This window comes from Canis lupus, chromosome 10, assembly GCF_003254725.2.
Source record: "Canis lupus dingo isolate Sandy chromosome 10, ASM325472v2, whole genome shotgun sequence".
Classification (NCBI taxonomy): Eukaryota; Metazoa; Chordata; class Mammalia; order Carnivora; family Canidae; genus Canis; species Canis lupus.
In genome coordinates this window covers 20,859,090-20,927,857 of record NC_064252.1, presented here as the reverse complement: position 1 = coordinate 20,927,857, position 68,768 = coordinate 20,859,090, and the positions used below count along the sequence as shown (strand labels likewise).

General features: G+C 62.8%; 1 protein-coding gene across 8 annotated transcripts; it reads right to left on the bottom strand.

Moving 5' to 3' along the window:
• Positions 1-9,909: 9,909 nt before the first annotated feature.
• Positions 9,910-59,467, bottom strand: WNT7B (Wnt family member 7B). 8 transcript variants are annotated; one of them, XM_049115243.1, is made up of 6 exons: positions 51,846-53,416; positions 33,519-33,745; positions 18,241-18,512; positions 17,082-17,148; positions 16,456-16,539; positions 12,201-12,334 (listed from the first exon to the last, which is right to left on the bottom strand). In XM_049115243.1, exons 1-5 carry the CDS (start codon positions 52,421-52,423, stop codon positions 16,493-16,495), a joined length of 1,191 nt encoding a protein of 396 aa, XP_048971200.1. In that variant the 5' UTR covers positions 52,424-53,416; the 3' UTR covers positions 12,201-12,334; positions 16,456-16,492. The 8 variants fall into 8 exon arrangements, 7 of the variants coding, with proteins under 7 accessions (XP_048971201.1, XP_048971203.1, XP_025312291.1 ...); XR_007413415.1 differs by having other exon boundaries at positions 12,284-12,334; positions 17,082-17,144; positions 51,846-53,402; XM_049115244.1 differs by lacking the exons at positions 16,456-16,539; positions 51,846-53,416 and adding an exon at positions 58,916-59,467 and having other exon boundaries at positions 9,910-12,334; positions 33,523-33,745.
• Between the last annotated feature and the right edge of the window lie 9,301 nt (positions 59,468-68,768).

The following is a 68,768-nucleotide window of genomic DNA, read 5'->3' as shown; positions in this document are numbered from 1 at the left end:
GCCCCCCAGCACGGAGGGATTGGTGGGGAGGCCTCACTGGGCCCACCAGGCAGTCTGGTGGCTCCTGCATTCACTCTGCCAGTCTCCACGGTTTCATCTTTACATTGTTTTGTGTATTGGTGGCATTTTCTCGTCGTCGAACCAATGTTGGGGACGTTTCCATCCATTGGGTCAACAAAACATGGCTGTGCTTCTGCTGCACCCCAGGCCCTGTCACTGGGACACGATGGTGAAAAGCCAGCAGCAGTCCCATCCAAGGGCACATGTGCTGATGGAACTTACCGGAAGCCCGGGCCATGAGCTCTGTGAGAGGCCTGGGGGACAGACCGCTTCTAGGTTTGGAGACTAGAGAGGTCTCCGAGTCGGTGACCACCAAGCTGAGGCCTGAGGAGCAGGAAGGCGGCCACACAGGGGCCTTTAAAAAGAGCACCCCAGCCAGAGGACACCCCACCTACCCCACAGACAGGTCGGGAGACAGGAGGAATTCCAAGGGTCCTGGGCAGGCCCTAACCATGTAGGAGGTGAACCAGACAGTCCCGGGCGGGAGGGATGGGTGGGGACAGAGCGACCACGGGGATGGTAAGAGCCACCGCTCCCTGAATATTTACCAGGACACCTGGAGAGGGGGGCCTCGGAGCCACAGACCGTGGCACCCCCGCTGGCTTCTTGCGGGACTGTGAGCGGCGCTAACCCAGGATGCGCCACTCCAGAGGGACCTCGTGTGCCGGGCAGTCTGGGATGCAGCCAGGAGCTTGCGTTTCTCCCCAAACCCAAATTCTGGATGCAGCAGCTTCTGGTCTGCCATCTGCCTTGGTGGATCCTGCCCTGCTCTGCCCTCTTCTCCTCTGGGAGAGTCTGTCCTCACGGACACTTCACGGGGCCTATCGGCCTCAGGGACATCCAGGTCCCAATCCCACAGTCTGTAAACGTTTCTCTCTATGGTCCACACAATTTTTTTTAAAGATTTTATTTATTTATTCATGAGAGACACAGAGAGAGGTAGAGACACGGGCAGAGGGAGAAGCAGGCTCCCTGGGGGGAACGTGATGGAGGATTCGATCCCAGGACCCTAGGATATGCCCTGGGCTGAAGGCAGATGCTCAACTGCTGAGCCACCCAGGCGTCCCTGGTCCATGTGATTAAGGAACGGTCTTGAGAGGGAGGATTACCCTGATTGTCCTGGCCCCCAAGTGTGATCCCAGGGGGGACCTTCTGAAAAGGGAGCTCTGCTGTCGCGGAGGAGCAGGCCACCGAAGAGGAGCACAGAGACATGGGCAGATGCTGACCTTGGAGGGCTCCCGAGTGACACGGCCACCAGGAGCTGCACCAGTCCTCCCCTCTAGTCTCAGAGGGAGGCGCACCTGACTTTGGACTCTGGTTTCAGAACCACGAAGAAGTAAGTGTCTGAGGTTCAAAGCTGCCTGGGTTGCTGCCATTCGTCGAGGCGGCCCTGGGAAAGCCTCCCAAGGGAGCGAGTTGCCATCCTCATAGGGCATCTCAAACATCCCCATGCCTCTCCCTGAGGTGGGGAGCACCTTGGGGATGGCTGCCTATGGCCGCTCTCCTGGGACCCGGCTGGGAAGGTGACATGGAGCAGTGACAATGGTGCCCCTGCATAGGGCCATCTGTCCCCCCACTCCCACCCCCGCTCCGAGGTGGCTAACGAAGGGCCAATCGGAGGCTACGGGGAGTCCAGAGCAGGGGAAGGCTTCCACAGAGCAGGACTTTCTAGAAGGCCAGACTTCCATGCTGGCCGCCCCATACGGAGGGGCAGGCTGTCAGGGCAGGAGGGACACCAGGCTGAGCAAGGCGGGAAGCGGGAAGTTGCCTGGCTAGTTCGGTGAAGGACAGCCAGGGTGGGTGGGGCCCCGGGGAGGCTCCTGGAGCCTCAGGGTGGGGTCTCCGGGAGGGAGAGCAGGGTGGGGCGCATGGGGCAGGCCAGGCTTCCTCCCAGCCAGCGTGGCTCAACCAAGCGTGTGCTGCAGGCCCCAAACCCGCCACCTGAGCCCTGTTAAGAATAAAAACAAATATTTGTGTTGCATGTTGTGTGTGTTGGGGTTTAGTTTTCTTCTGGAGGCTAAAAATAGGTTCATCTCTGCGTCCCTGCGGGGATTCCACCCCCTGCCCCCACCGGCGCCCCACCCCGTGCCGTGCAAGGCCTGGCCTGGCGCTCTGGGGCTCGTGCCAAGTTTTGACTTAACTGCCGGTGACGGGGTATGCAGGTATCAGAAGATGATTATGGGATGAAGGTGCCCATTACGGCTGCGCAGGAGGCACGTCCTCGCTGGCCGGCCGCACCCAGGTGGGCAGGTGGCGGGGCCAGGGGCACCCAGTCATCACCCGACAGTAAGAGTAATAACCCACTCGCATTTCAGAGTAAAGGAAACAACAGCACAGGCTGAGGAGGGTAGCACGGGGCACCTGGTGCACCCCAGGGCGCCCCAGGAGAAGTGACGTCAGGGTGTCCAGGAGGGAGGCTGCAGGGTTCCCGGGAGGGATCTGTGGAAGATCTGCAGGCCCGTGGGGGCTAGGGGGGAATGCAGAGCGCGATCGGCCCGTTCAAGGGCTCTGAGCGGGTTGGGGGCACGCCTCAGGCCTCGGGGACCCAGCTACATGAGGCAGCGTTCCAGGGCTGCAGTTGGGACCTGGGATCCTCGCGTTGGGGGTGGTGGGGTCTGCCAAGGAGGAGTCCAGGGCAACCCAGGGAGCCCCAGAGGGACAGACGCAGCTAGGATATGTGCCGGGTGCCAACGGGGACAGGAGGGGGGGCCTGGGGTCCCTGAGGCCCGGCCTCATCAGGGGGCCCCAGGAGGAGCTGGAGAGGGAGGGGCGGCCGCTGGACAGAAACCTTATAGACCAGGGACAGGCTGGGGCCTGGGGCTCCCAGGCTCTGAGCCAGGAGATAGTCCTAGGGAAATCTGTAAACTGTAAAGGGCAGTGAACACAGGAGGGCAGGGGGCTGCCCCGGATCTCTCAGCAGCCCCAAGGCCGGCTCCGGTGCCTGCCCCTGCAAGGCGTCTGTCCCCAGGCCAACCTCCCCAGTCGGACAGCCCGGCTTTCCCGTCAGGGAAGGACAGGAGGGGCTGCGGGTCCCTACACCCCCCTCCACTTGTGAACCTGCGCAGGGGAGGGGACACGGAGCAGGGGCTAGTAGAGGGCTTCCCGGCACTAATGCTGGCCTGCCGGCTCGGGGGGCACGTGTGCCCTCTGCTTCTCAGGTTGGCCTGGATGGTGAGGAGGGGGTGCTGGGCGAGGGGACGACTGCCGACTTCTGCTCCTCATCACTGGCCATTCCCCGGACCCTCCTCACAGTCCCTAGGCAAGCACTCCCATCCTATCTTACAGAGGGGAAACTGAGGCAGAGTGGGGCCCAAGGTCACCTGGGCAGGAAGTAGGGGACCCCGAGCCCCAGCGGGCTCCCGGGCCCAGCTGTCCTGGCCGCTCCTTTGATCCACAGGCTACACAGGCGAAGAAGGGGCAGGTGCTCCTCCAACCTCCCCGTGAGCAGCAGGCTGGCCCGAGTCCTGGTTCCTCCGGGTGCCCTGGATGTCCCGGGGTAAGTGATCCCACCACTGTCCTCGAGGGACAGCTGGGGTGTCCAGCCTGGGCTCAGCATGCCACTGGCCTTCCCTGGCCTTCCCCTTTCTGGGGATTCCCGCCAAGGCCTGAGCTCCCCTCAGGCCATGCCGCTGCTCTGCCTGCAAAATGCCCCCAGAATCCCCTGCTTCTCCCTTGGCATATGCCACCTGGGCTGCCTCAGCTGCCCCCTCACCCCTTCTCCTGGCTTCTGGCTGCAGGGAGGAGCCCCTCAGACTTTCCCAACAGAGGATCCCCTTGGAGCTGCAGGTAGACCACAGCCCCGCCTGCCGGAAACCTTCGGGGAGGAAAAGCTCAAGACCTCACGTGCGCCATGGCCCGGCGCTGCTGCTTCTGTGCTCTCCCCTCCCTTACTCTGTTCCAGCCACTTGCCCCCCCCAGCTGCCCTGCCCCGGGCCTGATCGTCTCTCCTCCACGCCTCTGGCCTGGCTGCCCCCTCCACCTGGGCCTCCCTCCCCGTCCTCCCCTCTCCCACCTGGCCCCTCCACGTGGCCCACTCTGACGCCACGCATCCTGCCTAACCTGCCCTGGATTTTTCCTCCTGCCGTGCTGAATACTTCACGGCTCATGATGCTTCTCCCATTCTTCGTAGACGCTTATTGTCGCATGCCCCCTCCAGACTGTCGGCTCTCCTTGGCGGCTTCCCCGGCACCTGGCATAAGAGGGGTGTACAGTATTTGGGGAATGAATGCACAAAGGTGAGGCAAAGAGATGCTCACCTCCAGAGGGAACTCCAGTGTCAGGACAGGAGGGGAGGGCAGCCTTCCTTGAACCTGCCACAGGCCGCACTCTGCCCCCCGCCCAGGACTGTGACACCTCCCAACCACAGAACCCAGAGTCCATGAACCCCAGCTATCATGGCACAGACTCTCCGCATCTAAGAATCGTGTAATCAGAACAGCATAAAGCAGCACACCCCGCTCTCTCTTCCATGGGGATCAAACCATGCTTGCATTCCTCTAGTCACTGCCATGAACTCCTTCTTATAGCTCTGGCCACAAGAAAGTTCTCCTCATCCGGCCTGAGGCCCACCCTCTGCTGGGCCTCCTAGGGCTGCCCCACAGTCTCCTCAATGAGGCACTGGCGTACTGACGGCCTGCAGGCCCCTCCACTGGAGAGTGGCCCTTTGAGTTAAGGGAGCACCTCACCCTGCTGTGGGCACTCCCCTAGCTCCCAGGGAGAGTCTCGGTGACTCAGATATGCTGCCACCAACTTCCCTGCCTCTCCCAGACCAGAGTGCTTATCTCTGAGATCTAATCAATCCCTCTTTCCTGGAAACCCAGAAGGGGAAGCGGGCGTTACTCACCCTGCCCATGTCAGGACACAGCGACAAGGCCATCGCCACTCTCTGAGCAGGCAGGGTGCCCCTCCCAAGTTGGTTAACAAGGAGAAGCTCCAAGTCCTGGCGTGGCCTTGTTACCCCCAAAGAGAGCAGGTTGGCAGTGGCCGGCTCAGGGCTCACCCAGGCCACACCCATCCCGGCTCTGATGGGGACCCTGGGGTCAGCCAGTACGGACGGATAGAGCAACGGAGGCCCAGAGGAGGCCCACGGAGGCCCCTCCTCGAATATTTTCATTCAGCTGATGAGATCTCATAAAGCAGCCCAAAGCTGGCAAACTGTTGGTAGCCAACAGCCCTGGTCCCTATCCCAGTAGAGGGGCCAAGATGGACTGGGAGTGGCCTCAGGAGGGACCTCGCTCCCCACACCCTTCACTGCCCGAGGACTCTTATTTGTGATACTTTTCTACTGGAAAACAGGGGGTCCAGACAGCAGCCTGGGTGTCAGCGAACCAGTTGGCAAACAGGCCCTTTGTCCAGAAGGCATGGGACTATGTTGGCCACAAGAGGTCGGGGGGTCCAGAGTGTCCCCACCAGATGCTGGAAACCATGAGGTTCAAATGCAAGGTTCCCTATGACCTTCCAGAGCCTTCTGGAACCCTTCGGGAGTGAGGCAGCTCTTCAAGCTCTGTGCTCCCTGCTGCCCAGCTCCCCAAGCCCCGTGCTTCACTGTCTGCACCGTTACCCCCAGGCCACGTGGGAGCCTCTTTCTCCAGTCCCATGCCCAAAGCGTCTCTTCCACCTCCTTTCTTTCTTCCCTTTTCTTCTGAGCCTCAGCCTGGATGCCAGCTCCTCCTCCAGGAAGCCTTCACTGACTACCCTCTGTGTTCACCCAAGGCGGATTCCACACGCCTCTGCACTCCCAGACCCTACTACTCTCCATTGCAGGGCTGGGTATGGTGGAATGGTGGCTGAAGGGACCTATTTGTTCACCGTTCTGTCTCCCCATCCTCGCCGGGGGCTATGTCAGAGAAGAATTCATTTCACATTCAGCTCTGGAAGCCCCCGATGCCGTGCCAAGCTCTGGGCACCGAGGAGCTCAGCCAGGATGGACGAGTGGACACAAGAATGGTGTGAGTGAATGGAACTCACATCCTGTCATGTTTGGTGGAAGAGCCAGAGGTTCAGGAACCAGAAGTGAGGGTTTGAGCCAGAAACCAGGGGACCCACCTGGGGCAAAGCCCATATAGGAGCACGGGGTGGGGTACACAGGCCAAGCCAGCAGAATGGCCCCAGCTGTGGCCCAGCCCCAGCAGCTCAGGCAAAGGACTTCTGGAGCTGCAGACCCCTGGAAAGGCGTCCCCAGGTGTCCTGCTCACAAGTGCCAGCCCTGGCCCCCCACTGGCTCAGTCCTGGAAGGACTACCCTCAGGCCTTGAGGTGGGTGGGCTGGCCACCCACAGGACACCAGCGGCCCCAGGAAGGCCACCTGTGTCCAGCATCTGGAGGGTCCCAGCCCTGCCCCGCCAGCCACTGGCCTCTGCCTGCAGGCAAGTAAGCAGACCCCTGATCCTGGACCTCCTCAGCCAGCATCCGGGCTGCTTCCCTGCAAGGCCGTGAGGGCCTTCTTTTCTACATCGTCCCAGATGGCTGTAGCATTCCAGCTACGTCCAGAGAGGCGCGAGGCCCAGGTCATAAGGCGAAGGGCCAGGTGGGGGAGCTGGCCAGGCAGCTTGGGCCGGGGTGCGGCTCACCCCTGGGGTCCTGGGAGCAGTGCTTGCCTGCGGCAGGCCATCCATGAGCCCTGGGCCCCGGTGACTTCTCCAACCACCTGCCCACCCCCCAGGCCTCTGCTGGGCACTGTGGCGACTGCCAAGCCTGCAGCCCTCTTGGGCGTCCTGGACCCACAAGGGCCTGGGACTCACAGGCCAGACTGCTGAGTCCCTGGGCCCTGCAAGGCTAAGGACATGATGGGTGGGCAGGCGGCATCCCGAGAAGGAAGGTGGGCGCTGCTCAGACCCAGAGGAGGGAAAGGGGCCAGGCCAGCAGTAGGCGAGCTCCAGGCTGCCATCCAGCTGAACTTCCTGGCTCCTGGCAGCCCTGTTCCGGGCTGCTGCTCCACTCCAGGGAACTCACACTTGTCCGGTTTGCCCAAGCGCAAGGAGCTCCAGCCTCCACTCGCCTCCCTTCCCCAGCCCGCCTGCCTCCCTGCTGTGGGAGTTGTGAAGTTCACCCAGATGTCTAACCCAGACCTGCCTGCTGCCTTCAACCTGCCCTTTCCTGTTCTCTCTTCGGTGAAGAGAGGGCATTGCTATTGCCTCCTCCCCAGGACTTGCCTCAACCATTCTCTTCCCACTTGCCTCTGTACACCCTCGGGCGAGGTCTCAGGGCCTCAGTTTCCCCTCGTGGGAGGAGGTATGTGAGTTGGGTAGAAGGAAGACCCTGGAGGACAGGAGTTCGAATCCTGATTCTGACTCTGGGCTGTGTGACCTCAGGCAGACCACTTTGTTCTCTATGCCTGGGTTTTCCCATCTGCAAAGTAGAGCCAGCGCTGACCCATGTAGGGAAGGGGTGTTATGAATACTTGTGAACCAGACCCTGTGTCTACAATGACAGGTGGTGGGGGGGTGTTCTGTGTTCCATGGAACCTCTCACCTTTCAGGCCCCTGGGCCGGCCAGGGTGCAGGGACAATCAGCAGTGACACCCATCTCTGTCAGGGTAAAAGCTGGTGTGTGTGTGTGTGTGTGGTGGGGGGCAGGGGAGGGGGGTGAAGGAGAGAGCAGGACCCCAACAAGCTTGCTGGAAAGGTGAGTACTATGGGCAGGAGGGGTGTGGGCAAGGGAGATGGTAGCAGAAAGGCCTTCCTGCCTGAGGGCACTGCTGGAGCAGACGCTGGGCGGGGGCAGGGGCCGGGGTGAGCAGGGTGGGGGCTCAGGGCAGGGTCCGGGTGAGCAGGGTGCAGATGGGCTGCAGGAGATGAAGAGGATGAGGAGGGACTCTGAAGGCCACACCAAGGAGTGAACTTCTAGCTTCCGGGGCCACAGGACCCCGTGAGGTCTGACCACAGACGCAGCACTGGGTTTACAGCCCAGGGAGCCTCGGGGAGGGGGCGGCAGGTTGGGGGGGACGGTCCTGGTGCTAAAGCTCAGCTCGTGAGCAAAGTGTGGGCAGGCCACGCAGAAAGAGGGAGGCAGGCCTGGTGGGCGCCGCTTGCTCCCCTAGACCCGCTCCAGAGAGGAAGCACCTGTCCAAAGCCGCCTCTGGGCTGTCAGGCTGTCTCAGGGCAGGAGAGCCAAGTGCAGAGCCAGGGCCCCGGAGGTCAAGGCCAGGCGTGAGCCACCGGTGTTCTCAGGGCCCAGCTCAGGGCGGGCCTAGCCTCCAGCGCCGCGGAACAAGCGGGTGAGCGAGAAGTGGATGGATGGGTGTTCGTCTCCCACAGGCGGCCCCAGCCCGCTGCCTGCCTCCTGGAGCACCGTGGGCAGGCGAGTCTGGAGAAGGAGCATCCCTGGCAAAGGTGGAGAGGCAGGACGGGGGTGGGGGGGCAGCTCGGGGCAGGGTGGCCGGAGCCGAGGGGGGTGGGCGCCCGGGTGGGAATGAGCCACTTGGGGGGTGGAGGCTCCCGGGGATGCTCCTGAAATCTTAGCCTCAGAGGCGGAGCCCAGGGCGGGGGGTCAGGTGGGCCCCCAGGCAGGCTGGGTGGTGTGGGCTCCACGCCTCGGGCAGGGCCCCTCGGAGGATGTGCCGGGCGGCCCTGGGAGGCCAGGGCCGGGGTTGAACCATGGCCAAGAGGTAAGTACAGTCTGGGCACCGGGGCCATGGCATTCTCGGAGCTCCTTCCTCATTCCTGGCCCTGTGGGAGTAGCTGGACCCCGGCGTCCCGCTGCAGCCACCACCGCGGATTTGCTTACCGTCTCGCAGGGAACCGGGGCCTCCTGCCAAACGGCCCAACCCAGGCCTGGGCCCCACAGGCCCCACTAGCCACCAAGTGCTGGCCCAGGCCACCTCCTGCTCCCAGAGGGGGAAACTGAGGCCAGATAGTTGGTAGGGCCACCCCAGAGTTTGTCCAGGCCTGAGTGTAAGACGGGATGGGCTTGGGCTCCAACGTCAGGACTTTTTGCATCCGTCTCCCCATCTCCACACCCTACGGGGACACATCCTCCTCCGAAAGCCCACCTGGTGGCCCCTCCAGCGGGATCTGGGTCCGGGGCCAGGCTCCGTGGGTGCCCCGGCGGGCACAGTGTGGACAGGGGCTTGTTTGATCAGCACCCGATGCCAGGCTGCCGGGACAGCGGGCAGTGGCCAAACCGGCCCCGCCACATGCCTTCCGGCCCTCAGCAGGAATGCCATTCATCCCCCTGTGCTCACACGGTTACCACAAGTGCGGAGGGCTGGTGGCACCCGGGCCTCCAGGGAGAAGCAGCAAGGCCTGATGGCCAGCCGGAGGCTGCCCGGCTCCCAGGGGCCTCGGGCTGCCTTCCCACGCCCGGAGAGGGCCAGGGGCACCCCAAGGGGGGCACCTGGGCAAAAGCCCACCAGACCCACAGGGATCCCGAGACCAGCTGGGGTCAGAAGCAGAAGAGAGACACAGAAGGTGACGGATGGGACCAGGGCCTCCTGGCTGTGGGTCCTCCCTGCCAAGCCCCTGTTTTCCTAAGAACAGGCCCCACCCAACCCCATGAGCTGGCTCTGGCACCACAGCCATGGCCTCCTGTCCCCATGCCCTGAGCCCAGCCTGTCCAGAGAGTCCTCAGGGTGTGCGTCCAGCCACCACCAGTGGCCCTTGCTGGGTGCGGTGGCCCTAAAGGTGCCTGGACACTTGTATGACTCAAGGCATCACTTGGGACCTGGGCGAGGTGTGAGGACGGAGGTCCATGTGCACGGTACCTGCGCAGCCTGCAGGGGGTAGGGAAGGCAGGAGGCTGGGGGGCCAAGGGGGCTTGGGGCTCAGGGCTCGACCTCACTGCACGGCACCAACATCCCCACCCCCAGAGGGAAGAACCGCAGGGGCGTCGCGTGGGCTCCACACACACTCGCTTCTGATTCCAGCTTTATTGGAGCCGGGCGCTCCCCTCCAGGGAAGGCGGGACACAGCGCATCGGAAACCCCCCAGCTCTCCCGGGATGGGAGCGCTCCAGGGACACGCAGTGTCCCGACCGCCGCCGGCCCACCCGGGCAGCGCTCACCCCCCCTTCGCCCGAGGGAAGAAGGAGGAGGGTCTCGGCGGAGGCACCTGGACAGTGCGCTTGACTCGATGGCATCAGGGGCCCCAAGAGTCCGTTTCAAGCAGAAGGAGGAGCCTGGCTCGGGGGACTGCACGGGGCTGTCCCCTCCCTCCAGTACCCAGTGTAGGTCACAATAATTTAAAAGACACGATAGACACTTCAACGCTATATAACAATATAAGTTAACCAGGTTCCTTAGCAGAGGGTACCGGGCCTGTGGACTCGGGAGTGTCCGGGGACCCGGGGACGCGGGGCCGGGGGCGGGACCTTCACGGTGGCCTGGAAGTGCCCGGAACAGCAGCTGGTGGAGCATCCTGGCATCATCGGGGGCACGCGGGGTAGATGCCAGGGCCAGGGCCCAGACGGTGTCACTCACCCCAGGCTAAGGTCTAGCCCACCTGGCTTGTCAGCTGCCTGAGGACACATTTCCACAGGTTTCTGCAAGAAAATACCCGAAATGCAGGGCGGGGTGGGAGGGGCCCACAAGCAGTGGAGGGCACACCAGAAGCCGGTGGCACATCATCCTTGCTGGCAAGTCACCTCCTTATGCCTCAGACTCCCCAAGGGAGGGTGGGAATGTTCTCAGGGGGGTGGTGTTCACCTGGGGGAGGTGCCTGGGGGGCAGACACCTGCTGGGACAGCAGGCGGGGCCCTAGCCGAGTGACACCCTGGATCCAGCCTTCTCAGCACTGGAGTCAGGGCCAAAGGAACAGGCCTGGACAGGGAGGCCACTAGAGAAACCCCGGCAGGCGCCTCTGGGGGTGCAGGCTCCCCGTGCAGCTGGCAGCAGGGGAGGAGGGGCACAGCCAGATTCTTCAAAACATGGGCACAGTCTCACACCACCATGGGTGTCCCCAGAGCACATCTTCCAGGGTCAGGAGCCCTGGCCAGGAGGTCAGGACATCTGAGCCAAGGCAGGAGCCTCCGCTCATAACTTCGGGGTCTCTGGCTGATTCTCGAGCCATCCCAGGCCTTGGTGCGGGTGGACACCCCTGAGCTGCCCCCACTGACAGCCCACTGCCAGCACAGAGCTGTCCTAGGGCTCTGGCTGGCTCCGGGCCGGGAGTGGGCTCTGTAAACTGAGGGCGCCAGGCTGGCGGGGGTGCGGGGAGGGTGACAGCCTTAGGAGACAGGGCACTCCTGGAACCTGATGTGGGTGACATTTGGATTTGATAGGGTTTTCAGAAAGAAGGGTCCCTGTCCATGGCTCTCCTCGGAGGCCCTCTCGGGGGCAGGGCCAGAGGGTGCTGTGCACAGGGCTGCTCCCTCGGGTCAGACGCAGGGACAGGAAGCAGAGGGCCACGGGGTGCACTAACACGGAGTACAGTCAGGACTGGCTATGCCTTAGTGCTAAGAATTCTTTTCCGATACTAAGAGAACATAAATAAACCTTGTCAACATCCGCCCAGACCACCCGGAGGCCCGGCGGCTGCCACGGCCGGAGAAACAGTCCCGCGTGGGGTCGGCCGGCTTGGCATTTCCAGGTCCCTCGAGCCATCGGTGCCACCAGGTGGGGGAAGGGGACGCTCGGAGTCTTGCCACTTGGCTTTCCAGGAGGGTTCACTTCCCCGGAGAAAAGAACAGAACTCACTGGGCCCCAAGGGACAGCAGTGCCATCGGCGTTGCCCTCTCGGCTGACCGGGTCTCGGGGACAGCTCTGCCTGGGGAAACGACGACGAGAAGGGTGGGAGGGAGCCCCGGGGGGCGGGGGCCAGCGAGGGGGCACCCTGAGCCGTGTGCCGAGCCGAGCAGGGCGCTCACTTGCAGGTGAAGACCTCGGTGCGCTCGCTGCAGGTGTTACACTTGACGAAGCAGCACCAGTGGAACTTGCAGTTGCACTGCCACACCTTGGTGTACTGGTGCGTGTTGTAGCCTCGGCCGCAGCACATGGTGTCGCAGCCATCCGCGCCCGGCGACGTGCGGTTGCACAGGCGGCCCTGCGTGCCCACGCTGCCCGTGGCCGCGTCCTCCTCGCAGTAGTTGGGCGACTTCTCGATGTACACCAGGTCCGTCTCCATGGGCTTCTGGTAGCTGCGCAGCTGCTTGATGCGCAGGAAGGTGGGCTGCCGCAGGCGGCTGGCTCGCACCACCTCCACCTGCACCGCCGCGTTGTACTTCTCCTTGAGCATGTGGCCCACCTCGCGGAACTTGGGCAGCGTGGTCCAGCACGTCTTGGTGGTGCACGAGCCCGACACGCCGTGGCACTTGCACTCCAGCTTCATGCGCTCCTCCAGGACCTGCGGGCGGCAGGGTTCAGGGTGTGCAGACCCCCCATCTCCCACCTGGATGCCCCACTCCCACCCCTCCAGGACCTGCGGGCGGCAGGGCTCAGGGTGTGTGAACTGCCCCCCAATTCCCACCTAGGTGCCCCACCCCTACCTCTCCAGGACCTGCAGGGACAGGGCAGGAGCTCAGGGTGCCTGGGCGGCCCCCACCTGCCCTAGCCTCCACCTGGCCCGGAGCTGGCTCCCCGACTTCCAGCTGCAGGGCCACACTGAGTGCCTCCCCTTCCTGAGCCTCCGTCTCCTCCGTGTAACAGGGCTGCTGACCACAAGTCCCTACTGCAGAGGACCCTGTGAGGGTCCGGTGAGAATGTCCAGAACTTGGCAGATCATAGCACATGTTTACCAAACCTGGTTCACTAAATTCTCAGAATCCTTCCCGTCGATGCACTGAAAGGGAGGCTGAGGCTGGGGAGCCCCGGCGCGCTGCAGCTCACAGGGCAGCACATGGCGAAGCTGGTGCTGCACCAGCCAGGTGGGGAGGAGGGGCCGGACGGTGATCCAGGCCTGGCAACAGTGGGTGCTTACTAATTGCAGATCTCCTCCTCTCCATATCTGTACCCCCTGCCCTCGTGCCTGGGGTGGGGCCTGGCATGTAGCTGGTGCTTAATAAATGGCTCTTCAGTGAAAGCCTGGGGTATGCACGGAGCTCTGTGCGTGTCTGCAGAAGGACAGAGGGGGTGGACAAGCAGGGGCTGAGGGCACGGGTCAGCGAGGCCCAGGTGTGCCACCTGCTGGGAAGCCGGCCCCCGACACTGTTGTTCTTTCTCCCCAGCTCCCCAAGGGCCCGCCATGGGCGCAGCTGAGTGTTTTCCTTGGGCCTCCCTCCATGCTCCCGGAAGGCCGATTCCCAGAGCCAGCCCTGACCCCAGGTACTCATTTACCTGGATCGAAAGAGCCCTGCCAGCCAGTCTGATTAAAGATGGGGAATCATTAGCTGCCGCCCCACGGCTGCAGAAGGGCCATTTGTCAGCTGTCCGGGCTCCGCTGGCCTCACTTGGGGTGTCCAGCCCTGGGGGATCTCGGCCACCCCCTGCCCCCTGGGCCAGAACCCCAGCCCAGCCCGGACTAGCAGCCCCACAATGAATGAATGGATGAAGAGTGAATGAATGAAAGGAACCTCCCCCTGGCCGCATGGGGCTCTGGTCCTCAGCAAGGACCTCGGGGACCCACAGCCTAGCACGGGGAACAGAAAGGGAAGCCCATGCACACCAGCAAGTGTGGGGGCCCTGGGGGCCGCCCCTGCCATGGGATGGGGGCTTCCTGGAAGAGGGGTGCCTGCATGGGGTGTGGATGGAGAAGGGGGAGTTCATGAGGCAGAGAGGAGGGTGTTCCAGAGGGTCCAGGGCAAGCAAGGTCTGCAGAGGACAGGTGCAGCCCACCTGAGCATCATGTGGGTGCTGGTGGGCTCAGTCGGGTGTCCTGGATATGGGGACTGGCTGGGATTCTCTGCTCCAGCGTCCTGTGGGTGATGTCCTGGGGCAGGTGGGGAGACCCGGGAGGCTGGGATGGGGATGGGGAGGAGGAGGGGGAGGCTGGTGGTCCACCAGGGGAGGGCCAAGCTGGGGAGGGCCCCAGCACCCCTAGGAAGGAACATTCCGAGCTGGAATTACAGGGGTGTCTGGGTGGGGAGCATGGACCAGAAGCCCACTCTGGGGTGGGGGGTCTAGGTGAAGGGTGGGGCCTCCCTCCAAGGGAAAGCCTCCTGCCGCTCTCCCCGCAGTCCTGTCCATCTGGGTCAGACCTCTCTTGCTCCTCCCTCCCCCTTACCCCACGTTCATTTTGCTTCACCCTCCCCCATCGCCAGCAAGACCCTCCCCCACCAACAGCCCCTTCAGGAAGCTTCTCTCGCCCTGGCCACACTGCCTGCCTTGTCCGCCCCTCAGGCCGAGAGCTGACCAGAGGGATGCCCCTCTCAGAGTCCCCGTGTGGGGAGCAGAGCACCCCACCCCAGGCTGCTGGCCCAGACGGGCCATGATGGCCTGAGACCCGCCAGGGCTGTCCAGGCCGGGTGGTCCCCGCGCCCCCACCACCTGCCTCCTGCCCACCCACCCAGGCACAACCAGACCCCGCACAGCCAGGCCCGGGACAGCCGGCAGGTGAAGCCGATTGGGCAGCTGTCTGCAGAGCAAGGAGCCGCATCCTCGCTTGGCTGGGTCCCCCTGGGCCCGAGCCTCTCCTGGGAAGTGATCACAGGATTCAAGAATGTGCCGTTTCCGTCTCCAGCGCCCTCGAGATAAGAGTGACAGCGATGGTGGCGCCAGCCCTGCTGCCCCAGGAGACCACCTGGGAGGGTGCAGAGTGACCCGGCCTCGCCCAGAGGAGTGGGGCCTTCGTTTCCCCCAGACCCAGGTCGTGTGGGGGTGGGGTGGGGGCCTCCAGGGAAAGGCCAACCTGGCATTCTTTCTGGAATAAGAGCGTGGTCCGTGCCCTGAGAACAGTGCTCAGTTGCCGGCCAGGCTGGGGGGTCACGGCATCCTGGCGCCCACGGAGGGCACTTCACACCCAACTCGGGCAGCAGCCTCGGGCCACGGAGGGTGGTGGCGCACACCCTGTGCCGTGGCCCGCCTCACACCCTTGTTTCTAGGTGGTGGCCTGGCCCTCCGTGGGTGTGCGGGGCCCTGGGGGCAAGGCCCACGCCGGGTTCACCCTCTCACCCCGGCCGCAGTGTGAGATGGGCGTGGGCCTCAGGTGAAGCACCCGGGCCGTGGGGGCCCAGGGGGCCAGCGGCTTCTTAGCTGAGGACTTTGCACAAGTGACCCCTCCTCGGACCCTGGGTGCTCATTGGGACAATGGGAATGATGTGCCCCCTGGGGCAGGACCAGCCTGGAGCCTAGATGTCAGGTGGGGCCTGTGCCCACCTGACGGGGTCCTGCCCTAGCTCCCGATGCTCGGGGCCCACATCAGCGACGGTTTGAGACCTCCATCCCCCGCGAGAGGAGCCCAGAGCCATGCCGACCACAGCCCAGGCCTTCCCAGCTGGACAGGCTCCTGCCTTACGGGGTCGGTCCATAGGAAGATCTGCTCAGACGTCGTCTCCTTCCGTGCCTGCTGCTCTCGCCCCTCCACTCAGGCCCACACAGCAGGGCAGCTGCTCCGTAAAGGCCACGCTGCCCACAGCGGGGCTGGCCAGCGCGGCCAAGGCCTCGATCTCACAGAAGCCGGTGTGAGCAGGTCTCCTGCTCAGCCCATCTGACCCTGGCCCACCGGGCATGTGGTGGGCTGAACAGTGTCTCCCCATTCGGAACCTCAGGATGTGACCTCATCTGAAAATAGGTCTTTGCAGGAGTATCTGAGGCTCGAGATGAGGTCATCCTGGGCCCCAGGGCGTCCTAACCCCAAGGACACATGTCCTTGTGAGGAACAGAGGAGAAATCGCTCAGAAGTGGAGACCTTGTACAGGTGGAGGCAGACAGGATGCTGAGGCCACACACAAGCCGGGGAGCCCCTGGAGCCCCCATGAGGCCAGCAGGGTGCTTCCCTGGAGCATCAGAGGGAGCCCGGCCCTGCTGACACCTGGATCTAGGGCTTCTGGCCCCAGAGCTATGAGAATAAATCTCTGGGGCTTTGAGTCATCTAGGCTGTGAGACTTCCTGTGGCACCAGAGGGCTGGCTTCCCACTCAACTTGCTGAACTCTGGGACTCTGGAGGGGCAGGGGGGCCTGGACCAACTATGATGGGGACCAGGGCTCCCAGCACCCAGGTGCCCAGTGAGGATCTGGACTCAGTTCTTCCAGAAACCTCAAAAGCCGGGCCCTCCAGCCCACCCCAACCACCATGATCAGTGCCTCTGGGGGCAGAAGGACCCCTACCCCCCAGGGTCACTGCTGCCACCACCAGTGATCCCTGCCAAGGCCTCAGGCCACATGTGTGCCCCAGGGCTCTGGGAGGATAGTGGGGGGCTGTTGGAGGACAGGGGGTGGGGGGGTGCGAGGTACATCACTATGCACATGAGCAGAGGAGGCTCGGAAGGGGCCTCGCAGACAGGGGCAGCGCCAGCACCAGAATCCCATCCTCGGACCCGGGTACAGCCCTTCCCTACAGCCCCCCTGCCCTGATGGGCCCTGACCCCCTACCTGGCTGCTCCCCTACTCGCCATCTCACTTTACAGCGTCACGGTTCAAAACCTGACGTGCTACACTGTATGTTGGCAAATCGAACTTAAATAAAAACAAATGTAAAAAATAAATTAATTTTAAAAAAAGAAACGCCGACGTGCTGATCCTGCTACACTCAGGCCCCCCAGCCCTCGAGCCGCTAGCGAGCGTCACTGCCTCGGGGACCTGCCGTGACACCTGACGCCCAGAGGCCCATCCAGCGCGCCAGCCTCCCCGCCTGCCCGCCCACCCTGAGCTGGGCCAGAGGCCTCCCTGCACAACACATGTGACCTGAGGCCCTGCCCGCAGCCCTGCCCCTGCTGCGCTGGTCCCCCCACCGCTCGCAGGGTCCCTCCCCACATCTCTGCTGCCCACGGGACGCTCCCCCACCAATGCCTCCAGGAGCTCAGGCCTCTGGGGGCCTCTCCTGTGAAAGGGAGACCGCGAGCTCCTCCTCCCAGGGGTGCTGGAGAGCCCCCCCCCCCCCCCCGCCGGGACCTCAGCTGCCACAGAGGCTCAAGGGCAGTGGTTCCGTCCAGGGCTTCGGTGCACCTCCTCCTCCAGGGAGCCCTCCCCACACCTCCGGGGAAATGAGCCTCGCCTACCCGCGGTGTGTGAGCCCCTTGGAGGCTGCGTCAGGCCTTCCTTTACTCGTCCGCCATCCACTCCTTCCTTCGGCAAGAGTTTAATAACCACTGACTGCTCTGCATCCAGAGGATGAAGTCGATGCCCTGGCCTGGCGTTCAAGGCCCGCTCAGGGCCAACCTGTGCGGACCCCTTAAGCAGCCCGCCCCGGCTCCAAGGGCCGGCTCCCTCGGCCTGTGCTCCTGTCGGCACCCGCTCATCCTTAGAGGCTCTGCGCCGACGGCAGCACCCCAGAACCCCTGCTCCCTCCCCGGGGTCTCCAGCCCCCATCCCCCACCGCCCATCATGGGTGCCGCCCAGCAGGTGCTCCCACCGGGGTCCCAGCCCGGCCAACGCCTGGCACAACCCGGGGCCCAGGAGCATTTGTCGAGTGACCGAGTGAGCAGCTGGTGGCCTCGGCTCGGGTCCCCGGGGCAGAGGGCAGGCAGGAGTGTCCCCCGCCTGCAGAGACCCACAGGCCCTGGGGTCGTGGGCGCGGTCCCCGGGCTGGGGAGCCAGGCCCGGAGAGGCGTTCCGCTCGGCTGGCGCCCTATCTCGGGCCATCTTGCCGCCACGGTGGCCGCGCCTCCCCGCCCAGTATCTGGGGCCCTCATCTCCCCGAGGCGGGGCCCGGCTCGCCCCGACATCTGCCCCAGTGCGGCGCTGCCCCACCCCCCGGGGGACGCTGGCTGCTCCTCGGGAACCCCCTGGCCGGTACTTCCCACCCCACTGAGAACACTCCTTCCTCCAGTCCGTCAGCGCACTTGGAGCCAGAGGCCACCTCCTCCAGGAAGCTTTCCGGGCCTGCTGGTACAACCCGTCTGCTCCCAGGGCGGGGACACGTGGCCCCGGGGGCCTTCCCCACACCCCACACTGGCTCCTGGTCTCAGCCCTGCGGCCCAGCCTCTGAGGGCCGCATGCGTGTCACCTCCCTGCTCCCAGTCTCGAGTGGGAAGGGTCAGGCCGGGTCCTAGGGCTGCCGGGAGCGTCAGAGGGATGCCATGCCCAGCGCCCCCACACATCTCTGGGGTTCAGGCCCCCAGGGAGCCCTGGGAGAGGCTCCGGACAGGGAGAGAGCCCAGGCCAGGCCGCCCCCCCCACGCCCTGCGCCCCGCGTCCCGCGCCCCGCGCCCGCCCTACCTTCCTGCCGGCCTCGTTGTTGTGCAGGTTCATGAGGCGCCGCGCGTTCTTCTTGATCTCACGGGCGTCCACGAAGCGCCGGGAGAAGTCGATGCCGTAGCGCACGTCGGCGGAGCAGCCACCCCACTTCCAGCCCTCGGCCTGGTTGTAGTAGCCCTGCTTCTCGCGGTCACAGCCGCAGTTGCTCAGGTTACCCTGGCTGCAGGCGGCCGTCACGGCGTGGGCCACCCCGGCCGCGGTGATGGCGTAGGTGAAGGCCGCCTCGCGGCTCCCTGCGGGGCAGAGGGGGCGCCGTCAGGCCCTGTGGTGGGACCCCGGCCTCGCCGCTGGCCCTCCCTGAGCCGCTGGCGCCCCAACGCGGGGCCCAAGGATGCGGATGCTGGCCGATGGGCAGCGGTGAGGACGCTGCCTGCTGTGTACAGAGGGCGCTCACCGCACGCCGGGCTGGAGAGGCGCAGTGCCCCCAACCCTGGGAGGGGGCAGGTGGGTGTGTGCCCTGTTCCTCCCGCCCCTTGCCCCTCTGCCCTCTGCTCCCCTGCCCCCTGCTCCTCTGCCCCATGCCCCCCTGTCCTCTGCCCCCTGCCCCCCTGTCCTCTGCCCCCCTGACTCCTGCTCCCTTGCCCCTGCCAGCCTCCGGGCGCTGCCCCACGGGAACAGCCTCTTGTGCTCATCTCCGAAGGGCACTCACCCACCTGCCCAGAATCAGCAGAACCAGCAGAACCCACACTGCTCAGAGCACCCCACCTCCAGGCTCTTCGCTGCGGCCTCCCCATGTCTGACCACCACCCACTGTCACCCTGTCATCACCAGGCCCCAGCTGTCACGGAAGGTGACATTAGGCCTTAGGAGAGGGGGGTTTCACGGTCCCTGCACTCTGCACACACACCTCATGTCCTCCTCTCCTCCAGCACCCCTGCCCAGTGCAGAGGCCCCCCCTCCCCAGCTGCCTAGACTTGGGCACTAGTCCTCCCCGGCTCCCTCATGCTCCATCCCCAGCCAGGGGGTGCAGAGCACAGGTGGGCACCTGAGCTGGGGAGGGAAGGCCCTCAGTCCCCCGCCCAGCTGCCTTTCCCTCCCTCTCTCCCCGTCCTCTGCTCCCAACAACTACCCTTCCCTTCTGGTGCTGTTCCTGCGCTCCTGGGGGGTCTCCTGGTCTTCATAATGGAACTTCCTTCCCTTCCCAAATCCTACTGAGCTTCCAAGGCTGGTTCAATGCCTCCTCTTCCAGGCAGGCTTTGCAGACTGCCAACCAGAAGCGGGCCCTGGGTGGCACCCTCCCTCAGTCACAGATCTGACTCTTGCTGCGAGTGATGCTGCCCACCCCAATACCCCGCTGCTCAACCCTCCTGGTTCCATGGGGGCCCCTGGCCTCCTAGGTGGATGGGTCCAGGGCTGATTCTCCTGGGCACCCCGTCACCCCAGCCTGGTCTCTCTTGCCCACAATCCCCGAGGTTCCTGGCAGGCCACAGGCAGGTCTGAGTGGCCCTCAGCAGGTGGCACTGTGGGCATGGAGCTCAGTGATGTCCCTGTGATGGGACAGACCCCGCACCTGTGACCTGGAGGCCCCAACACGCCGCCCAGTGTGTTGGGCCCAGGCTGGCCGCTGTCCCTGTTACTGGGGCTAGAGTGATCGCCCCAGACTGAGAGAGGGCTGAAGGTCAAACCATATCCCTTCCATGAACATCCATGAGGCACCACCTGCATGCCTGCTGGGAGTGGCCTTAGTGTGTGTTCTGGGGTCCACTTGCTCACCTGCCAGTCTGCTGGGGGAACTCACCCACAACCTCCCGTTCCCCTGGGGGGCTCTCCTTCTGTCCCTGGGGGGCTCTCCCTCCTGGGCTGAGGACCAGGGTAGGACTTGCTGGTCTCGGAGGCCAGTGCAGAGGAGGCTTTGGTTGACCTCCGCCGCCAGGAGTGGCCCCAGCCTCCTGGAAACGTCCCTCCTCTGACAAGAGCTCAGGGAGTCTGGTGTCAGGCGTTCCTTCTGCCCCAGCAAGACCGGGCTCTGCAAAGGACACAGGCCGCCATGGCCTCCTGCCCAGCCTCGCCTCCTCTCTGGGCCCTGCCCGCACCTGCCCCCTGCCCCGCCTGGGGTCAGTGCACAGCCACCCGGCACCTGCCAGCCAATGGCCTGGGGCTCAGCTCTGGGAGAAACCTCTCAGGTATAGTTGCCCCTTGGGGAGGGGGCACCAACCTCTGCACCGTCGGGCCGGTTGGGGGCTTCCAGGCAGACATAGGGTCGAAGACAGGGACAATCTGGGGCTTGTCCTCCCCAGCTCTAGATTAGGCCAAGGCGATCTGAAGGGAAGGGCTTTGGGCTATAGAGCTCCCTGCTGTTGGTGTTGCTCAAGCCCAGCGGGGCCTGCCAACACGGGCGCATGAGGCATGCGGGCCAGGAGGGCGTGCGGTCAACTATGTCGGGGGATCCAGGAGAGGAGGTGACCACAGGGCTCTGCGAGAAGGGGCGCAGGGGCCATGGAACCTCAAAGGATGTCCCCAGCTGCCTCTAGGAGGGGGCTAGTCAGGGAAGGCTTTCTGGAAAGGATGACACCTTAACTAAAGCGAGTCTTCACAGGAAGTTAGAGTTAACTCCCTGGGAGTGTGTATGAGTGCGTGTGTGGTGTATGTGAGCATGTGTGCATGTGGCATGTGTATGGGGACTGTCCACGTGGCGTGTGGCTGTGGGCAGTGGGTGCGTGCCCTCCTGGCGGTGGGCATGGCAGGAGCAAAGGTGCAGGTGTGAAACAGTTTGCTGATCTGGTTCCAGAGCGATGAGCTTGAGAGTAATAAGGAAAGAGGCCGCCGAGATCTGGGGGTCAGGGTCAGTGTCGTGGGCGGCCAGAGACATCCCCTGAAGCAGATGGTACTTTCTGTCCGGCGTGGCCTCTCTGCAGTGAAGCGACTTTGGGCAGAAGAGACAGGAGAAGAGACGCAAACAGGCGCCCCTGGGGAGGAGATGCTGCCTTTGGACCACCTGTGGACCTTGGGGCTCAGCGACCCGCCGGCAGGTGGATGCGGGCCTCACAGAGGGCAGGTCACAAGCTCGGGGCCCAAAAGGTGGGGTGGAAACCTCAAAGGTTGTGCAATCACACCAAGAGGCCTGGCCGATGGAGCCACAAGTCCCAGGACCCACAGCTAGGACGCTGTGGGCGTTCCCTCCGAGGTGCTGGACCTGCCACCCAGCCTGCCTCTGCCCCAAACTCCCACGTCCTGCTGTCCCGAAGCCCCCCGGGCAGGCAGGCAGTGCTCGGAGGATGTTTCTCGAAAGCCGCCCTTGCACCCTCTGTGCGAGTTCCTGGCGTCCCCCGGCTTGTACCCATGCCCGGCACAGACTCCCGGTTACTCATCAGTTACTCACAGGGCTGCCACTCCTACTAATTCCTTTTTTATTTGGTTTTAATGAGCCAAACCCTCTGTCTCACTGTGAAGACAAAGGCGGAGGTGATCGGGGAGCCAGGGGTAGTTTGCCGAGAATCACGGAAGGTGACGTTAGGCCTTAGGACGGGGGTTTCACGGTCCCTGCACTCTCCACACACACTTCATGTCCTTCACACGACAGCCCCCTGGGGTGGGGGCCACTGAGCCCTTCCACAGACCTGGATGCGGGCTCGCAGCGTGTGTCGGTTTGGGGGCCTGGGGACCGTCCCCTCCCGCAGTCCTGCCTGGGGCCTCCTGGCCAGCCCCAGGGGCGCCGCCTGGCATCCTCCTCCAGAGGAGAACAAGTGGGCACTGGGTTTAGGAAAAGCCCCTCCAACCTGTGGTCCTTGCTCAGTGACCGCTGGTGGCTCCAGGCCTCTGAGGTGACCTCAAGCCCCTTGAAGCCCGGCCCCACCCATCCCCACCTACCCCACCCCCTGCAGCCTAGCTGGGCCAGGCCCCCCCAGGGGGCAGATACAGCTGCCCACAGCACACGCCACTGTGCCTGAGTGCAGGAGGCCCCCCTGAGGTGGACGCTGGCCCGCCGCTACCCGGAACACCTGCCCAGGTCCACGTGTCTATACCACCCTGCGCTCTGGACGCAGCAGGGACGCACCTGCTCCCGGGAGCCCTGTCAGCGTGAGGCACCCTCCTCTGGCCGCTTGCCAGGCCCTTGCCCTCGGGCTGTAGGGGTGGTGGGCAGGACCCATGTCTGATTACTTTGCGTGCCCCCCACATTGTCCACAAGTCCCGCACTCAGGCAGGTCTGGGGCTGGGCGCTTTACACGCTTTGCCTCCTTTATCTCCACAGCCATCCCCTGAAATCAGTCCATTTGCTCAGACCATCTCAAGGAGGGGAACACGGAGCCAGCCTCAAGGAGGGAAGCATTTTGCTCCAGGTGACAGGGGCAGCGGCCATCAGAGCTCAGCAGCTGCTTCAGGTGTGTCTGGTGATGGGGAGCCGGGTAGAGGCTACACGGGTGGTCTCTGGGTCCAGCAGGTGTCCTGGAGGGGCGTCCCTTAGTCCCGGGAGGCTCAGAGGCCCCTCCTGAGATTCAGAGCCCACGTCTGCATGGATCTGCACCCTCGGACACTGGAGCCAGCAGCAGTATCCAGTAGGATCCCTGGAAAATACTAGGAGCAGGCAGGCCTTACATTGGCTGCCCCCGCCCCTTGCCTCGTAGCCTCATGAGTCCCCGGGGGGGGGCGGGTCCCTGCACACGCTGGTCCTGAGACAGGCTGCTTTTCTTTCCATTTCCTTGTTCGGCAGGTCAAGGCAAGAACCAGAAGCCCTGCGAGGCCCAAAGTTCCAACAAAGCAGAGAGAATAGCGGGACACCCAGGGTGAGACAGGCAGGAGAGCCGTACCTGCTATGTGGCTCCAGGCAAGTCACACACCCTCTCTGAGCCTGTGTCCCCCTCTGTAAAGCCCAAGACTTCCAGGACAAGCCTGGACATCACTCCACTCCATCCCAGAGCCTGTCAGCCCTGCCCAGCTTCCCCCTCCACGCATATTCTAGAAAAATCCAAAATATCTAGAGCAGTAGAACCTTCAGAAACCACTGCCATGTGGGTAAACTGAGGCACCGGGCCACCACCACCCCCTCGGGGACCACCCAGCACTATTCTTTCTTTTGTATGGATTGTTCAAAGTCAGGCCCCCACGGACCCTGCTGGGGACCAGGCTCAGAGAGGGGGGAGATGCAGCCCCCCACCCGCTTCATGCCCTCACGATGCCAGCCATGCCTTGACGCCCAGGGTGAGGGGCCTGCCCAGGACAGCAGGACCTAGACCACCCTGTCAGCCCCTCGCCTGACCCACGGGAGGACACTCAGGGCTAGGCGGATCTCTAGGAGCAGCTCCTAGAGGGGACAGACATGCCTCCTGAGCAGAGCGGGGCAGACCTGAGCTCCCGCGCCCTCCCGAGGCAGAGCTGAGGGCCGAGCCACCCCCCCCCTGCCAGGCCGCAGATGTTCCCCTCTGTCCACTCAAAGTTGCTGCCACTTCGAGGTGTGGCGTTCTATGTTTAGAAGGCCGTAACTGAGCTCAGGGTGACCTGATTAACTGCAGGTCTGGGAGGGAGGGTGTGGACGGCACTGGGATCACTCTTGGAATGTGAGCCGAGACTCTGGGCCCCCCCGAGCTGAGGACCATCCAGCGCCGTCCTCTCTGTCCCCACCTGGGAGCAGCTCACACTCCCAGAGAAGAGGTCAGAGCCTGACACCTCAAGTTCACGTCTAGACCCCCAAACAGGCCAGTTGGGAGACCTCGGACCAGTCAAGGGGCCCTTCGTGCCTCAGTCTCCCCACCTGCCAAATGAAGATAATGCTCAGATACAGCCAAGCGGCCGTGCCAGAGGGCCCCGGGGACAGGCCTGCCCCTCACAAGTGATACGCCACACCAGGATCTCCGTGGATGTACCTCTGCCCACCTGCACACACGTGTGGCCCCGGGCGTACATCTGGGCTTGCACACCACCATAGCTCCCGTGAGTGTGAGCAAGTGCGTGCCTCCACGCACATCCCGTGCTTGTGGCCAACACCGTTCAGTTCCCCTTGCCCCTCTGCCAACCTGTACTGGCCCCCCCTTAAATACGGCATTCTCTATAACTCAATAATAAAAAGGCAAATAACCTATGAAAAATGGGCCGAGGATGCAAAAAGATGTTCCTCCGGACGGTAAACAAACCCCAGTAAGCTCGCGGAAGATGCTCAACGTCACGAGCCATCAAGGACCCACAGTGAGATGTCACTCCACCCCCACCTGGGGTGGGGATGAAATAAGACAGACGACAATAGTGTCAGCGCAGACGCAGGGACACCTGAACCCTCATGCGCTGCCGGGGTCGGGGCCCCGGGGGGTGACAGATGACAAATGCCATAGCCCCTGTGGAAACACATAGGCAGCTCCTCAAAGGGTTAATCATAGAATCGCTACAGGACTCAGAAACTCAGAAACTCAGGTGCAGCCCTGAGGGAAATGAACAGGTGTGTCCACGCAGAAACTTCTACGTAACTACGCCCCAGCGTCCATCAGCAACGAACAGATAACCAAGAGGTGGGCTGGCCCCCAAACGGAGGAACCCCCAGCCATGGAAGGGACTCAAACACGGACACACGCTGTAGCACGGAGTGAAAGACGCCAGTCGCCAAAGACCATCTGGTGTAGGATCCCACTGGCGTGAAGTTTCCAGAACAGGTCCATCCCTCGGGGACAGGAAGCAGATTAGTGTTGCCAAAGGCTGGGGGCTTGGAAGATGATAGCCGAGGGGCACAGGGTTTCTTTTTGGGGTGATGAAAACGTCCTAAAACTGAAGGCGGCGATGGGTATGCAATTCCATCAAGAGACTAGAAACCACGGAATCGGACACTGACACTGATGAATTGTGGGGTACATGGATTGTGGTCCCACAAGCTGTCAGGAAGACACACAGCCCTTAGTGGTTTTTAGGGGTTGCACATGACCTGTCCTCTATTTAGACACTCACAGTTAGGATGCTGGGCTCAGAGGAGGCAGGTGACTGGCCCAAGGTCACCTGCAGGCCAGCCATGGAACTGGGATCTGGGCCAGGACCCCAGAGTCACACTCAGACTGTTCCCCACCAGCCAGACGGGGAAGGCGCACTGTCCTGCCTCCCACCCCGGCTGGCTGGCGTCAGCCCCTGCCCTCCTCTGTGTTACCGTCTGGCCCCAACACCGAGCACAGCCTGCCCTCCTGGCCAAACCCCCAGAGCCCCAGGGGTGAGGCCCCAGCTCAGGGCTGAGCACCCAGCCAGGGCGCCAGCGGCTGGGAGGGGGTCCCCCGAGAGCATAGGCAGCAGGCCTCAGTCAAAAACAGGGAGGGTCAGCAGGACAGGTGACTGAGGCAGGCCAGGGAGGGGGAGACCCCGTATGATGAGAGACACGAGCCATGCACAGGTGCAGGGAACGGTGTGTGGGCAGAGGGCACTGCCATGCTAAGGCCTCCAGGAGGGAACGGGATGGGCATGAGCGGTCGGACCCCGCAGACAGGGTCAAACATGAAGTGGGCCCCACCGCATTGACTTGGGAAGCCCATGGGAGGGGGCTGGACTTTAAGAAGAGGAGGACAGGGGACATTGAAAAGTCCCTTCCTCTGACTGTGGGTGGCACAGTGGGCACAGGGCACCAGGGTCTGGGTAAGAAACACAGGTGGCCTGCCAGGTGGAGGTGAGGACGGCTGGGCTTGGGATGCAGTCTTGAGGCTGGAAGCAACGAGATCAACAGTTGGGCTGGGTTAGGGTTCAGGGAAAGACGTGTCTGTAAGTCTCCCGACATGGGGCCTGGGCAGCTGGCGGGCTGTCACTTGGAGAGTGGGGCAGAGGACCAGGTTTGGGGGAAATCGGGAGCTGCCTCAGAACCACAGGCTGGGGGGCCCCAGGGTACAGCAGAAGGGAGGCCGGGGAAGCTGGGCGCCCAAGGGGGATGTTCATCACCATCACAGGGGCCAACCCAGATGGAACCAGGGCTCCTGGGTGACCCTCCCTGGCCCCTCACTCCCCTGAGCCTCAGTGTCCCCCCATAACATGTGAAGCCAGTGCAGTGGGTTCCAAACATCCTTAGCAGGGAGCTTTGGATCTCCCTGAGAAGCAGGTCAGAACAGGGGCGCCGGCTGAGATCCGGCAGGGACATGGGATGAAGGCCTGAGGCCTGGCCGGTGGGACGCTGCCGGCTGGTGAGTGCATCTGAGCCCCCACTCCTGCCCCACGCAGCCCCCAGCCCCTCCCAAGCTCAGAAGCAGATGCGAGAGTACCACCCTCCACACTCAGCATGTGAGTGGAGAGACTGAGGCGAGGGAGGCCAGGGGACACCCCAGGCCACGCAGGTGTCACCCAGGCAAGCAGGTGCAGTGCCCACGTCTGGGTTTTAGGGGGCATGGGAGCTGGGGGCAGAGGTCCAGGGACCCAGGGTGGGGCCAGCGAGCCGCCAGGGGCATGTAACTCCCCGCCTGAGCTATACCCCAGCACACAGGCGGCTCAGGCTCAGGGGCTCCAGCGCCAGGAGGGATGACAGGGGCCGCCTCAGAGATGCTGCTAAGCCGGGCAAGGTCCCAAATCCCTATTTGTGGTGATGAGGAGTGGGAAGCCCAGAGTCCCGGCCCGCCAGCCCCCTCCCCCTGCCCCAGCCTGGCCTGTGGTTCCCCTGGGGGCCTGGCCTGGACCACTGGGGTCCGATGCAGGCTCTGCCCCGTGACAGGCGGGCAGGCTGCCCCCCAACACACCTGTGTCTGCACCTGCCTGGGGTGGGGGGTAGTGAAGTATCCTCCTCGCAGGGGCCCATGCGCATGAGTGAGTTAGCACAGGGGGACAGCTTGCAGCAGGTGCTCCAAGCGTGTGGGCGGCTCTCACCCCCCATCTCAGAACCGGCTGAGACCCTGGGCTTGGCGCAGGTGCACGTGGGTGCGCCGAGGCTGACTGGGTGCTCTGGGCGTGCCTGTGTGTGTGTGTGTTGTCCTCTGTCCCTCTGTCTGTCCCTCTTTCTTGGGTTCTCTGCCTCCCTTTCCCGCTGTCCCCATCTGTCCCTCTGCCTCTCCTCCGCCTGCCCTGCCCCGGCCCCCACCCCAGCTCACCTGGGGTGAGCTCACCTGTGGCTGAGTCAGTGTCTCCACACTAAGCTCTTTCCTGCTCTTGTCATAAACACAGCACTAGAAAAAGCCACGCCAGGTCCAAACACGCCGGCACCCCCGAACGCCCGAGGCCTTTGTTCTGACCCAGTGAGGCCCTCACAGGCCACGCAGCGGGCCTCCCGGTGGGCCGTGCTCCCCTGGGGCACAGGGTCACCAGGCCCAGAGTGCGCAGAGCCTGGCTTAGGGCCACACGGTGAGGGGCAGCATGCGCCTGAGCCTCAGGCTCTGTGTCCCCAGCTGGGACGGTCTTCCAGGAGCTTTCCCCCGTCCCCAGAGCTCTGGGGAGCCTGGGAAAGCCTCTCCTGCAGCCCTGGCTTCTGGCAGCCCCTCTTGTTGGGGAGGTCAGCCTCCCACAGCCCGCCCTCGTGAACGTGCCCTCGTCCTGGCTCGTGGCAAATCAGCAACTGCTTGTGTGGGGACCTGGTGGCATCAGAACCCTTCCTCCCCCAGGTGATCCTATGGCCTCCAGGCACCGGAGTCCTGCCGGGACACAGTGCTGGACTGCTGGGTTCAAATCCCTAGGCCCTAGCAGTCTGTGACCTTGGGGGAGTCATCAGCCCCCCACACCCACCCCCGAGCCTCCATCTCCCACCTATGGTGCACGGACAGCAAAACCTGGATGAGCTCTATGGAAGGGTCCACCCGCAGCTGGCCTTCTGGGGGGGCTGCAGCCACAGCAGAAAGGAACGATCCGGGGATCCCTGGGTGGCTCAGCAGTTTGGCGCCTGCCTTTGGCTCAGGCCGTGATCCTGGAGACCGGGGATCGAGTCCCACATTGGGCTCCCTGCATGGAGCCTGCTTCTCCCTCTGCCTCTCTCTCTGTGTCTTTCATATGAATAAATAAATAAAATCTTTAAAAAAAAAAAAAAAAAAAGGACCGATCCTCTCAGCAGGGAAGCAGGAGGAGTGGGGCTTGGAGACCAGCTGAGGTCGGCCAGGCATTGGCTCTCAGAGGCCAAGGGTGAAGGCCCACCCACACTCAGAGGCCCAGAGCCCAGAGCCCTGGACCCCTTGGGCAGAACCCCAGTGTGGGCACTGAGGAAGTGGAGGATTTTCCTGCCCGCCATCCCCAGGAGAGACCCCACGTCCCGGCAGAGCCCTGGCCCCAGCCTCAGCCCCCGGTGCGGGAGGGCACGAGCCCGTGTCCAGGTCCCGTGTGTGACCAGGACACCCTGCGCACGAGGTTCCAAGAGCAGGGCCGGTGGCCTTCACTGGACCCGCCGGCGCCCGGCCCCCAGGACCCACACACAGCGGGCACTCAGTGCATGCAGGCCGAACACCAGGGAGCGCCAGGGCAGTCGCCCGCACACTCCAGCGCTGCCCCGGGGAAGCAGCCAGCGAGGGACCCTCTGCCCTCACCCTGCGCCGTCCCGCCAGAGCCGGAGTCAGATCTGGGTTCAAGGGTCCGCGCCCGGCCTGCCCAGGCTGACTCAAGAAGTCTCACGGGCGCCACGTGTGTCACTGAAGGGAACCGAGAATAACCAGGTGGACTTCATCTTCACGACATGGTTTATTTGCCCAATATGTCCAACGGGACCCCTGCAGCATGTGCTCGTTGCGAAGATGATTTAAGAGAGATTTTGCTTGGACAAAAGATTTTGCCTTTGGATGGCTCCAGAGCCTGTTGCGTGTCTTACACTCACGGCGCATGTCAGCTTGCCCTCCTCCCCCCGGGCACCAATGTCACACGTCACCTGAGCCTGGCCGGCAAAACCCCGGGCAAGGCGCCCCGGCACACGGCCGTCACGGAAGACCCCGGAGTCAGGCCTCCCCTCTGAGGTTCCTGCCTGAAGCCCCAAGACCTTCCCTCCTGTCTCAGACACTCGGAGGTAAGTCACTCTGCGCCCTCGGATTGTCCCAGAGCCCAGGGCCTCTGCCGAGCCCCTGCCGCAAAGCAAGCCGCCAGCCCCAGGCAGCCACATGAGCCGGGATTAGGGGCGGCCCCTATGCCTGGTCATGTCTGAGGCTGCACATGATGGGCGGGACTCGGTGTTCCATGGCAGCTCAGGGAGGGGGGGTGCTGGAGTGCACAGAGCTGTACCCCCTGTGCCCGTGCCAGTGGGTCCCACAGGGCTCAGGGCCCGGGCAGGGGGTGGGGCAGCCGCTGGAGGGTGCCAGCGTTCTAGGGAAGTCCCTCTCCTGCTCAGAACCTTCCCCACCTTCCGCGGGGCCCTCGGGGTCGCTGCACCCCAGCTCCGCCCCTGCTCTGGGCCCAGATCTCCCGGCCCTCTGGTGCAGCCTCCTGCAGTTCCTGGAAAGTACCATCCGCTTTCTGGCCTCTGGGCCTTGGCCTTGCTGTTCCCTCTGTCTGGAACCCCCTTCCCTGTGCTCACCCCAGGCTGGTCTGGGTCACTCTGATTCTCGGGTCTCAGCTTACATATATCACCCTGTCAGGGGAGCCCTTCCCACAGTCCCGACTTGAATACGGTGCCTGTAAGAAACGCTCTGCTTTGCTTGGGGTCATGGGGGGCCCAGGCTTTTAACAAGCATCCCTGGAATACAAGTGCACCCCCCAACTCTCGTGTCATGCCCCTGCCCGCCCCAGGGCAGAAGACAGCTGAGCTGGGGACACATTCACCCTCCCTCCCCGAGCTCACTGCCAGCTAACAGGAGAGACGGGCCAGGAGGAACCTGGCTACAAGCAGCCCTCGCTAAATGAGGAAATAGGCCCCAGGGTGGGCTCCAGAGAATGGAGGCCACCAGACATGAGGTGACACTGTGGGGGGGGGGGGCTGACTCCCTGAAGGGAGCTGGACAACTAGCACCTGGAGGGGGTGGGGCCTCAGAGCAAAGCCAGTGCAGCAGCATCATAAGAAAGATCTAGCTCATCTGGAGTAGTGAGCTCCTCGTCCCTGGAGGTATGCAAGCAACAGCACCAGGTGCTGGAAAAGGGGATGGAACTTTGCACGGGGGTTCGTTTGCCCCTTGAAAGGTTTTCCCGTCAGTTCTCAAGATTTAGACATGGCCCAAGGTCACAGGCAAGGCCTAAAGGGGGCCGTCCCCACCTACCCAGGCCATCCCCCCACTTGGGGCCAATCATTAATTGGCACCGCTTGAGTGGCCGCTCCCACGAGTGCCCCCGGCTGCCTGCCAGCTCATGGCCCATCTCCCGTCTCGTGCCCGGGGCAGCCGCATGCCTCTGCCACGGCCTGGCTTCGCCGCTCGGCCCCACTTCCTGCTCACGACTCCCAGCGCCGAGTTCTGGGAGGAGCAGGTGCCTGCCGAGACCACCCTCCCGGCTCAAATGGGGGCCAGGCCGGGGCCAGGGAGGGCAGGAAGCCTCAGCCAGGTGGCAGGAAGCCCCCCGGGGGCAGAGCAGAGGCAGGTGCCCAGCTGGCCTGGGGCTGAGAGAGCCTGAGAACGGAGCACCAGGACGAGCCCGGCCGCGGTGGGCAGGAGGAGCCAGCAAGGGCACAGGGGCTCAGGGGGTCTTCTCCAGGGAAATCAGACGCGAATAAGCAGAGCCGAGGGGAGGGCCTCCCCGGGCTATAGGCAGCGGGGGGGAAAGTCCCAGAGGAGAAAAGGGACGGCTTGCTCTGGGAAGAGGGTGTCAGCCAGGCAGAAGCCCTGGTTCCCAGAAGGGATGAAGAGGGGCCGGGGTGATGTACGGCAGGGATTACTCAGGCTCCAGGCTGGGGAGCTCCCTTTATCCTGGGGCAATAGGGGAGCTGCTGCAGGTCCTGGAGGGAGGGAGGGAGTGACACAGCCTGGCCAGGGCTGGAGGGGAGGCAGCTGCCAGGGGAGGGCCAGAGAGGCAGGTCCTGCGTGGCCGTGGGGCAGGGTGGAGGGAGGGACGGGAACAACGACACCAGGCTTCTGCTGAGACGACAGGTGCTCAGGTCTGGGGAGGAAGGTCAGGGATGGCAGATTCCAGCAACAAGATGCTGAGCATGTTGAGTCAGAGGTTCCCATGGGCCAACCTCGCTGAGCGGTCCCCGGGGAGCGGCCACACTGGGTGTGGCCCCATGGAGAGCAGACTGGGGCTAGGGCTCAGGGCTCAGAGGAGCAGCCGGGGAGATAAGGGGAAGAGGGGATGGGTCGGCCACATGAGGGTTACTGACGGCCGGGTCAGGGGCTGCGGGAGCAGGAAGGTGAGGGGTGGGGGTGTTGGGTGCCGACAGCTCCGCTGGAAGGTTTGCCTCTGAAATGCTCATGGAGGTGAGAGGAGGTGCCTCGGGTGGGCTCCCGGGAATCGGAGCCTGAAAGCAGTGCGGAGCACCCCCCAGCCTCACCCCTGCATCAGTGCCTCCTTGGTCGTGGCCGACCCTCCCCGTGGGCCAAGCTGCAGACCCCCCAGGCCCCTCCCTGCTGGGCTAGTGTCCAGAAGGAACAGCTGTGAGCCATTATCTGGGACCCCGGGGCTCCCCAACAGTCAGTGCAGGTAATCTGGGTGGGCCCTGGTAGGGTCCACTATGGGGGGGGCAGGTCATCGGTGGGGCCAACGCCACTCCTCTCAGGCTCTTTATTGGCATTTATTGTGCACCACTGGTGACCCCCTGCCTGGGACCTGACCCTGAGAAGAGGCTCAGAGTGGCCCCGTCTCCCTCACTGCCTGTGTCTCGTGGTCCCGAAGCCATGGGACCCTCTGTCAAGCCACGGGACCATCTCCACTGCCCATCTCTCTACACAGGGAGGAAGCAAGGACTAACAGACATGGTGGCAGATGGGGATCTGGATCTGAACCCAAGCTCCTCCGTGTGCAAACCCTGTGGCCGCAGGTGACCTTGCAATGCAGCTGCGCCGTGGGGGTGCTCACTGCTGCCCCCAGAGCCCGGAGTCTTGGGGGTGAGAGGCCAGGCAGGCAAGCGGACACCTGGCACTAAGCAGGCCCCGGTGCCGACGCCCTCCCGACTGCAGAGGACGGGGCGGGCAGCCCCACCCTCCCCAGCTGGCACCTGCAGGGAGGGAGCTGCACTTGGGTGGTGGGGCCCCAGGGAGGGGGCGGTGCCACCCTCCCGCCTGTGCCAGGTGCCACCCACAGCCTGCTCACCGCAAAGGGGCCCTGGGGGCTTTCCCCTGCACCACCCCCAGCCCTATGCCAGGCGTTCCAAACCTCGCAGAGCTTGGCTCTGGCCTGGGTCCCGGCAGCTGTGGCTCCTCAGCCCACTGGAATCGGAAGGACGTGTTGTGCCTACAGGCTGGGGTCTGAAGTAACAGGGTACCCCCTGCACACCTGGCGCTGTGCCCCCAAGTTATCACTCCCCCATCTGACCCTCCTGGAAGGGCAGGTTGCATCACCTCCCCACCGTCACCGGTTCAGCGGCAGTTTAGTGAGTACCTACTGCGTGCAGGCCCGAGAGAGGCTCGAGGAACCCAGATGAGGGCCCCCGATGCTCAGAGCTCGTCAGGACCGAGGACAGAAAGGCCTGGGCAGCCCCAAGTGCCATGCCCCAGGGACACGCAGCCGGATTCCAAGATCCCAACCTAGATGGGGCTCTGGAAGCCCCACTTCTCCCTTCAAGCTCCCCACCCCTGTAAAATGGGCACCACGAGGCCTCCCTCAGGGCTGGGAAGACACAGAGATGGAGCATGTGGCCTGGGGACTGTGCACAGCCATGCAGTGGGGCTCGGCCAGCAGGCACCTGGCCACCTCTGCTTGCCAGACCTCGGGAGCTGCCACTGCTCACAGAATTGGAGCCCCAGCCCCTTCCCCGGCCGGATTCCACCTGCACACCCGTCCCCCACCACCGTGCCCTCCAGCCTGTCAGGCTCCTCGGCGCTCCCATACACGTGTGCACAGCATCCCATTAGTCTCTGCTTGTGCCTGCCCTCGGCCTGGAATTCCTTCCACATCAACGGCACCATCCGCCTCGAGCCCTCGCCCCAGAACCCCATGTAGGAGCTCCTGCTCTCATCCCATTTCCAGCTAGAGAACTGAGGCAGGAGAGATGAAGTGGCGCCGAGGTCCACGCAGCTGCCGAGCGGGGCGTGCCTCTAGCCACTGCACCTTGCTGCCCGGGCCTCACAACCTCGCCCGAGCGACGTCCTCCAGCCCCATGGCCCGGCGAGATGCCCCTCATCCACTCACACGGTTGGGTCTCCCTGGGGTGCCGGGCCCCCAGCAGGCCAGGCCCGGAGGTGGGCACAGGGCAAGCCGCTCTGGCGGAGGCACTGGGGACGGTGCGGCCCTGGAGCGGGGGGCAGTGGGGGGTGGGCGGGGGGTGGCCTGGCCCCTGAAGCCCTGGTGGTGGGTCCCTGCGAGCCCAGAGGTGCCCTTACCTACTCGGAGCTCTTGCCCGAAGACAGTCTTCTCGCCGAGGGCGGAGCAGTTCCAGCGTCCGAAGCGGAACTGGTACTGGCACTCGTTGATGCCCATCTGCGCCCCCTCCCCGATCACGATGATGGCATCGGGCCGGCTCTGGCAGATGGCGCGCTGCCGCGGGGCCAAGCCGGGAATCTTGTTGCAGATGATGTTGGCTCCCAGGGCCACGACGGATGACAGCGCTCTGTGGAGAGGCAAGGGGACATGGGGAGGTGAGTGGCTGCGCCCGAGACCCCTGCCCTCCACCTGCCGCCCTCCCCTGCCCAGGCCCCCAGTCCGCCAGGGGCTTCCGCGGGCCCCCCTCCTGCCGAGTTCTGCTGCCGCCGGGCCACCAAACAGCTCCCACCCTCGAGAATCCATTTCCCGTTGGCCAAGAGGCACGATCCTAGCTTGAAAAGGCACTGGCGCCCGTGCCTCCTCGGCCCGGGGGGGGCAAGAACCATAGGTCACGCATCCCGGGAATCAACCGCCGTCCCATGGGATGCGAGAACCACAGCCCCGCATGCCTCTGAGTCAGACACACAGACCCGTCGGGTCACCCAACCTCACGCCTGGGATTCATCAACCATCAGCTCCAAACTGTCCACAGCCAGCCCCCAAATCCTGACCACTGGACTTCCCCATCTCTTGTAGCTCCTGGGCTCCGCTGGGGGTTCCTGGGCCCGGCAGGCTGCTGAGCTGGCTGGGAGCCGAGCCCACAGGGTCCTGAATCCATTTGCAGCCCGTCTTGTAATCTTGGGGAAGGCGCTCTGCCTCTCTGAGCCTCAGTATTCACATCCGTGAAATGGGAGTGTAAAACATCTGACCTCCACCCCTACCACCACCACCACCACCACGACGTAAGCTCAGACCAGACAATCTCGGGGAGAAAGGCTGCACCCATGGGGACACCTGCTGCTGTCAGTCACTCGCTTCTGGACGACCAGGTGGACTCGGGGAGGAAGCAGCCGCTGGCGTGCACGGAGCGCCCACCCTGCGCTGGGCTGGGCAGGGTCCTCCCTGCAACACTGTATCCTCAGAGTGGTCCCCAGGGGGGTGCCGTATAATTAATCTGGCACCCTCTGCCCTCCGGGCCCTGGCCAGAGACAGGAAGGCACCCGCCAGACTCACTTTCTGTGCACAGAGGTGGCGTCAGCATGTTCATGTCACAAGGTGACATTCGCAGATCATGCAGCTAGGGGATCCCTAGGTGGCTCAGGGGTTTAGGACCTGCCTTCGGCTCAGGGTGTGATCCTGGAGTCCTGGGATCAAGTCCCATACTGGGCTCCCTGCAGGGAGCCTGCTTCTCCCTCTGCCTGTGTCTCTGCCTCTCTGTGTCTCTCATGAATAAATAAATAAAATCTTTAAAAAAAAAAAAAAAGATCATGCAGCTAACCATTTTTAAAGCGTTCAGTTCTGTGGCTCATAGACATGCAACCACCACCTCTACCACATTCCAGGATGTTGTCACCACCCCCAAAATGAAAACCCCATGCCTCTCAGCAGGTACTCCCTACCCCCTTCTCCGCACCCCCGCCCCCCGTACCAGGCCCTGCAACCACAAATCTGCTTTCTGTCCCTGTGGATTCGCCTGTCCTAGACATTCCGCAGAGATGCAATCACATAGTAGGTGACCTTTCCTGCCTGGGTCCTTTCGCTCAGCATCATGCTTCCCAGGCTCAGCCACATTGTAGCAGGTGTCGGTGCTTCCATCCTTTTTATGGCTGAATAATATTCCATTTTGTGGAGGGACCACCTCCTGTGTATCTACTCCCCCGGTGGCGGGGCACTGGCTTGCTCCGCCTCTCGGCAATTGTGAACGGTGCTGCTACGAACACGGGTGTGTGAGTTTTTGTTTGAGTCCCTGTTTTCAATTTGGGGGGGGGTGCATATTCCCAGGAGTGGAATTGCTGGGTCATAAGATCATTTTTTCAGCTTTTTGAGGAACCACCAAACTGTGTCCCTCAGAAGCTGTACCAGTTATTTGGTTTTGAGCACCCAGACGAGGGCAGACACTGTGCTGGAAGGGGTGGGGGGGCTGGCTTGGGCACACCCGTGGGCAACAGCTGAGTTTCAGAGTGGCATCTGGCTCCCAAACAAGAGGCCAGGCTGGCTGGGTGAGGGACAGAGTGTGGGAATGAGGGAGACCACGAGGAGCTCCCCAAAGCTGATGCCCACGGCCCTGGCCTCCTGGCGCACTGAGTTCCCTGTTCCTGCCCGCTGGCTGCCAGCCCCTTTCTGGAGAGAAACAAGTCAGTGTTTTTCCAGGGCAGCCAAGCACCCACAGCCAGCTGGGAAAGTCCCCGTGTGGCGTGAGCCCCGGCGACACTCAATCCCCACGGCCTGCCCGCCCCACTCGCTAATCTGGCCAAGACCCCCCTGGGTCTCCCACGGGCACAATGGCAGAAATGCCCGAGGCTGGCATGGAGGAAGAGCATCTGGGCGGGTTGGGCTGGGAGCGGGCTGGAATCTGGGGAATTCAGCCCAAAGTAATTGTAGATGCTCAGAAAACCGACCCGGGGAACTGAGATGGATGGGAACCAGCCTCCACGCCTCGGGAAGGAGCCCGCTTGGGATCCTGGACGCTGAAAGCAAGCTCCCCAGACCCAAATTCTTGCAGCAGTCTCCAGGCTGCAGAGCCCCTGCTGCCTGGGGTAAGAACCCTGCTGGGGGAGGAGTTGGGCAAAGGGACCCCATTGGACTGAGGATGGACCCCAGGGGCCGAAACAGATCACTGCAGCCCTGGTCTCTCGCCTCCAGGCAGTCCCCTGTCGGCACCCAGGTCTGACCATGTCACTCCCCTGCTCAAAGCCCATCCATAGCTCCCCAGGCTCCTTGGCGTAGAATCGGAGGCTTCCCGGGATCTGGCCTCCCACCACCCAGCCACCTTCGCTTATGCGGGTCCCCTGCCTGGGATGCCGCTCCTTCTCCCTTTTTCTGTCTGGCAAACTCTACATGTCATGTGCCCACGTGCAAGTCCCCCGAGCTCAAACCTCTTGGCCCCCAGGCACCGAGGAAGCACACGGTGGGCACCTGTCCCGCGAGTCCCAACCTCACCCGTGGGCTCTCACCGTGGCTCTTTCCACATCCAGCCTCCCCAGCAGACCACAAGCACCTGAGCACAGGACCAGGTCTGGGCTAAATGCGGGGTTCCGGGGGCTGCCCACCCCCTGTAGCTGTGAATGGCCGGACAAATGAGTAAATACTCAAAGATCACATCCGAAAGAGCTCCTACATCTTCACAACAAGAGGACAATCCAATTTAAAAAACAGTCAGAGGACTTGAACAGGCATTTCTCCAGAGAAGAGCAGGAAACGGCCCACAAGCGAGTGAAAAGACTCTGAATATTGCTCACGAGGGAAAGGCAAATCAAAACCAGTGCGGTGCCACCTCACACCCGCTAAGATGCCTACAGGTCAAAACAACAGAAAACACCAGGTGTTGGCAGGCCGTGGGGAAACCGGAACCCTCGCGCATCGCCAGCGGGAGGGGACAATGGGGCAGCCGCTGTGGACGACGGTCGGGAAGTTCCTCAGAAAACGGAACATAGAATTCTAGAACCCAGCAATTCCACTCCTTGGTCTGTGCCCTGAAGGACTGAAGACAGGTGTTCAAGCAAGAGCTTGTGCACGCGTGCATGTTCACAGCAGCACTATCCGCAGAGCCCAGGGTCAGAAAGAACCCACGTCCCCACCAGTGGCTGAATGGGCAGACAGGTGTGCTCCATCTGCGCCATGGAATGCTATTTGGTCAGAAACGGGGATGAAGCGTGGCTCCCCGGGAGTATTTTACATGAAAGAAGTCAGACACAAACACTGCACATCGTGTGGTCGCATTCACATGAAGTGTCCAGCAAAGGCACCACCGGAGAGGCAGAAAGTGGACCCATGGTCGCCTGGGGCCACAGAGAGGAGGCATGGGGGTGACGACAGTGACTATTACGGAGCCCCCAGCAGGGGGAGTGCACTGATGCGCCTCCGAAGGACACACTTCAAAACAGTTAAAAGGGCAAACTGTATGTGATGCATCTTTTAAGCACAATTTTTTATTTTTTTATTTATTATTATTTTTTTATTGGAGTTCAATTTGCCAACATATAGCTTATCACCAGTGCTCATCCCGTCAAGTAAGCACAATTTTTTAAAATTCTGTCGAGCCTGCGTGGCTCAGCGGTTGAGCATCTGCCTTTGGCCCAGGTCGTGATCCTGGAGACCCGGGATTGAGTCCCGCATCGGGCTCCCGGCATGGAGCCTGCTTCTCCCTCTGCCTGTGTCTCTCCTCTCTCTCATCTCTCTATGACTATCATGAATAAATAATTTTTTAAAAATCTTTAAAAAGGGATCCCCGGGTGGCTCAGTGGTTTGGCAGCTGCCTTTGACCCAGGGGCGATCCTGGAGTCCCGGGATCGAGTCCCGCGTCCGGCTCCCGGCATGGAGCCTGCTTCTCCCTCTGCCTGTGTCTCTGCCTCTCTCTCTCTCTCTCTCTATGTCTATCATGAATAAATAAATAAATAAATCTTTTTTTAAAATCTTAAAAAATAAAATAAAATTCTGTCAATACATGGGACTTCTGCACGCTTGGACATCGGGGGGGGGACAGGTAGAAAGGGACTGATCCTGGCTTGTAGGCATCCCAGGACGTGTGGGGCTGATGGAGTGGGATGCCCAAGAGCCGCCCGCCAGCCCCCTGCAGCCAGTGTGTGGGTCAAAGGTGAAGTAAAGGCATCAGGGAATACAGTCACACGGTATTTTGCACCAGGAGCATAAATAACCGGATACAGCCGCTAATTCAGAAATCATTTCGGAATCGTCTGCCTTACAATGGGGGGGATCTCTCCACTCACAATATTAAATGCGCCCATTCTGAGCACTGGGCGCGGACAATACGGGCCGCTGCTGGGTCTCAATCCTCTCTCCTTACAGCCCCAGGTTACAGCCGTGCAGACTGCAGCCTAGAGAGGCCAGGGCATGGGCCTGAGGCTGCACAGCCAGGCTCAGAGCCCGGTCTCCGCTTCCAGAACTCAGGCGGAGGCAGCGCTGTGGTCCAGTGCACCGCACAGAGCAGGTGCATAACAAGTACCAGAGGACGGCCTAGAGCAGATGCTATGCCCACTTTCGAGTCTCGAAACACAGCTTTAAATGCCTCTCTTGCTTAAAATCCCCCAAGGTCACTCATTAATTCATTCCAGCTTTATGGACAGCTTCCACTGCTGGAGGGTGAGGTCTCAGCCACCGGCCCCTTCCCTCGCCCGCAGCCTGCGTTCACAGCGAGTCTGACCACTGCCCTCCGAGAGGCCTCGGCCGGCCACTCCCCAGGCCTTGGCCACCCTGCTTCTCCCACTGGGAGGGCGGAGGCAGCAGCTGTGGGCCACCAGCCCTGTTAGGGAATCTGCCAGAGTGGAAAGAGGCAAATATACCTGAGAACTAGAAATTGGTTACCTCAGGAGAGGAGAAGAGGGTGGGAGGAAGAGGGCAAGGAGAGGAGAGGGGAGGAGGGAGGAGGGGGAGGAGGGGGAGCGCAGGCCGCATCCTGGAATAAGTGGCAGTCTTATTCCTCCGCAAGCTGCCCACAGGGTGGGCCTGGCTCTCAACCCCAAGCAGCAAGGGCCCCCCGGGTGGCTTCTGAGCCTCCAGCTGCCCACCCAGGTGCCCCGGGAGAGCCAGCAAGGAGGTTCGGAGTGGCCCTGAGCACAGAGAAGCCAACTTTGTCCACGGAAGATTCTGCTCCAGGCTCATCTCCTCGTGCTATTCAGGGGCCTGGCAACAAAGGCAAGATGCCAGGAGGCGTGGGCAAAGCCAAAAATCTGGAAATGTTCCTCACCCCTGGCCTGGACCAGCGTCACGAAGGGAGCTTGCAGGAGAGGGAGGAGCAGGAAGCCTGGGACTGCTGACCAGACGGGTGTCCAATGTGAGAGCAGAGGTGTTGAAGGCAGCAGGGGATGGGGATGTGCTTTCCTGCTGCATCCTGGCACCGGTCACTGGGTGCCATCAGGGGCTACCAGGGACAACAGGAAGCTCTTCCCACCTGCCAGAGGTCCCAAGGGGTCAGGGCTGCCTCTCAGACTAGGGGATGCCAGAGAGTGAGGGGCCAGGTGACCACCGCCCGGTGAGAGATGGCAAAGAAGTGGCCACGAGGGTGGGACACTTGCTATGGCATTAGCCGGGTTCCCCGTCACCCATGCGGCAGCCCCGTGGAGGGTCGGCATGTGAGCACTGGAGCCAGCCAGCTTGGTTGGAACCCTGGCCCTGCCTCCTCCTGGCTGTGAGACCTTAGGTAAACTCCTTAACCTTTCTGTGCCTCGGCTTCCACATCTGCCAAGTGGGAGTAGTGACAGCCCCCCGGTCTGTCAGGCTGCAGGGAGAGCACATGATGCTGGGCCTATGAGGAGCGGGTGTCACGGTTGTCACGGTTGGCCACTATTAACCCTCACGGAGGACTCATTACTGACCTGAACTCATTGAGCTCACTGGAGACTTCTGCACTTTACGTAAGTTATATCTCAACAAAAAGCAAAATATAGCAATCCAGAACTTTGTAGGGCTGGCAAAATCAGAAGGAAAAGTTTTCTTACAATAAATTAAGGAAAGCACATTTAAGAAATTCAATAGGAACGTTAACAGTCATCCCCTTGCGCCTTGTCGGTGTGCGCCCGGCCTTGGGGTGCTGGCCCCTCCTGCAGCAGCAGGTCCTTGGGGAGGCCTCTGCGGGGTTGGGCCAGCCCCCCACCACCACCTCCCCCCGCCCCGGCTCCAAGCAGAGCCAGATAGGCCAGGGTGCAGCCCAAATCCAGGCTCACAGAGGCCCCAGGATCAAAGGTCATTCAGGGGGCACCTGGGTGGCTCAGTGGGTTAAGCGTCTGGCTCTTGATCTCAGCTCAGGTCATGATCTCGGTCATGAGTTTGAGCCCCACATTGGGCTCTGCGCTCAGCACAGAGTCTGCTTGTCCCTCTCCCTCTGCTCCTCCCCATCCTCTTTGCTTTCTTTCTCTCATTCAAATAAGTAAAAAGAAAATAAATAAAATCTAAAAAACAAACAAACAAAAAGCCAAAGGGCATTCACAGCCTAGATCCTCTGCGGGCTGCCCACCTGCCCGGTTCCCCACCCCCATCCCGGCCAGGCTCCACCCACAGATGCAGCCAGCCTGTCCCCACTGGGCCCTCAGCCTTTGTGAACCCCCCTCCCCAAAGGAGACACGCTGGAGCACCGGGGTGGCTCCATGGGTTAAGCATCCGAATCTTGGTTTCCATGCAGGTCATGATCTCAAGGGCCCTGGGATGGAGCCCAGTCATCGTCATCGTCATCATCAGTCATCATCATCCCACTCCGTGCTCAGCTGGGAGTCTTTTTGAGATTCTCTCCCTCTGCCCCTCCCCCCACTCTCTCTCAAATAAATAAAATAATTTTTTTAAGAAAGAGGAGAGAGACAGGCTGTTTCAGCGGTTCCTGGGGCAACGAGGAGGGTGGACAGGACCCCCTGGGGGCTGGCGTGGGGATGGCGGGCTTCATAATTGGGCCTGTGCCAGACGGTGCCCTCCCGCTCTCAGCCTGCACCCTCCCAGCCCTGGAGGCCCGTGTGCAGAGCTGCGCACCTGCCGCCGTCCCTGTGCCCAGAGGAGCCGGGCCACCAGCGGGGCCAGGCCCTGCCAGGCAGCCTCCCAGGGCTGTCCGAGGCTGGGAGAGGACAGAGTGCAGGGCCGCGGCCACTCTGGCTAAGACCCCGTGTAGGTCAAGCCCCCCCTCCTGCCGAGGCCCAGCCCAGGGGCTCCTTGGGGCAGCCTCCTTCTATCAACTTCCTTGAAGAATAGCATCCAGGTCACCTCATGATCAGGGACCCCAAGACCCAGAGAGGAGTCCAATGGGGGAGCCAGCATCTCATTTACGCCTAGGACTAGAGCCATCCTGCCCTCCCTCGTCCCACACAGGACACCCCTGCGTCACTCAGGAGGTAACGAGCCTCCAAATCCCGTCCCAGCAGCCAAGAGTCTAACGTAGACCCCCAAGCTGTTCAGAATTAGCGCCTCAGGGCAGAGCGAGCACCTGGCATGTGCTGGATTCTTCCCCTCAGTGGGAAGGTGTTTTATTATTATTATCATTATTATTATTCTCTCGGAATAGGAACCAGAGGTCCAGAAAGGTCCAGCCACCTGCTGAGTCGCTCAGGGAAGGAAAGTAGGGGACAGGGGCTGGGACCCACACTTCTGCCCCCAGACTGGCCCGTGCCTCATCATCCCTGTCCCTGCCCCTCAGAGACAGCTGGGGGGTGGTCACTCGTCTACCTGGAGGGCCATCCTCCCCTGCTGGTCCCCAGGGGGCAGAAGGCTGCATTTGGAGGACCCCAACTCATGCCAGGGGCTGAGTCACAAACTCTCTCCAGCAGGCCAACCCCCAGTCCCTGCTGCTGGCACCAGGGTGGCAGGGGCCTTGTCTTATTCCCCAGCGCATGCGGCACCAGGCCAGGCACGGCCGACCCTCCGCGGTCAGCATGGAACACGGGAATGAATGAAGGACAGAGCGAATGAGTACAATGTAGGAATGGAATCGTTCACACCCACTGAGGGGCCTTTCCAGGGACAGAGACCCCAGCTCGCACGGGGAGCACAACGCCGCGGGGACGTCCTCAGTGAGGCAGGTGGCCGCGGACACTCGTGGCAGGCCCCCACCTTCACTTAGACTTCTACAGGTTGATTAAAAATTAGTTTTGGGGGGGCATGCTGGGTGGCTCAGCGGTTTAATGTCTGCATTTGGCCCAGGGCGTGACCCCCGGGTCCCGGGATTGAGTCCCACATAGGGCTCCCCGCAGGGAGCCTGCTTCTCCCTCTGCCTGTGTCTCTGCCTCTCTCTCTGTGTCTCTCATGAATAAATAAATAAAATCTTTAGGAAATAAATAAATGAATGAAAATTAGCTTTTATTCCTACTTTACATACGATCGTGGAAATGTCAGCCTTCCCAGTGAAGGACCAGCACATCAAGCTGTGGGAGGTGGGCAGAGCGGGGCTGGGGCCCGTGGGGTAAGGCCACCCCGAAGTGGACCTCCAAAGGGCTTTGCTCCACTGGCATCACCAGTGACGGCACAAGCTGTGCCTTTTTAATTTAAGAGCCAGAGAGAAAGGGCGTCATTGCAGGCCCAGGCCCACGTGGCACATATGCCTCTCAGCCCCCAAGGAAGCCTCGAGCCATCTGATCTGTGCACAGGGCCCTAAAACCATGGGCACTGATGTGGCCGTGTGTCCTAGGAGCCACCTCCACCTCAGGATCCCGTTTCTCTTACCAACTCCCCAGCAACCGACCCCACAAACCACAGCCCAGGATCAACACGTCCCAGCAGGGGGGAAATGGCCCCACGGCAGCGGGACCCCGACCCAGCCCGGCCCGAGCTCTCCTTCTGCACCCACCCTCTGGGCCGAGCACCAGCCGTGATGCAGACGCCCCCACTCCCAGGCTTCTGGGCAGGAGCAGCCCCTGCCCCGAACCAACCACAGAATCCTGGGAATGTTCCCTAGGCTAGGACCAGGGCAGCACTCCATGGGGCAGACGCAGCATCCAAGTACTTCCCAGAACTCAGACCTCATGACTGAGCCTACTGGACCTCAGCATCCCAGACCCCCTCCCCCACAAGCCACAGGAACCAGAGGGGGCCACGGGCGGGGGGCGGGGACATGTGCCCCTCCCTGCCCCCCCACCCCCACTGCTCAGGTGGCACGTACCACTTTTAGGGAGGTCGGCAGTGATGACAGAGGTTTTCCCCCTGGGCAGCCCTCTGTGCCCCCTCTGCCCCCTGGAGCACCCATGTCACTGCCCGACACAGCAGGATGGCAGCCTCGGACCTGAGCCAGGCCTCCAGCCATGAGGTTGGCCCCAGGCCCCCCTTATCGCTCACCATCCTCCCACAGCACCCCACCCCTGCACCTTTGTGCTCCTCCCAGCCCCGCTGACCTCCCCATGGCAGAGCCCATCCTCCAAGGCCTTTTCACCCGCCCGCCCCCCAGGGGGGCCAGGACTCTGTGCTTGACCCCCTCGGGCCTTTCCTAGGCCGTCTGGGGTAAGCTTTATCCACCCTCACGAGCTGTGAGCTCCCCAGGGCAGGGATCCCCAACACGGCCCAGCACCCACCCGGCCCCAGCTCCCTGGGAGGTGGGGGCAGGCTGGTGGGGCTCGGGCCAGATCCCCGGTCTCTCTCTGGGGCCCCATCCCTGGCCCTGGCCCCGGCTGCCCAGCTGCCCACAGCTCCTGCAGCCCACGCTCCTGGCCCCGGGCGCTTTATAATTCTTCCTTCTCGGGCATCCTCCGGCAAAATATTTGAAGAATGTTCTAATTATCTGCGATCAGCCAGGGAGGCGGGCCTGGGTCCACTCGTCCAGGAAGTAACTGGGCAAATACCTGGGAAGATGGCAGCTGGCCCCCACGCCCACCCACCCCGCCCCACGCCCCACGTCCCACCAGCTTCTCCGTCAGGTGGGCGGGGGGCCAGAGCTTCCCAGCCACAGGTGGGCCGGAAGGGGCTGTCCCCCGGCCTCGCGGGGCCGCAGCTGGTGGTGGCCTCACTGCTCCTGCCTGTCAAATGGGCATAAGGATGTCTTCCAGGTCTGGGGTCACTCTGCAGACCGTCCCCCACCAAGCCACCAGCACGGTGCCGGAGCTTGGCACCGGCGGGGTCCCCGCAGGCCTCCTCTGTGGGGAGGGACAGGGTAACAGGTGGGACAGAGCCAGACATAGCTACACAAAGCCCTGGGGGGCGTTGGGCCCACCTGGCCTCCTGGTGGTTCCTTCAGTCTGTCCGTCTCCTGCCTCTGCTGGGGCCCTCGGCCCTGCTCAGCATGCCACGTGGGGCCCAGGGACACCCCTGGACCTCGGGAAGGCCACCCTCAGGGTCTGTTCTGAGCCTCAATCTTCCCATCTGCAAACAGGGAGCATGAGCCGTGTTTGGGCAAATGGCATCTCCCCTCCTGGCCTGGGCCGGAAGAAGTTGGAAGGAGGAGGATGACCACCCTTCCCGAGTGGCACCCCCTGCCCCATCCCACCCCGTCCCCGCTGCGGCTCCTCGGGGCTGGCCTGGCCAGCCTAACTGACAGACAGGGAGCCGCGGGGGTGGCAAAAAGGCCGTCCCAAGCGCAGGTGCAGGTGCAGAGAGAGGGCGGGGGCGGGAAGGGGCCCTGCTGGGAAATGAAGCCATCCCTCTGCTCCCCCCAGACCCGCCCCCCACCTGCAGGTAGTGAGGGACCGAAGCATTACCTGTGTCTGTTTCCTAAACAGTGTTCCCAGGGCTTGGGGTCCTGCGCTCGAGGTCTGCGCGGCTGCGGACTCTCGTGGGCCTCTGTTTGCCCATCTGTCCAGTGGGGAGAGCAGCCCCTGCCCGCGGGGGGGCTCCTGCGGGCCGGCTCCCTCCACCGTGGGGCCCGCCTGCTGCAATCTTTCCAGCCCACTGCCCCGCTCAGCTCACTGCCCGCAGCGTTCCCGGGGAAGAGAGCACAGCGTCCGCTTGCTCCCTCGCGCCCCCGGCGGGTGCTCGCCGCCCGCCCTCCCCACATAGCTGGCATTCCTGGCCTGGCATTCTGGGACCCCACCCTGGAGGGAAACCAGGCAGTCCTGGGAGCGAGCAGGCAGTGCACAGGGGGCTGGGGCTCGGCTGGGTCTGCTGGAGAGGGGCGAGCGCGGCCGGGGGCTCTCCCCCGTGGATGAGGGGTGCCCGGGGCCGGGAGGGCCCATCGGCCCCCACATCTGGTGGGTCAGTGAAATCGGCACCTCATCCAGTCACTGTGACCGCAGAGCCCCGGGTCATTGACCTCCGACCGCAGCTACTTCCAGACTTTGGTTGGGCATCCGGGGCCCGTCGGGACACTCCTGGGTTCGAGATGCACTGACCAGCAAAGACAAAGGCCCCAGACCCGTCTGGCAGTTGGGCGAGATCCCAGGCCCAGCTTGGTGCTTCTTCCTCCGAGAAGCCTTCCCCGGTCTCCCCTCTGTCCCCACTCCCGGCGCGGTCACAGCTAAACCAGCCTCCTGAGGAGGCCACAATCCTGTCTGGCCAGGCCATGGACATACTCCCGCCCCTTCCGCTATACTGGGGACCTTCCCAGCCCTTACCCCTGAGCCTTCCCACCACTGCCCATGGGACAGGTAGGGACACTGACACCTCAAGGTGCGTGGCAGCTGAGGCCACATGCTGAGCTGAGGCCCAAGCAGGGATGAGAGCACCTAGCCCTGGCCTGGGCCTAGGCCCTCGTGCCCCAGATCTGCCAGCCACTGGGCCACCTTGCAGGCCTGGGTGACCAGGACGTCAGCCTGAAACCTCAGGGCAGATGGACAGACAGACAGGCAAGGGGAACAGGTGGGAAGAAGCTGGCAGGGAGTCTGGCCCGCGGCCAGGCTGGGAGTCTGGGCGCCTGATGTGCCAGGCAGGACCTCAGCCTTCCGGGCTACTCCGGACACGGTGTGAGCAGTGGGTTCGGGGGCCACGTCCCCGTAGGCAAGGGACACTGAGTCGTCACCTCTGAGCAGAGCGCTCTGGGTCCTGAGACCGTGCCCCAGGCTGGCGTCCTGGGGGGGTAGGGGGAGGGCTTCCAGGAAAGGATGACGGATGGCAGGGGGCCTGCCTGGGCCACAGGGCCTCTCAGAGCAGAGTTCGAGTCCACCCCCACCCAGGCTCTCCCCAGCTCTGCGGCCCTGCCATGTGCCCTAACCAAAGCTGGGGTGAGAACAGCCCGGGCACAGCTCCTTCACCGTGCACCGCACTGCACCCCCTGAGAATTCCTGGGCCACCAGGGTGCCCCAGCCAGCTGCCTCAGCTTGGATGCTTTATGGGACAGGGTGCTCACTCCCCCCCAGGAGCAGCCCACTCCAGCCCTCACCAGGCTGGCTGCGGTGACCCACAGGACCCAGCAACCCCCCTCCCACCCCAAGCCTTGCCTCAGCAGCCTGGAGTCCTGAGCGCCGCCCTTGCCTTCCATAGCCGGGCCTCCACCTCCCGTCCAAGGCCACACAGACACAAGGCAGAGACTGGGAATCAGGGCCAGGAGCAGGACCAGCCCCGCGGCCTTTCTTCCCCACTCCTGGGCTCCCTGCTCCAGGCCCTAAGGACCTGTCTCCTCAGCCTCCCTTTTTCCTCGCCCCCCTGCAGGAATTTCTACCTCTGAAGGGAGGCAGGGAGGGGGAGCCAGGGTCCCTCCGAACTCATACTCAGACTCGCCTGGAAGCATCCACTCTGCCCACCTCTCTAGAAGGGACTGGAAACAATGTGTGGCTGAGGTCCCCTGGGGCAGCAGGAGCCTCCCCTTGCCCCCCCTGCTCCCGGGGCAGACTCTGGACAGCAAAGATGATGTCCCAACAAGTGCAATCGCCACACCTCCCTCCTGGCCTCGTGGCTCTTAGAGCTGCTGGAAAGGAAATCACGGGAGAGGGGTGAGGGAGGGGTTCCGTCCCACACACCTCCGGGCTCCACGGCCTGGAGTGAAGCCCCGCTGGGTTACACAGCCGGCCAGGGTCTGAGACATTAGACCCACAGGCGCCTGGGGCAGCTCTCAGCCGTCAGCCATCAGCCAACAGCAGCCCTGACCTGGCACTTCCAGGGCGTGTGCCCTTGGGGTCTCCCACACCCCGTGCTCTGAGCTCCTGGAGACAGAGTGAGCAACCAGGGCCGGGCTGCTAACTCCCTGTCCTGTGCTCCCTGCCAGCCCTGGTGCCCCCCACAGGGTGCTGGCACCCTAGCCTATGTCGTGGGCCGCGGCATCGTGCTCCACCCTGGGGCAGTGCCACCAAGGCGGGAGAGGGACAACCCTACTGGGGTGGGATGGGGGCCGGGTCTATCCGTGTGCCACCTGAGCCCCCCACGGGCCCTGACACGGGTGGACGGTCCACAGGATGGGCCCCCAGGGAAGAAGGGATGGGGGAAGGGGGCGGGCTTGTCAGCCGCACCTGGAAATTCCCGGTGCTCCCCCGCCAGCCGTGAAGTCACCCCAGGAAGACCGGAGTCCAGGGGCCAGGAAGCCATCCAGCCCCCAGCCCAGCCTTGTGCCCACCCCCTGCCCTGGCAGCCTCTGGCATCCATGGGGCAGGCGGGCCCCACCAGGTCAACAGGCCTCACAGGGGCCCAGATGCAGGGGCAGCCAACTGCCCACTCGAGAGGTGTTTACTGGGCACCAAGTTAGCACCAAGTGCTGTGCCGGGCGCCAGACTGGGGGCAGGGAGCTGGGCCATCCCGCGACCACTACCACAGCCTGGCCCCCAAGGGCTTTGTGCTGATAGCCCCCCTCACCCACGTTCTGCCCCCTGTGCACCCTGTGGGTCCTGCCTCAGGGAAATCCCCCCATGTTGGTGGGGGGCCAGGACCCGCCCTCTCCCCGTCTCCCCTGCGAGGCCCCATCCCATCCAGCATCCTTCCTCAGGTGGCAATGAAGCCACTCAACCCTGCTCTACCTGAGACCTTCCCTCCCGGGGCTCCCTGCCACCCCTCTGACCTCCCCTCCCACGGGCCCACCCCACCCTGACGGCTGCTGCCCACTCCCCAAGCCCCCTGCCTGCCCCATAACTGTCCCCCGGCCAAGAACACCACTCTCCCGGGGCTCCCAGGCCGGAGGCCACCTTCTGTGAGAGGCCTCCCCAATCGATCCACCCTCACTGCCGATGCGTGAGGGGCCCCTGCCCCGGAGGACACCACAGGGCTTTGCGGACGTGACGGGGAAGGAGGGGGTCTCCCAGGTACCCCTGCACACGTGGCCAGCCCCCGTCACTGGCATGGAGGCTTCAGGAGCTGCTGGGAAGAGCGAGCTCAGGGTAGTGACGAGGCTGGGCAGGAATGGGGGGAGGAGGGGCCAGAAGCATCCAGACCCATCACCCACAGAGACAGCCCACGGCAGGACAGGGAGCCCTGAGGTCCACGGCACAGGCAGCCCCACACACGCAGACCCAACCTAGAGGGTCATGAGCTGGCCTGCTGGGACCACCTCCTCGCTCTCCACTGAGCCAGTGTCAGCAGGTTAGGGCCCTTGGGTTAGGGCCCAAGTTAGGGGGCACCCAGGAGCAGAAACCTGAGGGGTGCCTGGTCCCCTCACACGCCTGGAGGGAAAGCTGCCTGTCTGGCTCCAAGTCTAAATTTGGGGGCGGGGGGCAGAGACAGAGAGAGACAGAGGGAGAGTGGGAGAGAGAGAGAGAGAGAGAGAGAGAGAGAGCCCTCACTCAGAGCCTCATGACTCCTGGGCACCAGACAATTCTAACCGGCGGGAGAAGTTGGTTTCATCCCCCATGAGCTTATAGCCAATGAGAAGGCGGCAGCAGCAGGGGCCCGGGAGCCAGACAGACCCGGGTTCGAGTCCGAGCTCAGCCACCTCGAGCGTGACCCAGGGAGTTACTCGGCGCTCTGCCCCCCATACTCCTCACTTCACCCCTTACCCGAGGTGGCCCTTCTTCGGGGAGCTTTTCCAGCATCCAGGGAGGAAACAAACCCGGAGCAGACCCCAGCTGGCGCGCACCCATCCATCCTGCGACAGAAGGCCTCTCCAAGGCCACCGGAGTCTTCCAGAGTGGAACGCAGAGCCCTGTGCCCCCAGGCAGGGGTCTGGTGAGCGGCCAGTTCCTTCTAGAGGCACTCCCATTCAAAGGGGCTTGTAGTCTGTTTGCCACTTGGGAAGCGAGGGCCTAGGTCTCAGCTCCAGACCCCCGGGCATGCTGGCCCCTGGCACCCTGGTGGCACCAACGCCTGCCTCGGGGAGGGCAGCCGAGACACCACCCATGCTTGTCCCAAGGCTGCTTCCTGCACAGCTCCCGCTGGGCCCAGCACAGGAAGCACCTCCCATCTGGGAGGCCATGGAGGAGGGTCGGGAACGGGGGTGGCCTTGGGGGGATGAGGTCTGAAAAGCTCTGGAGGCCCACCGCGTTACCGGGATGGGACTGTAAGGGGATGCTGGCTTGGAGGCTGCGGCTGATGCCCGGGGAGCCGCTTGTGGCCAGGGTGGTGTCCTCTCCAACCTGCTCTGGGCACCTAGTGGGCTTCAGGGTCCGCAGAGGATGGCCACTTGGGCTGCACAATTCTAGTGTGTTCCACTCACATCCTCAGACCAAATGCTTCGTGGCATCTTCAGAGCTCAGGAGCCACCTGCTGTGGCGTGAGGCTGAGGCTGGGAGAGGCTTGCACCGAGCTCGAGCTCGCCGCTACGGCTGCCGGATGGCCTGCGCGGGGCCTGCGTGCCCTCAGTCACAGAGGCCGACCACACCGCATGGCCGCGCTGCACGGAGGCCCCGGGAGTGCTGGCTCCCTTCCAGCCAGGGCCCTGGCCTGGCATCCCTGGCCCTCGCTCCTGCACCTGTTTGTATGCTTCCAGGGCTGGAGAGCTCACCGCTTCCCTACCAACCACTGGGCTGGCCCAGGCCTGGGGCTCCCCACTCAGAGGGAGGGAGGAGGGCGAGGACACCCTGCGTTGAGGGCAGGACCGGGAGGGGCCCCAGGCAGGCTGAGCAGCTCTGTGATGGAGACGGGAAGATGGAGAAAGGGAGGAGGGAGCGCACCTGTGCCCACCCCCACCCTGCTAGCCAGCCCAAGGGGAGGCCCCAGCCCCGCGCCAGGGAAGGAGGACAAACGGAGGTTTTGTCCTTGGCCAGCGGGCGGCCCACACCACACAATGACCCTTTCATCAGGCTGAGGGAGCCCTGGGTCGAGGTTTCATCTGACAAGAGAGAGCTCCCGGCCTCTTGTCCCTTGTTGGGGGAGTGGGGGGGGGGGACTGAGCCCCATCTGAGCCCGACCCCCGGCCATGCAGAATGGAGGCTCCAGGGCAACTAGCTGAGCCCCTCCGTCTGTCCTGGGGGGAGAAAGGCCCCCAGAGGTTAGGTGACTGGCCATGGGCCGCACAAAAAGGGGCCCTATTCTGGGTGCCCCCCAAACCTGAGTGGAGGGAGGGCCTGGGTCTCCAATCAAGACTTCCATCCCATCCCATTCCCTCCCCTGCCACCACCCTCAGGTCTGACCATAGAGCCATGGCCCAGACCCCCCAGGAGGAGTTCTGGGTGCCCCACAGGCGATGCAGCCCTGGCCCCCTGACCCCCGAGGCTGGCATGAGGGGCGGGGAATGCAATTTGCTAGGTCTGTGTCCACGGCATCCCCAAAGGAGCCCAGTGTGGAAACAATGAGTGGTCAGGGTCTCAAACACCATCTCTCTTGGTGGTGGTCTCCTTCCCGCAGAGCATCTCATACCTGCCTAGTACGCTGGGTCCTGTGTGACCTCGAGAGAGCCTCTCTGCTTATCTAGGGGCCACTTCCTCCCGGAAGCCCTCTGAGACACCTCCGGGGAATTCAACACTCACCCCTGAACAAATACAGCCGCCAGCCCTCCCTCTGCATTACAGGTGGCCAGCCTCCCCGCTCCCAATGGCTGAGAGTGACCCCATCGCTCGAGCACCTACTGTACAACAAGCACCCAGCTGGGCACGTCTCCGCATTTGCTCGACGAATCCCCACGGCCACTCCAGAAGTTTGAGTCCCACTGGCCCTGGTGGCACCCAGGCAGCAGGAGAAGGGGCAGGGATGGGAACCCTTGATCAGCGAGGACTCCAGGGAAACTCGGTCTGAAAACAAGCCATTCCGCTGCGGGCCTTAACGCGGCTGTGGAGCACCCCAGGGCCAGGAGGAAGCACTTGAGGACCCGCCTTCCCCTCCTGGCCCTTCCTCCCTTACACGGTGGGAAGAAGTCATCCCCAGAGCGCACCATCCCTGCTTTGATTAGTCGGACCCACCATGTGGCAAAGGCTCTGGGAGCACTTTGTGATTCGAATAAGGATTCGTGCAGCCAGGCCAGGGGTCCCTGGGCAGCTCCGGCGCTAACTCCCTATGTGCACGCCACACTGCCCCCGTGTGCACACCGCTGCACCGAGCCACGCACGCCCTGGAATCCCAGTGTCTTGCGGGTCCAACCTGCACCTGCAGAAAGGAAGAATCTCCATCCCCCAGCGATGGACGAGGGGACTGTGGCCCAGAGAAGCCTCCAGGCCACAGAGCAGAGCTCCCGCACCTGGACGGCCACAGCCTGCAGGCTGGCAGCTGCCGCTCCCAAGGGGAAACCAATCCACGCTAAACTGGGTGGCCCCGTTCTGCTGCCACTCAGGCCTCGGTGCCAGGGGAGGGGGCCTGATTCAGCAACGCCCGCCCTCCGGGGTCATGCCCACAGGGTTTCTGGGACTGCGGTTGGCACCACCAATAAAGCCACAGCGGCGGAGCCGGGAAGAGGCCCAGCCTCGGCAGGACAGTGGTGAGCGCCCCCCACCCCCACCCCCCCGCAGCCAGGTGGTCGGTGAGTAACCACCCCGTCACCCATGACTCACTCAGCAACCCAGAGCGGGCGGTCACCATGAGAGCTCGTACCGGAAGACCTGGGGGGATCATTGCAGCCAACCTCCACATCTGGGAGAAGGAAACAAGACCGGAAGGGACCTGCCCTGGACAGTAGGCCAGCCCGGTCCTGGCACGAGGCCCCCGTGCCAGCTGACCAGCACCGCAGCCTCGTCATGGCCTGCGGGCCCCCACCTGCTCTCCCTTGGGCCCTCACTGACCCCCCCACTGGCCCTGGAAGCTTCTGCTCTGACAACAGTGGCGCAGAGAAGGGCAAGGCTGGCCAGAGCTGCCTCACCCAGCCAGCCAAGCTCAGCATCAGGCGGGGGCTCGAGGCCCTTCCAGGCCAGCACACCCGTCCGACCCAATCAGTGGCAGGGGCCCAGGCATGCATCTGGGATTCGCTATGCACGGACCACAGCCCAAGACAAGGAGCTGGGAGAGCAGCCCAGATGGAAAGGGCAGGATCAATTGTCCACCAGTGTCTGTGATCCCAGCAGTGGGATGCCTTCTGGAAAGTTCTCTGGAGCAGAAAGAAGCCTCCACCCAGGGCCCCTCCTGCCCCTGGCATCCTCAGATCCCACAGGGCCGACCTTCCTAAGTGTTCCTGCGGACGTGAGGTGGGCTTACTGTTGATTCCCAACTGCTCACAAAGCACTTTTGCACAGGCCGCCTCACCTGCATCCCGAGCCTGGGCACATAGCCACCCACGAGGGTCTTCCCACCATTCTCACTGTCATCTGCATCACCAGGGCCCTGCTTACACCCACAGCATCCTCCACACCCCACCAGCCCTGTACCCACCAGACAGGGCCAGGGAAACCCCAGAGCCTCCCTCTCTTGCTCAGGGGAACAGCTAATATAGTCTGCTCAGGACAGCCTGGCATCAGCACTTTCTCCCCCGACCCCAGGGGCAGGAAGGGGTGGGGGGCTGAAGGTCAGGCTGGGCTGGTGCTGGGGCACAATGCGCTTTGCTGCCCCCCACCGCCACCCTGGGACTCCACGCTGGCCCAGGAACGTTTGGAAAACTATCGCCCTCAGAGAATTTTTCCCAACAAAGCTGGCAGTGAATATGCAAGGAGCGAGCCTGTGTGGGCGCAGATGGTAGTTACTGCAGGCCAGCTCTGTAGGTCTACACAAGCATCCTGGCCACCACCTGCCCCAGAGCCCCTCACTGCTGCCTTGGGCCGTCCTCTGTCCTCTCCAGCCCTCCAGCACCTTGCCCACCTCCTGCTCTCAGATTCTTACTCCAGGCAACCCCCGGAGGGCTCCCGGTTTCCTACCCTTGGACTCCTCCCCATTGATGCCAAACCTCAGCCACCTAGCTCCAAGAAGGATTTCGTAAGCCATAGTAGCGGTGGATTCTCTAGCTTAACATTGAAATGCGCAGTTTTCAGGGGAGGGGGAGGCTTCCTGACCTCTGACCTCTGAGAACTGGAGGCTGGGATTCCAAGGCCCCCCTAGCTCGATCCATTTCCCAGGAGGGATGCCAGAAGCAGGACTCTCTGGCCCAGCACTTCCCTAGCCTGATTCCCCAACTGATGGGGCCGGCCCAATCCGGCCCCTGCGATGCCTGGGGCGGCCTTTCCCCCCTCCCCTTCCCCAGGCGAAGCCTCTGCTGCCGGGGCTGCCCGCCGGGCCTGGAGCACTCTCTGCGCCTGGACCTTGTAATTATGTCCCACAGCCCGGGAAACCGCGGGCCTCGCAGCATCTGGCTGCGGTTGCGAACTTTTGTTTCAAGATGCGCGACTATTTATAGAAGGAAAACTGGTAGGATAGTAATTTCCTAGGAGCTGGAGGAGAAATTGGCTGCGCCCCTATTAAAAGGGGGGGGGCGGCGATTTATTAGGACTGCGGCCGCGCGGGAGGTGGGGGTGGCGCGGGGAGCGGGAGGCAGCGCCTGCCCCCTCTGGCCGCGTGAAGCGACCCCGGACGTGGCCCGCGTGTAAAGGAGGGGGAGGAGGAGGGGAGGCGAGAGGGGAGGGAGAGCGAGCTCTGAGGTTTAATCAGTAGCATCCAGCTTAAATTCCCCCAAACGGCGGTTCCATAAATCAAACTTCTTTTTAAATCGGAGGCCAGAGCATATGCGTCCCATTAGGAATCAGGAGAAGCCACTGCAGCGCCGACGCGCCCCTCGGCTCCCTGGGCCCGGCCGGGCCCTGCCGGGAGCTGCCCGAGCCCGGGGGGCGCTGCCCGACCCTGCGCACACGCGCGCCCACGCTCCCTCCGGGCTGCCTCGGCCTGGATAGGGGCGCACCCCGGCCAGCCGCCCCCGCGCTGCGCGGCCCCCTCGCCCCCAGGTGAGGAGTGGGCAGCCGCGGGGCCGGGCGGCTCAGCGCAGCGGGAAGGCGCGACAGGCAGCGGCCACCCCGGGGCCGCTTGGGCACTGTCCGGTGGGGCGCAGTGTGCACGTGTGCGCCGGTGTGTGCGCGGGGAGCGGGTGTGCACGGGCGGCTCTCTCGAGGGCTGCACGACCGGCGGGCCCCACGGACGTCTACAGGGCGGGGGATCCCGCTTGTCCGAGACGCGGGTGGGATGCGCAGGGAATCCCGGCGCCGCCGCGCGCCCTCCCCTCGTGGCGCTCGCTCGGTGCGCGAAGTCCGACCCACCCGGGCAGCAGGGCCTCTCGCGGGCCACGCGCTCTCGGACCCCAAAGCCGTCGCTTCTCACTAACGCAGCCGCCCCCCAAGTCCTCCACCTCGGTGCCTTGGGCAGATGAGGACACGCAACGTCCCCAGCCCACCGAGCGCGTCGGGCGCCCGGTGCCCCGCCCAGGGACTCTGCTGAGTCTCCTGCCCGCGCGGCCCCCGCGCTGGAGGCCGAGGAGCGCCCCCCACCCCGGGCCCCGCGAGCGGCCGCCGCACTCACAGGTAGCTGCCGCTGGACAGGATGAGAAAGATCTGCGGGCAGTACACGGAGAGGAGCGCGCCGCGCGGCGACAGCAGGAGCATGGTGGGCCGGCGGGCAGGGCTCCTGGGCCAGCTGCGGCCGGGGTCTCCGCGGCCCTCCCCGCGGCGGGGCGGCGACACCAGGCGCTAGGGACCCGGGCGCGCGGGCCCCGGCGCGGTTCTCATCGGTGCCCCGCCGCCAGGGCCGAGCATCGCGATGGGGCTGGGGCTGGGGCCGCGGCGGGCGCTGGGGCCGGAGTGCGGGGCGAGGGCACGGCCGGGGGCAGCGGGTGCGCCTCGGCGGCCGTCTAGCCCTCCGTCCGTCGATCGGTCGGAACCGGCTCTGTCGCTCGCTCTGGCTCGAGTCTCCAAGTCTCTCGAGGCGCGCAGCTGCCATTGGACGGGCCGCCCCTACATCCGCCTCCTCTGCGGGCGGGTTTTTTAAAGGGGAGGCTGACCGGAGCGTGCGACAGGAGCCGCCCCCAGGGCTTGCCCGAACCGCCTCGGCCCGCACCCCTCCACACACACACACACACCCGCCCAACTTCGGGGAACCACACAGCTCTGGCCTGCTCTGGAGGGTGCACCTGGGGGGAGGCACCGCGGCGCAAGCGCGCGGGGCGTGCGCTCCTCTTGGGGGGCTGTGCTGGGGAGTCTGTTCTGTTCGCCTGCATGTGCCTGCATGTGCCTGTGTGTGCCCGCGGGAGCGTGGGCGCGTCTGCGAGGGCGCAGGTGTGTGCGCACAGATGCACTGTGTGTGCTGCACCTTTGCCTGCGTGCGCCCCTGGGTTTGGTTAGGTTGGCTGTGAGTCGCACGCTCTCACCTTAGCCAACCAGGCCCTGCCAGGCAGGGCTCACCTGTGCACATGCGCACTGGTGTCTCTGTAGGGTCCTGCCTCAGGGCCTCTTTGGAGGAGGCAGCGAGAAGGCACCCCTAATTGGTTCACAGAGGTCCCCAGCTTTGGCTTCCCCATCGCACTTCTTTTGCTCTCCTTTGAGGGGTTGGTTGGGATAGGTGTAGGGAGGAGCAGATCCTCAAAGACACAATTCTAAACAATCCTTCTTCTTCCAGTGATTTTTTTTTTAAGGCCAGAAACCCACTTCCTATTGTCTGCCAAGCCTGTCTACCTATGAATGATCTTCCAGATGCAGTGTAGACCCTCTCAGCTGGGGGGAAAGCACAAGGCAGGGATGATGACAAGAGAGGTCCATATGATATGGCCAGTGGCCCAGGGGTGAGGTGTTTCCCAGCTTCTAGATCTGGCATGGAGACTCATGCTCGGCATCCAGAAGGAAGGAGCTGCCTGCTTCAGCTTCATCCCGCTGGGCCCTCTGCCTCTCATAGGGCAGGAATGGAGCAGGGCTGATCCTGGGACTTCTTGACCCCATTTCCTGTGGGCAGAGGGTGCCCAGATCCCAATGGCTTGTTCCTGCCCTGGCTTAGCCTCTTCCCGAGGGCCACAGCCTGGAGGCTGCTCAGTCCAAAAGTGAGGAACTGTGACTCCCCAAAGTCATTTGTTTTGAAATTGCTCAAAATTTAAGGCAAGCCTACTCTTGGGGGCCCTGATCCCCCAAAGGGATTGTGAGGTCTGAGTTCACCATCGCTGCTGGTCTGGGAGCTCCCCCCAGGGGCTTCACATCTGTGTGGTGGCTGCATGTGCACCAGTGAGGGAGGTTCCTGGTGTACATTCACAAAAGTGCACACACAGGTGTTGGCTGCGGGGGGCATGACCCCAGAATATCTCCCCAATACATGCAATCCCTGACATTGGTTGGAACTGCTATGGCCCTAAAATCCACTATCTGGAGGAGTCCCTGGGGTGGTGACGCTAGAGTCATTAACAGTGAGAAAAGCTTGTCTGGTGCATGCAGGTGTTTATGGGAGCCCCACCTCTCCCCCCAGGGCACAGTCACCCAGAACAAATCTTCACAGTACCCGATGAAGGATGAGCTGCTGTGACCCCACTTTTCGCATGAGAGAGGCAGAATGGGAGCACCCACCCAAAGCCACCAATAAGGAGTGAGGGGGAGGAATGAGTCCCAAACCTCATCCTTAACGCACTGGGCCCCTAAGTCTTTAACCCCTCAGGTCACATCTGGGCTCCGCTCCTGATCCTCCCTGCCCTGTGCAGCCAAGATGGCTTGCAAAGAAGGCAAGCCCCTTGCTCCAGGGTGGGCAGGTGAGCAGGCAGGCAGGCAGGGGCTGTGGTGGTGGCAGAGGCTGAGACCCATCGCCTGAGCACATCCCAGGGCGGCTCCCTGGCTTTTCCCAGATGTGGTTCTGCAGGGGTGTTTGGAGACTAGGTTTTCTCCTCTCCCCCCAGGAGTGTGTGTTTTAGGGGGCACAGCAGGGGAAGGATCGCCCACACCAGGGTTCCTGAATGGAAGCAGAAAGCAGAGCCTGGCTCTCTTGCACACTCCCAGAGAAGCGAGTACAAGTGCCTGGGCACACAGGCTGGGTCACACTCACTGATCTCTACGCAGACACCAGCCACCACCATGTTCACGATGGCCAGAGCTGCACTCCCATTTACAGAAGGGACAGGGAAGCTGCCTTGTGTCTGTAGGATGGGGGGGTGGGGGGCCCTAGGCCTCTGAGCCCCTCAACCAGCCACAGGAGACCAGGTTGGGCACCAGCAGGAGCTCCTTTTGCTGCCTGGGTGGGGAGGGAAAGGTCATAGAGCGCTTCCCGCAAGTTGTGGGGGGTGAGGGAGGAGTTCTTTTCAGTGACTCCTGTTGAGAAATGGGTGCTAGGGTGCTAGGCTGAGTGGTTGGCTCTGCCTTTTACTCTTGGGGACAAGTGACTTGGCCTCCCTCACTCAGTTTCCTGATCCTTAAAACGGGAACTGAACTCTAGGACTGCCAGGAGCGGACAAGTGCTGAAAACCAGAGAGAGCCTCAGGAGGGGCTGCCCAGTACTTGGGGGAACAGGGAGAGGAGCTGCAGGGACTGCTGGAGATCCCAAGCCGTGCCTCCCTCCCAGCCCCCACCCCCTGGCACCCTCACCTCCATAAACAAACACCGAGGGACTCAGCCTATAGGGACCCACAATAAACCAGGCGCCCAGGCCTGCAGAGTGAGGCTAGGACGGGGTCTTCCAGCCCTGCCTCTGCAGCCCCCACCCTGCCTCAGTTTCTCCATCTGTAAAATGGCGGAGGGGGCGACAGAAGGGCGGGTGAGAGGCGAGGTGAGTCTCAGGTGGGGCTTCTACCTGGCAGCCGGGGAAGCCGCGTCTCCGCCTCCGGCGGGGCTGTTCACCGGCTGTGCTCCAGCCCGACTGCTCGGTAGGGGCGCGGGGTGCGGGCGCCCGGGGCGAGGTGCACCGCACCCCCGTCGCGGTCACATCGACCCCCCACCCCCACTTCGAGCGAGGCCGAGACAGATTCTGTCTAAAGGAGATCGCGGCTCAACAGGTAAGGACTCGGCTAGGTTCAGGAATGTGGAAATACGACTCGGAGCAGCTACTGCAGCGAGCAGCGAGCGCGGCCCGCCGGGCGCCCGCCCGCCCGCCCGCCGGGCCGCACAGGGGGAGCGCGGCGAGAGGGGGCCGGCCGAGGGCCCAGGGCGGGGGCGGGGGCGGGGGCGCGGGCCCAGGACCGAGCCCCAGGCGGCCGGGCCCTCCGCGCGGCCCATCGCGAGCCAGCCGGACAAGTTGTCAAGGCAATTTCAACACGTCCGGGTGATGGATAGGGTCGAAGGGCCCAGGCAGGTGCCCGGCCTGCAGGCTCGGGGCCGGGGCGCTCGTCCCCCGCCCGCCGGGGCCTTCCCGGCCGCCCGACGCCCCCGGCTGCCGCCCCGGCGCGCCCTCCAGACGGCGAGCGCTCGGCCCGGGCTCGGCGCCCAGCGCAGCCCGGGGGAGGGAAGGCGCGTCCCACCCCCGGGGCCTGGAGCCCAAACAGGTGAAAGTACGCGCCGGGCACGCTCGCCGCTACCCGCGAGCCCGGCCGCCGCCGCCTGCGCGCTCTGCCCTCCTTAGAGCGGCCCCGACTCGGCGCGCTTCGCGAGGACCCGGCGCTCCGGGGTCGGGGCCGACGTCCCACGCACAGGCCAGCCTCGGGTCCCCGGGAGCCGCCTGCGCCCCCTCAGGCCCTACGTGTCCGCGGAGAGCCCCTGGAGCCCGGTCCTCGCCGCTGCCCCCACGCGGGGCTGTGGCCCCTGCCCACGGGGATACTCACCCGAGCTTCACGTAGAGGACGCCAAAGCAGAGAAACACGTAGAAAATCCACTTGCGAAAGTTTCTGTGCATGATCCAGGGAGGGGGGCTGCGCCATAGACAGCGGCGGCCGGAGGGGACGCGCGGGCCGGGCGGGGGGCTGGCAAGGGCGGGGGGCTCCGGCGGAGCGCTCTCAGCCAGCGCTGCGGCTCGGGCGGCCGGCGACGCGCGGGCACTGGGCGCGCGCTGCCACCATGGTGAGCTGGGCGCCGCCGCCGCCGCCGCCCCCGCCGCGTGCGCCTGGGCAGTGACCTGGGCCGGGAAGCGCGACCTCGGAGCCGGGCTGAGAGGTCGCTGGGCGCGCTGAGCGCCGGCGGGGCCGCGGCCCGAGCACTGCGGGCGGGCGGGCGGGCGCTGCCTCCACTGGGCGCAGCCGCCTGGGGCCGTGCGCGCCTCGCCGAGCGCCGCGGCGGCCAATGTGTCCGCACTTGTCCGCCTCCCCAGGTGACTCGCGGCCCCTGCAAGCGAGCTGCGAGAGAACGAGCGCGGCCCAGGTAGGAGGATCCGCCTCCCGCCCGCCCTCCTCGCTCGCCGCGCGCTCTCTCTCCCTCGCTCGCGGGCTCTCCCCTCCCTTTTCTCCTCCCTCCCCCGTGACACACAAACACATCCACCCCCCCATCCACACCCCCCTGCCCAGGCCCGCTCCCTTCCTATTGCCCTCCTGGGACTGGGCGGGGGGAGGAGGATTGGGTGCGCGGAGTTGGGGGGGTGGCCCGCCGGGGAGGGTGCGGCTGGGAAGAGACACCTGCAGTGGGGCTGGCCGCTCCTCTGCCCCCAGCAAGGGGGGGTGGGGCACAGGGGAACGTCCTGTACAGGTCGTGGTGGCCACTCGGCTTCCAATTTCTAGTGGGGAGGGTGGAGTGGAGACCACCCACCCCCACAGCCGTTCTTGGCGTGCTTCCCCTCCCGGCAGCAACTATGCACTTGGGGTCCCCCTAGGCCACACCCTTAGCCCAAGTATCGCTGCCTCCCTTGCAGACCTCCATCGGAGCCCTCCTCCAGCACCCAGGGTCACCCCTACCTGTCAGCACTGCTGCCAGAGAGACTAACTCAGAGGGGACAGGGAAGGGACAGACGGCCTGGCCCAATGCAGGCAGATGGCTCGAGTACCTCCTGCAGAAGCCATTGGGCTAATCACCAGGATGGGGACGGATGGCAGGATGTTAAGGGGCGTCCTTGGCTCTAGGAGCGGCCCCCCTTCCCTCAGGGTTCTCTGCTTCCCTCCACTGCCTCTGGTCCCCCCAGCCTGCTCAGTCTCCTCCGCAGCAAGGGGCCCAGTGTTCACCTTCAGAGCCCAGAACAGGAGCTCTCTGGGCCGCGGTGCCTTGCATACCCAGAGCGGTCCAGTTTGGCACAGCCCCTGCAAGTCGGTGGCCGGGCGGCAGACCCTGCTGGGCCCTGCTCTGTCTGTCCTGGGGTGTGCCAGTGACCCGCCTCCTAACGGCTGTCCTGCCCAGGCTCCTCTCCTGTTCCACGGGGTCACAGCCCTGGACGCCCTCAAGCTGGCCCCTCTTGGGCAAGTGGATGGAACCGGGAAGCACTTAATTCCCGAGGACCAGGGGCCACCGGAGACTCGCTGGGGTGGGTGTAGGGCGCCCCGGGGGGGCAGTTGCTTCCAGCCACCCTGAGTCCCAGAGAGCCAAGCCCAGGGCGGGGAACAGTAGCTCAGAACCCACCTACCCTCGTCCCCTGTCCCCGCTCAACTCACTGCCCCTTAATCCTTCTCAGTTCCCTAAAGCTTGGCCAGGACAGGGGTGGGCAGGCCATTCCTTGGCTCCCCATCGGAGGCCCGCGGGTGCAGCCTTGGGAGCCTGCGGATGGGAAGGGTCCCCAGATGAAAGGGACGTTGGAGATTAATCACAGGCGGGGAAATTGAGGCACAGAGAGCAGTGAAGGGTGGCAGCCTGCCTCACGGTGTCCCCTGCGCCCCAGCGCCCCGGTCGCCCGGGTCAGTGCGGCCGAGGGCCCGGGAGCCGCCCCGGGGGGTGGGGAGCCCCGAGGAGCCGGGCGCGCGGGCGAATGCTGCCACCCGGTGGCCACGGCGCGGACGCCCGGCGGGGCTGCGAGGTGAGCCGCGTCCCCGACCCGTCGCGGAGTCCGGGGCGCACCCCGCCCCCCCCCCCACCGCCGCCAGCCCGAGTCTCAGGGGCGAGGATGGCGCTTCCCGGCTCGGGTCTGCGCGAACCCCCAGCCGCCCTCCCCGGTGGCGTCCCAAGCCCCACACCGGGTTGGCTTCCGAAGCTGCCCGGGGGGGCGAGGGTCCCGGCGGACGAGCGGCGGGGCGCCTGGGTTCGTTCTGGATCTCAACCTGTCGCTCTGTGCCTCAGTTTCCCCCGGGAGGACCGGGACGTAGCGCTTCTCCAGATGCAGAGGGACCGCGGCGCGGCGTCGTGCTGCCCCCTGCCGGCCGTGGCGGGGAGGCGACGCGGGAGACAAAGGGGCGCAGCAGGCATCGCTGGGCCTGGTTCAAGACCTTAAGTCTCTCCCTCCAGAGTGTGGTCTCCCCGCCGCCACTCCACGGGAGTCCCTGAATGGCTTCCAGGCTGGGGGACACCTGGGGTGGGAAGAGCTCTATGAGTCCCCTCCCTGTGTGTGCGGGCTTGCCCACGGTCAAACACATTCCAAACCCCCCAACTAGTACCTACCCCCAGGCCTTTCCGCTCGCCACCCCATCTTCTTGCTCGGCCCCTGGTTCTGTGTGACCCCAGCGTAAATATCTCACGTTGGAGGAGCCCACACCGTCCCCCTCCCAAACATATTCACTGGTATTCTCTATGCTAACAATCTAGCGTGCCCTTTGTGACACTAAGGATAATATGCCATGACTTGCTTCCTATCTCCCGCCAGCCCGTGGGCTCCATGGGGACCATCATCACATCTGCTTTGGTTCTCACTCAGTTAAGTGCTCAATAAGCAATTGTCAAATGAACAAATGATTTTCCAGGAGGCAGCCGGCGTCCACAACCCGTAAGGTTACAAGGCAAAGACTTTGACTCCCTCAAAACCTTGAGATTGAGCTCAAGCACATCTCCAGCATCGGCCACACCCCGTTCTTGCCTCCTTGCTCCTGCCTTGCTTCTGCGTCTTGCCGCTGGCTTCGCTGACAAGTGTCTCCTGAACCCCCACAACTCCGACCCAGGTTACACTGAGTGTGCGCTGGGCACAGTCTGGACAAGGAGCAGGTGCCCGACTACGGGACCTCACACAGCCTTATGCAACGATGCCATCAGACTCATTGCACAAAATGAGGAACTGAAGTAGAGAAGGAAGTGCTTGGCCAAGGTCACATAGTTGGTAAAACTGGAACTCAGACCCAGGCCAGTCAGGCCCGGAGCTTGGGCTCCTTCCGCTGCACATCTCAGCCTCTAGGGAGACGGGGCCTGTGCTTGGTGAAGTGGAAGATAGAGGGCAACCATCCACATCCTGATGCTGGGAGTCCCCAGTTCAATGGGGGAACCTGGTGTGGTGAGAGGCCAGAGGACCAGAGGCCTTGAGGAAGATGCCAGCGGCACTGGGCAAACCCCTCGGGTAGTAGGGTACATGAGAAGGACCTGGAAAGGAGTGGATTTATGGTAGCAGAATTCTGAATGGCCCCCAAAAATGTCCTGCCCTAATCCCAAGGACCATGAATAAGACAAGATATCGTGCCCATTACGGTTCAGGGCAAAGGTGTAATGAGGTTACTCATCAGTTGACTTTGTTTTGTTTTAAAGATTATATTTATTCATTTATTCATAGAGAGAGAGAGAGGCAGAGACGCAGGCAGAGGGAAAAGCGGGCTCCATGCAGGGAGCCCGATGTGGGACTCGATCCTGGGTCTCCAGGATCACACCCCGGGCTGCAGGCAGCGCCAAACCGCTGCGCCACCAGGGCTGCCCTCATCAGTTGACTTTGAATTCATCAAAAGGGGTCATCCCAGTGCACCTGTCCTAATCACACCAGCCCTTTACAAACGGGGAAGGAATATTCTCTGGCTTGAGGCACAAGGAGCAGCCCAGGAGATTTGAAGCATGGGGAAAAGTTGATGTGCCCTTGCTAGCTTTGAAGATGAAGAGGGCCTGGTGGCTCCTAGGCTCTCAGAGCAGCCCTCAGCTGACAGCTGTGAGGGACTGGGGACCTCAGTCCTGAATTTTGCCACTAAGTTCCCGGAGCCAACAGGTGACCCCCTGCCTTGCCCACATGTGGGTTTCTTTATTTTTTTTACAAGATTTTATTTATTTATTTATTTATTTATTTATTTATTTATTTATTTATTTATTTAAGACACAGAGAGAGGCAGAGACATAGACAGAGGGAGAAGCCTCCTCTTGAGCTTCTGTCCATGGTTGGGCCTCTTGGAGCCCGCTGGGCGCTCTCTGAGGTTTCCTGCACCCACATCTTCAGCCCTGCCCCAACCTCAAGCCCCGCTCAGTGTTTCTGCCAGGCCGAGAGGAGGGGCTGGGGCATGCGGAGAAGATTGAGTGGGCCGCCGTGAAACCTGGACCATGGGACCCCTGGCGCCCTGAGATGCTGCTGCGTAGGCAGGTGGCTCTGTCTCTACCGTACAGAATTCATTGCAGAGCCGTGGACAGTAATCACCTACCTGCCTTACAGTCACCTTTGCTCAATCTACTCTGAAGGAGCTGGTCCTCATAAACTTTTATAGGTACTTTTTGTAATACATACTACTACATACGACTATTATAGTATTTTTATAATTATAAAAAACTGCCAGGCAACCCAGGTGGCTCAGCGGTTTAGCTCCAACTTCGGCCCAGGGCCTGATCCTGGAGTCCCGGGATTGAGTCCCACGTCGGGCTCCCTGCATGGAGCCTGTTTCTCCCTCTGCCTGTGTCTCTGCCTTTCTCTCCCTCTCTGTGTGTCTCTCATGAATAAATAAATAAAATCTTTAAAAAATTAATTAATTAATTAAAAAATAAAAAAACTGCTAGCATAGTGAGTTTGCGATTTTGTTTAAAGATTTTGTTTATTTATTCATGAGAGACACAGAGAGAGAGGCAGAGACACAGGCAGAGGGAGAAGCAGGCTCCTTGCAGGGAGCCCGATGTGGGACTCGATCCCAGGACTCCAGGATCCTGCCCTGAGCCAAAGGCAGACACTCAACTGCTGAGCCTCTCAGGTGCCCCCACACGTGTGTTTCCACGTTGGACCCAAGCAGAGACCCGGCCACACCTTGCCGGACTTCTGACCACAGACCGGTAAGGTAACAAATGCATGGTGCTTTAAGCCACTCCTCAGGGCACAATCTACCGCATGGCAATACAGTACGATTTGGACATGCAGCGATAGGGAAGCAGAAATCCAAATGATTGAACCCTATGAACAAGGGCGGCTGGGCCCTGGGAGGTCGTGGAGCAAAGCAAAAGATGAAACCGGAAGGAGACGGGGGCTCAGACACAGAGAGGCCGGAATGCCAGGCTCAGGACATGGACTCGATTTCATGCGCACTGAAGAGCTATTGAAGACTCGTGAGGGAGCTAGGCCCATCCAAGGTGGGCCCTGGATGGAGTGTCCCGAGCTGGCCTGACCAGCCACCCCTAGGGTTACTCTAGACCTACTTCTCCCGACGTCCTGGGGAAGGGACCTGGGAATGCCGCACGTTTAGTAAACACTGAGGTGGCTCTGGAGACACGCACGTTTGGGAAATGCTCCTATTGGACAAGCGTATAAACAGTTGAATGTTCTGAGTCCACTTCCCAGATCCTCTCTGTGCACAAGGTTTTCCGGGGCTCCTGTGGGCAGAGGAGCCCCCCATTTGTGGGAGGGGCAGAGCCGCCTCTGATGAGTGGGCACCAGAGCCCACCTGGGAGAAGAGGCTGTGGGGGACGGATGGGTTCCAGCAGAAGGCCAAGCGAGCCTTGCAGGGCGTCCTCCTGACCACCCTCTGTGCCCTGCCCAGGGCTCCCCCGGAGAGGGGCAGGAGGAACTTCCCCTTTCCCAGGGGGGAGAACAAGGACGCCCTCCACCCCACCCAGGGCAAGTCCCAGAGGTTGCATGGGGTGCCCAGAGGTCCGGGCAACCAGAAGGAGTGAGCATCCTGGGCCAGTGTCTGTTCACCAAGAATAAAATGTGCAGGCTATCCTCTGACCTCTGACCTCTGGGGGGGGGTGGGCTTTGGAGGCAGGAGCTGAGACATTCCCGGGCAGGCTCAGTGCCACCTTGCTCTTTGGCTCAGAGGTGGCAGCAGCAGCCAGGTCGGGCCCTGCAGAGGGAAGATCACCAACTGTGACCCTGGTGACCTGGTCTCCTCCACCTGTCTCAACAATCGGATCAGTGTCATCAGCTCCACTTACAGCTGCTGCTTAGACCGAAGAGCAGAGAGAGAAGCCCCACCAGCCCCGGCTGAACTGTGACTCAAGAGCGAGACCCACCTTTACCATAGCCCGTACCCCTCCCTGGTGACCCGGAGGTCATGTGCTATAGCGGCTAACATGCTGTACCCTGAGCGGTGCAGCACTCACCTGCCTGGACAGGTGGGCTGACTCCCCCAACCCCCAGATGGGGGAGCCCTTGGCCCAGAACCAACGGCTCAGCTTCAGGGTGGGGAGATGTGGCCTAGCAGCCCTTGCTCAGATGTCCAGCTTCCGCTGACCTGCAACGAGCCTCTCAGAGCAAAGCCCCGTAGTGAGGTGCTCACCAGTGACTTGCTTTCCCCTTGGCTGGTCAGTAGCCAGGAGCCTGCACCTGCCCCATCGGGAAGTGGGATTGTTACAGAAAAGAGAGGAAACCTCTCTTCATTTGGAGGCTTCCCAACCAGGCTTCTGCAACCCAAAGGGAGGGTCTTTAAAAAAGCGAGGGCAGGAGTTTCTTTTTTTATTTTTAAAAAAGTGGGTTTTTTAATTTTTTTTAATTGTTTATATAAATTCCATTTGCCAACATAGTGTAACGATGGTAACAATACAATAGGGGGAGGACAGGCGCCACCTAATGGAGGACGGTTGCTTGGGCTGGGTGAGCAGGAGAGGAAAGGACCTGGGACCCTAGGGATTTGGAGCCAGAAAGGCAGAAGGGGGCAAATGTCTCCCCAAGCCAGCACTGGGGGGACATTTGGGGACAGCGGGGACCAGTCTTTGAAGAGCTGCGTGGACATGATCCATCACACGGAGGCTCAGCCAGTGCCTGAGGATAAGCCACCATCAGAAGGTCACATGTGCGACCATGTGGACAACCTACGGTTCTGAGCAGTGACCGCACCAGGACAGATGGGGTCCCCAGGATGAGGGACTTTCAATTCTTTTTTTTTAAATTTTTTATTTATTTATGATAGTCAAACACACAGAGAGAGAGAGGCAGAGACACAGGCAGAGGGAGAAGCAGGCTCCATGCACCGGGAGCCTGACGTGGGATTCGATCCCGGGTCTCCAGGATCGCGCCCTGGGCCAAAGGCAGGCGCTAAACCGCTGCGCCACCCAGGGATCCTGGGACTTTCAATTCTGAAACCAGACAGTCCCCGGAAAGCTGGGCCACCTGGGTCACCCTAGCTACAGCACCTCTTCAACCTTCAACCTTCCAGCAGGTTCTCGGCAGCTGGCATCATCCATGAATTTTCCATTGGAAAGACGTCTGGGAACCAGGGATTTCCACGCTCTACCAGATGTCCCTGTGCAAACACCATCCCCTCCCTCTTTCCAAAGACCCGACACACTCAGAAGCCCTTCTGGACAGAGGGCGGGAGCAGGGATGGCCAGTGAGTATGGAAGGAAAAGTCCCCACACTGGTGCTTGAGCAGGCGCAGACCGCTGCGAGGGTTCCCCTGCTGCACCTGCCACATTTGCAGAAGGTGGGCGAAAAGGAAAGATGAACAAGTACCGGGAGTAAGAACTGTGTTAATCCAGGATTGAGCAGACTTCTAGGAAGGGCCACGCAGCAAGTGGTTCTGGCTCTGCACGGCTTCCGCAGTCTTCTGTACTTTGTTCATTTCCTCTACAGCCTGTTCTAATAATATCAAATCCACTCTTAGCTTGGCCGTTTGGCCCCCGGCTGGAGCTTGCTGAGCCCTCGATGAGCCGGGACTTTTCCTACGGCAGGTAACAGAGGCCAAGCTGTACCGAATGGAAAAGGAGAACCTTTGATTCCTGTAACTAGCGCCCAAGGCCAGGGTGGCTTCAGGCAGCTGAATTCAGGGCTCAGATGAAATCACCAATGATTTCTGTTTCTCCTGCGGTCAGTTCTGCTCACCTAGAAGTCAGCCTCGGTGTCAGGCCGGCCCTCTCCACCCCACGCAGCGGCCCCTCTTGGCCCAGGCGTCTGTCTTGCAGCTCCACAAGCTGCCCCTTCCGCCTTCCCACAAAGCTGCAAGATTGGCGGCTGCTGCCTGCGAGTGCTTGGCTTGGGTCACAGGCCTGTCCCTGAACCGAGTACCCCGGGCTAGGGCGGGGAGCACGGGCCTGGGTCTCCTACAGCTCTGGAGCTCAGGTTGGGGTCATTCTCATCTGGATGGCATAGCCTCAGAAAGGGCAGGCGGTGGCCCCTGGAGGAAAGTGAGAGCAGGTGAGCGAGTGCCAGGCAGGAAGAGAACCAGTGTCTGTGACACACGACAGATGTTGCATTTAATGGACGTGCACAGCACAGGCTCCAGTCATGTGTTCCTTCAACCTCAGCATGGCCCTGGGTGCCAGCCCCCCCATCCAGGGGAGGGAACTGAGGCACAGAGGGGACGGGCTGGGGCTCAGGGCTGGGGGGGCAGTGCAGGAAATTTGCCACAGTATGTGTCCCATCAGTAGGGCCACAGAAGAAAGGCCACAGGAGCATCTCCAGAGACGCCAGCAAGGCCCTGAGAAAAATTCAAGGCCTTTTCCTGGTTTGAAAAAACAAGCAAGGGGATGGGTGGCTCAGTGGTTGAGCGTCTGCCTCTGGCTCAGGACGTGATTCCAGGGTCCTGGGATCGAGTCCCTCATTGGGCTCCCCACAGGGAGCCTGCTTCTCCCTCTGCCTGTGTCTCGGCCTCTCTCTCTCTCCATCTCTCATGAATAAATAAATAAAATCTTTTTAAAAAAGAAAAAGAAAAAGAAAAAACAAGCAGGCCACCGACAAACATAGAAACCTGGGACCAGAGACTCACCCACAGGATGGGAAATACCTGAACTTCACTAGTGCTGCCTCCCCCTCCCCAAGGCCAGACAGTTGCTCCCCGCTTGTTCTGGGCTCTTGATGTGCCCCCCTGATGCCATTCAGCCTGGAATCTGGGGCAGTCGTCTGTGGGCCTCGGTGCGGTCCTCCTCTGGGCCTTTCCCCGGCTGTTTCATGCTGTTGCATGCTGTTCCCCATCTGGAATTCCTTTCCTTCTTCTTTCCACTACATTTTACACCCCTGACCCCTGACCTCTCGGGCTGTTAGGCCCGTCCGGCCGTGAAGGGCACTGAGAGCTAGGTGAGACCTTGGAGCCTGCCCTAGGCCAAGGCCAGGCTCCGAGCGCCCTGAGTGAGCTGGGATTCCTCAGCAGCGGCGCGGTGGCCGTTTGGGCCTGGATCCTTCTCTACGGTGGGGGCTGGGCTGCGCCCTGTAGCCCCACCTGCTAGACCCATGGAGCACCCCTCACCCCAGTGGTGACAACAGGGGTCTCCAGTCATTGCCAGCATCCCCTGGGGGAGCTGGGGGCAGAACCGGCTGAGGAGGCTCGCACTTTCCAGTGTGGAGGATGCCGTCTGTCCATCCTGCAGCGTGGACGGCCCAGGCTCTAGCTGGGTGGCAGACACATGGGAGCCGCCTCTTGGGGAAGCGAGGAGGCCCAAACAAGAGACTTCTTTTCAAGCCCATGAGGCAGCATCCCTGTGGTGTCTGCCCACCTTCCAACCATGGGCCGGGGCTGTGGCCAG

Bases quoted from the DNA above. Each gene is read 5' to 3' on its own strand.
- WNT7B (XM_049115242.1), bottom strand. From the start codon at position 52,246: ATGCATGCCTGGGCCCCTGCCACTGATTGGGTCGGACGGGTGTGCTGG. The intron at 18,513-33,518 runs GTAAGGGCACCT...TCTGCCCCGCAG, and splicing joins CGGGCAAGAGCTCCGAGTAG to GGAGCCGCGAGGCGGCCTTC. The intron at 12,335-18,240 runs GTAGGGCGGGCG...TGCCGCCCGCAG, and splicing joins ACAACGAGGCCGGCAGGAAG to GTCCTGGAGGAGCGCATGAA.